This window comes from Halichoerus grypus, chromosome 5, assembly GCF_964656455.1.
Source record: "Halichoerus grypus chromosome 5, mHalGry1.hap1.1, whole genome shotgun sequence".
NCBI classification, from domain to species: domain Eukaryota; kingdom Metazoa; phylum Chordata; class Mammalia; order Carnivora; family Phocidae; genus Halichoerus; species Halichoerus grypus.
Window position 1 is genome coordinate 72,203,372 of NC_135716.1, and position 72,089 is coordinate 72,275,460.

Here is a 72,089-nt window from a genome sequence, read left to right on the forward strand (position 1 = left end):
TTCCACAGCCTTGAGCCACTAGCAACACTGTGCAACCTGCTAGAGCTAATGGTACGGCCTTTATGAAGGAAAAATAAAAAGGAGTGGGTTCCAGTCTCATAGCACCCACCCGACTTTCATGACCTTTCACCTTTCAACCCCCACCTTTCTTCATTTATCCTTTTTTTTAAAAGATTTATTTATTTATTTTAGAGAGAGAGAGAGAGAGAGCATGTGAGTGGGAGTGGGGGGGAGGGGCAGAGGGACAGAAAGAATCCCAAGCAGACTCCTCACTGAGGACAGAGCCCCACGTAGGGTTGGATCGCATGACCCTGAAATCATGACATGAGCAGAAATCAAGAGTCAGAGGCTTAACCAACTGAGCCACCCAGGCGCCCCTCTTCATTTATCTTTTGAGGATGGTTGGTTGGTTTGTTTTTGGCAGGATTAAGTTTTAGGAAAAAGGAAAGGCTTTTCCACAAATTTATTTTTGAGAGGAAAGATGCCATGGGGAGTGAAATCTTGGAACTGCTGGACAGAGAACTTGCTAGTACATCATTGAAAGCAACTCTTGTCCTACTGGCACTGAAATGATAAGCTGCATAAATCTCAGCACACTGGATGGGCTCACCTGCTCAGCAGGTGAAAATCTGACCAGGGCTTCTCTCCCAGGTCCAGTTCACCAGTTCACCAGAAATCTTGGCTGCACATCAACAGCAATAAACACAGCAAGTGAAAGCATCTGGGGTCAGCTGGACTTCTCTGCCAGCTTTCACAGTTGGATGGATGCAGGATTGAGATTTTTAGGATGAATACTGATGCCTTACTTTTTACTTAGCATAGGACCCCATTCATGCTTTGTGCAAAGTGATACGTGCTCACACACACACACACACACACACTAGCTTGACTGGAAAGGAATGTGGATCATACTAATAATCTTATCATCCAATGTAAACAGCTTCATGACAAAAGCAATTAAGCTTTCATGGTTATGTGGTCCTCAATGCTTGATTACTTAATGGACCCAAGCATTATACTCAATTCACAAAACACATGTTGATGAGCCCAGCAGAGTAGTTACCACCAAGAGATGGTATGTTCAGAATAGAGATGTCAGACGCTGCACAAATCACTTAGAGTGAAGTCTTCTCCCTTTACTGGTTTTAAAAAATAAAAGCTTAATAGAATCAATATTACCATACTGTCTCATTCATTGACTAGGGACCAAGGAAGAAAAAATTATGTCAGCCTTTGTTTTGCCTTAAGAGGCAGCAAACTAAGTGGTATTTTATGAACTTTCCATATGTAATCTGAATTTGGCATTACAGTGCTGTCCTGGCCAGCCTTTTTACTTCTCTGTACACTCTTCAGCCATTAAAAAAAGCAAACACAAAACCAAAAAACAAAAAACCACCCAAACTGCACCTGGTAGGTTAACATTACTTCTGGCCTACACAACCATCTTCATCCAGGTTCCTTCACGACCAAAGAATTGAGAAAGAACCATAATGGATGATCAAGTGGATCTCAAAAAAATTTTTTAATTACCCCCAAAAGCATAATTTCAGTGTGGGTGTGGTTTTTTTCCAGATACTCTAAAATATCCTGTAGAAGTTCCCTCTTGCTCTAGCCAATCTATGGAATACCAAGAATTGCCACACTTCACATTCAGATGCCTGAAAGCTGATGTCAAAATGGTTCCTACTAAGAAACCAACTCATACTGATAACTTCAAGAGTGGAGTATAACTGCCATCCTCACTTTCTATTGCTAAAAATGCCAGAACATCACTTCTTTCTCTCTTTTAATATATTTTATTTATTTATTTGAGAGAGCACGCATGCAAGCGGGGGGAGGAGCAGAGGGAGAGGGGCAAGCAGACTCCCTGCTGAGCGTGGAGACTGACGTGGGGCTCGATCTCAGGGCCCTGAGATCATGACCTGAGCCGAGATCAAGAGTCTGGCGCTTAACTGACGGAGCCACTCAGGTGCCCCCAGAACGTCACTTCTTAATAATAAACCATATTTGGCATCTGTGTGGTGCTTTATAAGTGCAAAGTCCTATACATGTTACTGCATTTGATTTGAAAATGACTTTAGGGGTTTTTTAAGGCACGTGTTAGTCCCCGTTGTCTGAGGATGAGCCTTCCAGAGACATACTCTGAGCCAAAGATGAACGTGTGAGTGATTTATTAAGGAGGGGCTCCCAGGAGCAACTGGTAATGGGCAATTAAGACAAGAGAGGGGAAGAAGCCAAGCAAGCATGTGGTTTTAGGGAAAGTCCCAGACTCAGCCTTATCCCATCGAGGAACTCTGGGTGTAAATGACACTTCACAGTCTGTACTGACCGAGTCAGAGACTTGTATTCTGACATCAGTTGAGTGTTAGCTGATGGTGCCCAGAGCACCTGCCTCCCTCCCATCTCCTGCAAAGGGCTGTAGGTCCTAGGTTAGCAGGAAAAACACACGGAAGCCGGGAGTGGCAACAATGGTCAAAGAGGCCCAGGGGACCTGGGAGAAGCACTGTGAGAGTCTCCTCCAGCCTTTAACAGTGGGGGGACTGAAACTCCCCAGGCACTCCTTGCTTGCTGGCAATTTGAAGCTGCGGCTCTGTCCTGCCTCCCTTGTGGTCCCCTTGGTCAGCTCCTCTTCACACACTCTCAGCACAAAACTTATGTTCCCTTGAAAGCGTTTTCCAGCACCATCCCACACAGAAGTTCTCCTTATCTTCTTTTCCTCCTTGTTGTACACCAGTAGTATGGCCCTTATTACACATTATCTTGAGTATGATCTCTTTTGGTCAGTGTTTATTAAACTCTGAGTCCATGAAGGGTAAGCCTGGCAACTTCCCCATCTCTGTAACCTCAGTACCATTCACAGAGCCTGGCTTATAAAAGTTCCCCAATGCACATTTGATGAGTAGACTTAGCAAATGAACTTAACCGACATGAAATGCAGTGATTTCTCCATAGCAGGCAAGCGAAAAAAACTTCTGCCATTTTTTTTTATGTGATGAAACTCTCCTTTTTTCATATTTTCCCCATATCACTTTTTTTATTGTAGTAAGATCACTTAATGTGAGACCTAGCCTCTTAATAAATTTTAGCTGTCCAATTACAATACTGTTCACTTTAGGCACGGTAGTATACAGCAGATTTCCAGAACTTAATCATCTTGCATACCTGCGTACCTGAAAATTTATACCTGTTGAATAACAATCCCCCTCTCCCCACAGCCCCTAGCATCCACTATTCCACTCTCTTCTTCTATGTGTTTGAATATTTTATTTACCTCATATAAGGGGTATCATGGAGTATTTGTCCTTCTGCAACTGACTTATGTCACTTAGCATAGTTTCCCCAAATTTCATCTAGGCTGTTGCATACAGCAGGATTTCATTCTTGTTTTTCAGGCTGAACAGTATTCTACTGTGTGTATCTGCCTCGTTTTCTTTATCCATTGGTGGACATTTAGGTTGTTTCTACTTCTTGGCTATTGGGTACAATGCCACTATGAACACTGGGTGTGTGATTATCTCTTCAAGATCCTGATTTCAATTCTTTTGGATAAATACCCAGAAATGGGATTGCTGGATCATATGGTATGTGCATTTTTAATGTTTTGAGGCTCTCCATGCTGGCTACAGTAGTAGCCTCACCAATTTACATTCTGACCAACACAGTGTACAGGGCTTACATTTTCTCCACATTCCCACCAACACTTGTTACCTTTTGATTTTTTGATAATGCCCACTGAACAGGTGTAGTCATTTGTTTCTTTGGAGAAATGTCTGTTTAAATGTTTATTTCTTTGTCCTTTTCTTAATTGAGTTACTTTTTTTTTTTTCACTATTGGGTTGAAAGACTTCCTTATATATTTTGAATATTAACCTTTTATTATATATCTAGTTGACAAATATTTGCTCCCGTTCTGTACATTTCCTTTTCATTTTGGTAATTGTTTTCTTTGCTGTGCAGAAGCTTTTTAGTTTGATGTAGTCTCTTTTGTTTATTTTTGCTTTTGTTCCCTGTACTTTTGATATCATGCCAATAAATGATTGCCACTAACTACCATGTGTAACTTGAACCAAGTCTCTTATTTTCCCTTAGTCAAGTATAATGAATAATGAGGTTAGCAACATATAGCTAACAGCATTGGGCTGAAGAATAAATGACATACTGTACATAAGTAAGGTAGACAGTAAGCATTTGAAAAGGGACATGCTTTTCTCCCTTTTTTCCTAACAGAATCAGCCATAAGTCATCTTGCCATAAGTCTCAGACCTTGTCCACTCTTCTAAGAATAGTAGAATATCCCCATGGAAAAGTACTTCATATCTACTTGAACATAAAATATAATTCATCTACTCATTTCTCTCCTTTCTGTCAGAAAACCAGTTGTCATTTATTGAGAAAAGTAGAAAGCATTTAGGTCAGATGCACAGGTAATATAGCAAAAATGAAATCATGGTTATGACTTGGGGAGGGAAAGAAGAGCTATAAGACAGGGAGAAAGCTATATACTTGAGTGCTTGGATGTAGTATGGCCCAATAAATATGGCTCAAATGATGCCCCTGAGTCATCAAAAAGAATATCAAATTATAACCTGTACACAATATTTAACAAAGGCAAAGAACTGTGTGGGAAATTTTTTTTAATGTATCAATATGTTTTTTGGGGAATTTTTATTATTTAAAGTCAACATCAATTAAATTAAACATCAATTAATCTGGAGATTCACCTATGTGAATTAAGGCATCTCTCAATATGGATAAATCAAAGCAGCATTTTATACCCTATTTATCTATCATTAAAACCAAAAAGAGCCAACTGTATCAGGGGACTTGTGAGCCACTTCTCTGCTCAATAGTTCTCCATGATACATCTATAGAGTGAAGCCTAATAACATTGAATAACAAAAGTCAAAAAAGCATTACAGTTTTAAATCCAATTAAACCAAATACAAGATTAAAAAAAGATGACTGTTAATCCTGAGGATAAAGAAATTACTAATGTGAATGAAAGAATCTGAACCATGACCATCTCCCTCTCTTTCTCACAAAAGTGAAGATGACGTACAAAACAAAACCAACAAGATTTTGAGTTGGTAGTTCAAAAGAACTGGCTGACCTTCAAAGTTTAACCCAGAAGAGTATGCAGGACTATTTTTTCCAGATATCAAGACTACTTGAGGAGTATCTCCAAACAATTTTCCAGGATAAAAGAAAGAAATTATCCTAACAAATTAAAGTCCAGGCCAGATGGCCTCACTGGTGAATTCCACCAAACATTTAAAGAAGAATTAATGCCAATCCTCCTCAAACTCTTCCAAAAACTAAAAGAAGAAGGGATAAACCATAACTCATTCTATGAAGCCAGTATTACTCTGAACTAAAGCCAGACAGAGAAAGACAAATACCGTATGATTTCATTTATATCTGGAATCTGAAAACCAAAACAACTGAACAAACAAAAGTCATAGAACCAGACAATAGATTGGTGGTTATCAAACGGGAAAAAGGTTGGGGCAGGTGAAAAGAGTGAAGGGGTTCAATTTTCTGGTGATGGATGATAACTAGACCTTCTGGTGTATACAAACATCAAATTATTATATTGTACACTTGAAACTAATAAAATATATTATATGTCAATTTACCTCTATAAAAAAAGAAAAGAAAAGGATACTATAGGCCAATCTCCCTTATGAATATTGATGTTAAAACCTCAACAAGTTACTAGCAAACCAAATCCAATAGCCTATTAAAAGGATTATATGCCATGACCAAGTGGGAATGCAAAGAATATCAATCAATGCAACGCACCATGCTAAGAGAATAAAACACACAAACCATATGGTCTTATCAATTGACACAGAAGAAGCATTTGACAAAATCTAACATCCTTTTGTGATGAAAACACTCAGAAAACTGAGAATCGAAGGGAAATTTCCCAACATGATAAAAGGCATTAATGAAAAATCTATGGCTAACATCATGTTCAGTGGTGAGAGTTCTTGAAGTTCATCCGTATTGAAACATAAATCAGTAACTCATTCCTTTCTATGGCTGAATAGTTTTTGACTTTATGTGGAAGAATCCCAACACGGAAGATCACAGATGGCCTGACTCCATTCACAGGACATATCCAAAATTAGCAAATCCATAGAGACAGAAAGCAAGCTAGTGTTTTTTAAGGATTGGGGAGAAGGGGGACATGGGGAGTAACTGTCTAAAGGACATAGCGCTTCCTTCAGGGGTGATGAAAATGGTTTGGATCTAGATAGAAGTGGTGCTTGCACAACACTGTGAATATACTAAATACCACTAAATTGCCCACTTTTAAATGGCTAATTTTATGTTATGTCAAGTTCACCTCAATTAAAAAAACAAGGAAGAATTACGCTTCTATTTACTCATTGTGACAAAATAACATAAACTCATATGGATGAAGGAAACACAGAAGAAAAGTTTCTTTCTACTTCAGTCCTTTTAGATCAGGAATTCCAGGCCTAACATTGCAATTCTGGAAAGGACTTCAACATCTGTTCACCAGCCCGCCCACCCAGCACGACTGCGCTCTTCCCCTGGGGTCACTCAGCCTCTACTCTTAGATGCCAGCAGACCCCTGAGGCCGACCATTCTCTTCCTGAATAGTTCGATTAGAAAATTCCTTCAGTAATCAGCTGAACCAGGCCTCCCTGTGTGACACATAGAAGAAATAATGAATTTCATCTCACGATAGAAGTGGGGTCAACTTTGCAACCTCCTGAGCTGGCACTGATGATACATTTTACAAATAGATTAACTGTGCTATTCAAAAGCAAGTTCACATTCAAAAACAATCATTCTGATTTCCCTTTTTTGGTTGTTTTTTTTTTTTTTTCCAGAGTTCAAACAGATTGCAAACATTCAGGCCAACCCACTCAGTGATGCTTTACTTGATAATTAATTTCTTTTGAAGTTTAAATTCTCAACCATTGCTCAGAGGGTTCGGAGCTGGAAGCCCACTCCAGGCATCGCTTCTGATCAAAGACAAGACTGGGAAAATCGAGGAAGGAGCCCTCGGCAACAAACTGGGATGTGAGCTCTACAGTGGAGTGAGCCAGCATGCCAGAGAAAACAGTGATGATTAAATGAACGATAAAACCAGGGCTACAGCACACACATTCACACTCATGCAAACACACACACAAAGGCACTCTGTTTCATGCTCTACACATGCTATTGCATCAAATCCTCTCAGCAACTCCATGAGGTAAGTACTATAGGCCCCCCATTCAACATGTGGAAAAACTAAAGAGGAGATAGGTCTGGGAATTTACCAAAGGTCACACACCTAATTCAGTCGTGAACACTGATACAAGCTTAGAAGTGAGGATCTTGACTACTGTGATATCCTGCCTGGCAGTGGAAAGGACATGAATGAGGAGTCAAGGACCGACCTAAATTCTAGTCTAGGTGTTGCTATTCGCTCTCTGTTTGCTCTGGGCAAAATCACTTGATTTGTCTCTTTGTGCCTCTTCTACCTCTTCTCCCCTCTCCCTCCTCTTCAAGCTCTCCCCCTTTCCGCCCTCCCCCCTCTCCTCCTTCTCTCTCTTTTTCTCTAAAACAAGAAAATTGCACTGGCTTATACCTTTCGTCCAATGTCTCCCTTGCATGTTTAGTAAATCTCTGCTATGAATAGTCAAGCACAAGTAGTATGTATGGAGCAGGAGTCTGAGAATACTACGAGAAGTTTTCTTTTTCATGATGAAAATGATTTCTATAAACTGAACTCAAAATGGTTTGCTGTTTTCATAGGAAAAGGAATGCAAAACTGCAAGAATTTGTGCCATCTTTGACTTTCGCTGACTTGTGATTCAGTGATTTTCCAATATGAGACCGAAACCGATGAGTAAATTGACTGGAAACAATATGCTCATGTTATTTAAACGTTTTAAATTAACCTTAAATAAGTTCTGCTACTGATATTGTTGTTTTCAGTTCCCATTGCATAGTTCCTTCTTCCCAGTAGCTGTCACTGAATATTTTTGCCTTGTTTTTTTTGTTTTTTTGGAAATTCTGATTTCCCTTTTTTGGTTGTTTTGGAACAAATCGGAAACAATTGTCCATCATGCCAAATGAGCACCACCTGATTCGGAACTATTGAGAAGTGGTTGAGTTTTCCATTTCTCTTTCATATCTAATAACCACTATTATCATTTAATACCTATAGAGATGAGCCTTAAAATAAACATCCTTCCAGATTTCTCCATGAACGGCAATTATATTTCAAAATGAAAAAGTGATTTTTCATTTTGAAATATAATTGCCTTTGCTAAGATGTGAATGAATGATCAAAATACAGCTGTTTCTAAAAGCTCTTGAGTGTCTTTTTATACTTTTCTGTAGTGGCACTTTTTTCTCCATCTAACACAATTCTCAGAGATTTTAGTGTCCCAGATCATCTCTCATTGACACAGACATAAATTCATCTGATTTATTTACTAGTGGAAAAGACGAACCCCTTTCATAAAGTTTGCTTGCAACAAAATATTGCTGCTAACAGTGTATCAAAAAACTTCAAGCATTGCTAAATGCATAAAAATAAATTTCCAATCACCCTTAAAAGCAAAGGCACTAAAAAAATTATTTGTGTTGAGTGAGGATGGACAGTGGGGGTAGAATTGTGTGTATCTAGCAAATGCAGAGGATCAAAAGAGGTAATTCTGAACTCTTCAAATACCAATTTCACATTGTCATTGAAGCATTTCCAAACTATTTAATTATGTACAGTGCTGTGCCAAGGATCAAGCCAGGAATTACATACAGCTGCTAGAACATGATAGGTGTGCATAGCTGGGTAAAGGTCTGATCACGGAGGCACCAGGAAGACATTCTCGTGTCTTCAAGATAATAGTCTTCTAGAAACACTGAAGCAGCTATTGCTTCTGCAATACAATAAAAAAGTGATTTCAATATTTATGGAATGAATGATTGACAAAATGTCAAAAACTCAGTTTCCTCATTATCAAATGGAATAAAAATTTGAATCCTATAAGGCTGTTTTGAGATTCAAATGAGATCCTAGATGCTGTTAAAATATTTTGTAATTTATAACATGCCTCAGCAAATGTATGGTAAAGTAATTGTTAAAATACCAGATTACACAAAACCTGTAAAGTTCATGTTACATATGAAGTGACTGATCAGAACTTCAAGGTAGTATTTTTAATATGTACATTCAAAGTCAAGCTGGTGAACAAACTGAAGATCCATTTACAGCTCCCAACCCAAACGGAAAGTAATTATTCCTGACAAATGGGCTTTAAGTGACCTCCCTTCCTGTTATCTCCTATTCAGTCGTGATGCTGGAATTGGGAGCTGGCTATGTGATTCCACTTAGAAAACTCTGACTAGGGACGCCTGGGTGGCTCCGTTGGTTAAGTGTCCGCTTTCGGCTCAGGTCATGGCCCCAGAGTCCTAGGATTGAGTCCCGCATCGGGCTTCATGCTCAGTGAGGAGCCTGCTTCTCCCTCTGCCTGCCACTCCCCCTGCTTGTGCTCTCTCTCTCTCTCTCATTCTCTCTGATAAATAAAATCTTTAAAAAAACAAAACAAACAAACAACAACAAAAACTCTGACTAAGGTTCTACCTCTTACACTTAGACCCTCTTTCTCACTGGCTGTTATATCAATATGGGAAGGAGATTATTGCCCACAATATAACATGAGTAAGCTGAGACTGAGAGCAGTTGGGAAACATGCCCAAGACCTCAACACAGTCCGTGAGAAGTAGGGAGAATCCAACTCTCCCTGTGAATCCTTTTTTCTCGTTCAGACATGCTTCAGCCTTCCTGGTCCTCTGGCATCTGAAAGTTCTGCCTTAGAACTGTATTCCCTTCATATGAATCATGGGCTCCTAGGTGGACCAATCGAAAGGGATATTATGAATGGTTATCAGTAGTTTCAACTTCATCTAAATGAATTTCAATAATTTTCTTGTGATCATTTTCAAAAGAAAAGAAAAAGACAAAACAAGAAAACTAATGAGATGTGGGACAGAAGACATTGGGGATTTGACCAAATTTAGTTGGTCAGACACTGGAGTGAGGTATTATAGACACAGCCAGTTCTGGCTCCAAAGACACCTGTATCTACATAGAAACACAGCAAGGTAGATACATATATTCTGGACACACAAATAAAAAACAAATTGGAACCAAGATATGAGAAACTGTATGAGCTGCACATCAGATATGTGTTGATATAAATGGAGCAGAGGGTGAAATTAATACATATACCCTTCAACAGAGCACAGGAAGGTCATGTCCACATTAAGCAGAGCAGATGGAGTTAGTAGATCTTTTGATTGGGGCAATCCTGGAGAGTTCCACACAATTTCAAAAGTCATTGAATGTTCAGAGATGGATCACTCTGATTTGGCAACTCTTCAGGGACTTAATGAATTTTGATGTCCAAATAAGATATTATAGACACAAAATAAATATCAATAAGGATATATATATATATATATATATATATATATATATATATATATATATATATCTCCATTTGGAAAACAGAGTTCTCCAAGAAATCTGAAATATCACTAATAATGCAGAGATTGACTTTGACCAGGGCAAGAGAAAGGGATGAAAAAGAAAATATTAAGTGTGCATCCACACAAGTCCGCAGAATTTACACTTAGTGCACCCCCTTCAGTTTTTCCTTCCCATCATTTACTTAAGTCCAAGTTATTCTTCACTTTCCTCTCTCTCCCTCTCATTTAATCGGCCATCACTCCTCCAACACTAGCTCCCAAACATGTCCCCTCCATCACTGTCCATTCTTGAACTTGGGCTGTTGTCATCTCACAAGGATGGATGACTTTTAAAGCCTCTCCCCTCCCTCCAGTCTGGCCCCTCTCCAACCCATAACAGACTCCTCTATTAAATGCGTATTTGACAATGTCGTTCCTAGCCTTAAACATCTCCAAGGACTTCCAAGGCATTTTAAATTCAAACCACTTAGTAAATTTTCAAACATAAAGAACTAAGAACTAAGAGGTATCAGTCTGAGAAACAATCCCGGTTGAGGTATGTTGCACAAATAAATTCATAAACATAAAAGTAAACATGGGCAATAAAATTAAGTACCTGTATCCAATTATAACTGGTATAGAAACTCATCAAAATCCATATTCTTCGCCTATCCATTAGCATGCAGCCAGGCAGTATTTTCCACCCTCCCTTGCAGTTAGCCAATGTGTAGCCATGTGATTGAATTCTAATCAGTGGGATATGAGCAGAAGTGATGTGCACTCTTTCTGAGCCTGCCTGTAAAAAGCTCCCATGTGGTCCCCTCAGGACTCTTTATGCCCCTCTAGCCATTGAAATGGAGAGGCACACAGTGAAACCTTGGAATTCTCTGAAGACATCTAATATTCAGTTTATATTCCAAGTTCCCTAATTGTTCCAAAGCAGCTCTTAGCAATTATTTTTTTAACATCAGAACCTAATCAAGGCTCACACCTTCCATTTGGTTATTCTCTTTCAATTTAAAACACCCCCTTTCTCTTTTCATAACAATAACACACTGAAAAGACCAAACTCTTTGTCTTACTGAATGTCCTTCATTCTGAATTTTTCTAAACATTTCCTTGTAGTATAGTTTAATTGTTCCTCTATCATTTTTATTTCCTGTAATCTGAAGTTAACCCAAAGGCTTATTTCAGCTTGGCAAACAATCTTGGTCAGAATACATCATAAATTAATGATGTTGGGTCCTCCATAATGAATCATTGTGAGATACGTAAATTCACGTAGACCCATTATTCTGAAAGCTAAATTGAATCACTGTATGGAAGTAGTGACCACCAGAGAGACCCACTGTAAAGGTATGTTTGTAATGATCAGATAATCTATGGTGTGACATGATGGACATTTTGCCAATATCCTATTCTTCAACAACCATCACTAATGGTCTTAACATCCTTTGTTGATCTTTGCCTGGATCCACCATTTTATTGGGGATTACAAAAGGGTGATTGTCCAGGTATTTCATTCTTTCTGAATAAAAAGTTGCTACATTTATTAACTCATATTCCTCCGTTAAGGAGAGCTTTTCTTCATCACCTAGGGATGAACTACTTCATATTATAGCTTTCCTAAAATTGGGATGCATGCATTTTTGTGAAAATGTCATGTTGATGATTTCTGGTAATAAACAAGTGTCAACACAAAAACATTTTAGAGTCTAAGAAATACAGCCATTCAATTGAGATCAACATACTTGACCAAATGTGGTGGAAGTGTATTGCTGTTATACTATATATGGAAAGAGAGATATATATAGGTATATATAGATATATAGAGATGTATATATTAGTTTTAGTGACACAAATTGAAGTCTATTGGATCTTAATAAACATAATAAATATAACAATAAAATCTATTAGAAAATATAAAACATCAGGGTTTGAGAACTTGGTCTCAGAGGTGAAGTATTATACTCCATTTCTCCTTAACAAATGTTTATTACTCTTGCTTGTATTAAATGTTTCTAAAGGCAAAATTCCTTCACACATTCTCACCCATCTTCCTACTCTTCCCCAACAACCTCACACCTCACATATGAATATACCTATGTCAGAAGTTTCTCTATAAAAAACAGTATAAACTGAAGAGTAATGTGTGTGGTTAGTCTACTCAAGCCCAAAGAGTGAAGCTCTTAACATTTTTGTATTAAAATATTAGTGCAGGGGCACCTGGGTGGCTCAGTCGTTAAACGTCTGCCTTCGGCTCAGGTCATGATCCCAGGGTCCTGGGATCGAGCCCCACCTCGGGCTCCCTGCTCAGTGGGGAGCCTGCTTCTCCCTCTCCCACTCCCCCTGCTTGTGTTCCCTGTCTTGCTGTGTCTCTCTCTGTCAAGTAAATAAATAAATCTTTTTTAAAAAGTTAAAAAAAATAAAATAAAATATTAGTACAATTTGTGAAGTGCCCCCAGGGACACTGTTTTTTCTGTGAACAGTGGGCAATTTTTCCCAGGCATGCCTGTGACGTGGACGGGGGCAGCAGGAGCAGGGGTGATGGAAATTTCATCACAGCGCATCTGGGCAGAGTCCCTGACTCTTTAATGCTTGTGTCCTGGATCTGTCTGAACCCTCCCAGGGACTGGGTGCTCACGGACTCACCAGGCAACTTACTCAGTTTGTGAAATGATCACAATGTAAGAACGTTATCTTTTATATTGAGTGCAAATTTATTTTTTGGTGGTTTTTGCTGATTCATCCAAGTCCACATTCTGAAGCAATGCAAGTTTAATACTTGTATAAGGCAACTATTCCCTTATTTTAAAAGGAACTCTTGCCCCTGCATTTTCTTGTGTTCCCAACCTTAAGCTGTGCATCTAAACTTCCTCCTACCATCATTATGGAGCATTATTTCAAGATCTGTCTGTAGCCCTGGGGGTCTCCTCAGATTGCACTCCAGTTGGCCATGGTCCTACCAACAGTGTGATACCAGAACCGTCCCCACATGTCAGGGTACAACGTGCAGACAGATGGCCTGTGAGACCTGTGCCCTGGCTGTGTCTTCTCTAGAGCGCACTGGGTCGTGACGTGTTTTGTCAGTGATGACGATAGAAATGACTGAGCACTGAGTAGGGACAGAACTCTGAGTCTTGCCAACATAGCCTTATTTAACTCATAAAACAATGTTAGGAAGTAGTGTATTCGTTTTCTATTGCTGCTGTAACAAATCGTCACAGAACCATGGGCTCACCTGGTGGCAGCTAATAAGATTACAAATATTACCCACAGAAAATGGGATTCCTCTGCTACCCCCTGGGGCAAAACACACAATGAGAACACTCTGTCTTTGCCTGAGCTGACACTGCTGTACCTGTTGGAACTTGCAGATGAGTAGTCACCTCCCTGACCAGAGAAAGTGTAGCCCAGCAACAACGAGACCTACTAGATCCCAGTACAAGATCCCATTTCCCTTCTCTTCCAAGAGCATGCCTGATCACAAAGGACACGTTTAGTATTATTCCACTTATAGAAGGTGTCTAAGGTAGTCTAACTCATAAAAACGGAAAGTAGAATGATGGTGGCCAGGAGCTAGGGGAAGGGGAAAAATGGGGAATTTTTGTCCGATGGGTAGAGAATTTCAGTTTTGCAAAACAAAAAAGTTCTGGAGATCGGTTGCACAACAGTGTGACTATAATTGACACTACTGAACTGTGCACTTAAAAATAGTTAAGATGGGCAAATTTTATGTTATATATTTTTGGCACAATAAAAAAATATGAAATGCTTGGTCTCTTAATTATGCAAATTTAGTTTGGCTCCTCAGCTTTCCCTGAAACTGCCTCAAAAGAATGACAGCTGGTGCATTCAGCAAATCTCGTATTTTCCATTATAAATACAAAGTTCTAGAATATAAACTCCTCATGAATATTTCCCTGAATACCATATGCATTACTGGGAATTACCAGGTGCCCCAGAAGAATCTGTTCAATAAAGGAGAGAAAAAGCAAACCAATAAATGACTGATTTAAGAAAAAAATAAAATCTACCTAAAGCAAGAAAAAGAAGGCATGTCTATAATGTACATGGACTGGGACAGATTTACATACGAGGAGTAAAAGATCACCCTGAGTTTTCAGGTCTGTATGGCTTTAAAACAGTGATATTCGTAGCAGCAATAGTGACAAGAACTAGTCTAGAAGCCAGAATACCCAGCAATTTTTGCCTCTTTCAAAGTTATATTATTGCCCTCAATTTAAGACTGAATATAGAAGATCTAATGTAATTTAGATGTTCTGTTAATAGTAACTACCTAAGTCTTAGTTGACCAATTACCTCTGCTTTTTTCTGAACATGACCTAATATTTGGGTAGAAGCTTGATAAAGCGCCAGAAACCAAGAACTTTAATGTCTCTTTTCTGGCTAAATCTTTTATAGTAATTTATGTCTTTTTTGTTTTCATTTGTTTCTGAAATAACCTCCTCATCTTTATTGTACTTTCCATGAGTATGAGGTTGGCATTACCCATTTGTCTCATTAAAAGCAGTAATGCATTCGGAGGACTGGTCTGTGCACTTGACCCAGAGCCACTTCCACAGACCTCGCACACGTGGCTGACTGAGTCTGCAGTTGCACGACGGCACAGCCACGGTGAGTGTGCCTCACCCAGTCCCCTGGGAGCAGTGGCTGTGTACAGTATTTAGCGAGGCTGGTGACAAGTTCACCTTGAGGAATAGCAGAATGGGAGCAATTCTACTTCTCACCTCAGGGGAAATAAAAACAGGTCCTTATCCCTTTAGAAAGAACTGAATTCTCTGTTTACCAGATTGCCTCCTGCTTTGTGTGTATATGTGTGTGTGAGATGGAGGGGAAGCGGAGTCCCACACTGCTGTTATCCAGAGGGTCCTCAAACTTTAAACCTGACTCATCGGATAACCCAAAGGCAAGTCCTTAGTCTTCATTTCAAAATGCCAGGCAAGTATCACTCTTTCTACCTCTTGCAGATTTCTAAACTGCTTGAGCTACTGGAGTCACGGAGGTGGCAAGATGTCAGCCTCATTCCTAATGAAGTTGTTACTGGAGAATGTGGCTTTGCTATGTGAGCAGAGTCAGCTTTCAAATACCACACCTCCGAACTAGGCTGAGTCCCCACCCAGGGAAGGTAGCCTTAGCACCCCTGGTGTGGGACCGAGCACACCCCTCCGCAGGAGGGCTGGGTGGAGGGAGAGAGGGGGAAGTAGGCGGGGCTAAGCCGCTAGCTGTCAGTCCCCACCCCACGCTGGGAAAGAATGAGGGGGAGGGCAGGAGGCGAGCAGGGGTTAGGAAAATCCTTCCTCCAGACACCAGAGGAGTGTGAAAAAATGGTTTCCCTCCAACGCTGTGCTTGCCAAATAAAAGGAATTTCCTGGGAAATGAATGATCCATTAACCAGGCCAAAGGAAATGTGGCAGGAGCCTTTAAATAAAAGAAAAAGAGGAGGAGGGGACAGAAAAGGAGAGGGAAGGATGGAGGAAGGAGAGAAAGAGAGAGGGAAGAAGGAAGGAGGGAGAGAGAGTTTTTAGGACTGATGTGCACACATATACATTCAGTTGTGGATACTGGATAAGCTCTATATATTATATTAAAAGTGACCAGGTTTTTCCCCAGTGGTGGAGTGGGTATTTGTCCAGAGTCAGCACAGATCTGAACAGGCACAGGTTTATTTGCCCACCTTTAGGTCAATAGGCAGAGAAACACCAGGTGTTTGAAATTGTGTTCTTTATGCCTGTAATTGTTTACTTGTTTGCTGAGTCCCCATCAACAGAGTAAAGCTTTGTGAGTGCAGGGACTCTGTCTTGCTCTCTGCTCAGTCACCCGTGCCTAGAACAGTGCCTGATAGGTAAAAGATGCTTGGCAAATATTTCTTGGAAAAAAAAAAATACTGGGGCGCCTGGGTGGCTCAGTCAGTTAAGCATCTGCCTTCAGCTCAGGTCATGATCCCGGGGTCCTGGGATTGAGCCCCACGTCGGGCTCCCTGCTGAGCCAGGAGTCTGCTTCTCCCTCTGCCCCTCCCCCTTCTTGTGCTCTCTCTCACTTGCCCTCGCTTGCTCTCTCTCAAATAAATAAATAAAATCTTTAAAAAAAATGAAAAAACAAATACTAAGGCAATAGTCACACATCAAGGCAGCTCCTAATTTAAAAACAAAACAAAAACTATGTCATCAATAAATATCTAAGACAACAGTGCTTATTTCCATCAGTCACTTAATTTTGTCAGTTTTATTATCCAAAGTTCACTGATATCACTCTTGAACTTTTATGTCATCTATCGCCCTGGAAATGTGAATCACAGACCTTTTCTTTCTTCCTGATTCTCTAACATTTCATGAGGAGACATGGGTTGCAGGGAACAATGTCATGAGTCTTCGCTGCTATATTGTACCCATCTCTCAAAGTCTACGTATGTTAGGATCACAATATCCTTTCTGAAACATTTTGCTAGCCTGCCCTTTGAAGCAGAACCCTGACAACTGAGTCATAGTTAGTGTCTAATGCAGTAGACATTCATTTCATTATGCACTAATAATGGAGACATTCAACACAGTGCCCAGTCCCCAATATTTAAATTTATCTGCTAGGACACCTTTAGAACTAAATATTTTGAGTATTTTTTCTTATAGTCCAATAAAGTATATAAGAATAAGGAAAGAAAATATAAAACCAAGAAAATTGCAAAAGCAAAAGCATAGTCAATCTTTTTAAAAATGCTGCAATGTCAAATAATTTTTACAAAGCAATGCTGACATTTAAAGAAATAGATAAAAATCCAAAAACTTATTTTGCTGTATTATCTCTAAGATTGCTTGAGTTATTCATATTTTAAATGTCAAACACATTAGGCAGATTCTTCCAAAGCAGGAACAAAATGCTCTTTTAACCTAGTGAGCACTGTGGTTACACATTCATTATAATTCTGAGCAAATATCAACATTGCTTATTATTCTTTCAGTTTAACTCAAATTTATGACCAAGTCAATAGTCTATTATACTCACAGCATCTTGGCACGTACAAAAATTATGCATACTCTGCAGACACAAATAAGCAGAGCAAGAATGACAAGTGCAGAAGGAGGGAAATAGCTTTTGTAGTCTTGTGTTAGGAAAAAGAACCCAGAAGTACTGTTTTTCTATATAAATAATTCTTAATGTTCATGACATGGCTAAAAACCTAGAAGAAAAATAGAAGACTGGAAATACTCCCCCACTTTAGCGTATTGCCCTTAACAGCCCCGCGCACACTAGGCCTTTAGGAACCCTGGTTGTGCTCTGTGTTTCTCATTAGCCTGCTGTTTCTACTCTGCAAGAACTGACCTAAGACCCTTGCCACTCTTTTCTGAGAAGATACTCCTGTCTACCCTAGCTCAACAGAGTCAGGAGATGAGCTTTTAAGGTCCTGAGTTCACAGAGCCATTTTTCATCATGGTCCTGCTGTCTTTTAATAACTTTATCCCATGTTGACTGCTCTTTCTTCCATCTCTTCCATGACATCTTTTGATCTCCAGAACATTCTGCTGACTTTTGTGCTGACTCCAGCACCGATCCATTTTCTTCCTTTCCGCCCCTTTCTTTGCCATCATTCTTGGAAATTCAACCTGGACCTAGATGATTCTTCTAACAAATTGACCCAAAAGTCACAGAACCTCCTCATTGCCCACTGTGTTCACTCCACTCTGACTGCCGTTTACCACTGAGGCATCTTTGACTTAGTACCATTTAAATGGTTGCAACCACACCTGTGAATCCCACCTCCACTCCTACTTCATGAACTTGATTTTGTATTTCTTGAAAGCTGTTGACCACCGCTCTCAATCAACCCATAAGCCATCTTCTGGCACCTCTGCCTCCCTTCTCAGCCTGGACTCCAAAGTTGCTTTCATTAGGGCCCTAGATAATCTATTTCCCTGTTCTACTAGGTGCATTTTGGCAGTCCCTATTCTACACAAACACCCTTTGCTTCTTGATTCTGCATCACTGAGGGTAGCTAAAGTAGAGTAGCTAAGTAGATAAAATGGCAAATGTGTATTGATGTGTGTGTATGAATTCATGTTCTCCAACTTCTGCTGTATGAACCATTCTCCCAAGCCCCTGAAACTCGGCCATAATTGACTTGTCACCCTTCTTTCTAGCTTTTTCCAAGTGCTCCTCCCTTTCAAATTGTTGACTGTAACTTGCATGCCCCTTAAATGCTCACTGCACCTGAGGGTTCGCCTCTGCTTTAGGGTCAGTTCCACAGGTCCAAGCCCCCACAACTCCTCACACTGGGCAGGCAACTATTGTCAAGCTACAAATACATTTTGGGGTAGGGGATTGGGTGAAATAACTGATGGGGATGAAGGAGCGCAATTGTCATGATGAACACCAGGTGATGTGTGGAAGTGTTGAATCACTATATTGTATACCTGAAACTAAGATAACACTATATGTTAACTAATTGAAATTAAAATAAAAAGTTAAATTTTTAAAAAATGTACTAATACCTTTCTCTTCCACTTTTGTCAGAGGAGACTATCATTCTTTGAAAGGAAGCCCCAGACCTCACCACCTCACTCCTTCGACGATTATAATAACATCTTAACTGTCTTCAGCCCCTCTGTTTCTCCATTCTCCAGTCTGTCCCACACATTGCCAAGAGGTTCACCTTCCTAAAGAACACTTTCAGCATGTCACTTCTTTGCTCAGAATATTTTTGTGTGTTCCTTATTTTCAAACAAGTCTTGCATCTAAGGCTTTTGTGGATTTATCTTTGTAAGTCCTACAACGTCCTACACGGTGACCTGCGGGACCTGGACCCTAATCAGAGGCTAATGCATTCCCTGGGTCAGTGAATTCCCATGCACTTCTATTATGTGGTTTGGTAGCTTATTAAATTAACTGGTAGCTTCTGTCTTATTTACTACATTTTCAGTGCAGATGACAAAACACTTACTGAAGATCACACCACTGAAGTTATTGTTAGGTGTAAATAACCACCATTGTTTAATCTCTACTATGTGCTGAATATTTTATTATATACTTTAAGTGCATTATCATTTAACCCCAAACTGTCCTGATAGATGGATGGCATTATTCCTATTTTAAAGATAAGGAAACTTTCAAGATGGCTAAGAAACTTGCACAAGGTAATATACATGTGTAGAGCTAGAGTTCACATTTCATAGATGTCTGGCACCAGACTTTTCTAAATACTATTTTTCAACAGAAAAATCTTGGGAACTTTCCTTTGTCTATAAGAAAAAATGTCACTGGGGCGCCTGGGTGGCTCCGTCAGTTAAGCGTCAGACTCTTCATTTAGGCTCAGGTCAAGATCTCAAGGTTTTGAGATAGAGCCCACATTGCATGGGCTCTGTGCTCAGAGGAGAGTCTACGTGAGATTCTTTCCCTCTGCCCCTCCCCCCACTGGTGTGTGTGCACCGCCACACAAGCGCTTTCTCTCAAATAAATCTTAAAAAAAAAAAGAAAGAAAAAATGTCACACACACGCGCGCGCACACACATGCACACATTTTGAAAAGTCCCTCATCTTAAAATTACTAGATTCTCGATTCTAGAAAGGACAATGTAATCAAGAGCAGAATGTGCCATTTTTAATGTTCTCCACTTGGCGTCCTCCTCAAGACAAAATGGTCTCTCCTGCCATTCATCTGCTCTCCTCCTAGAGAAGTGAGTTAAAGGAAAAGGGAAAGAAACACATGGTTTTAGTGGTCTTCTCTCAGTACTCTGCAGTGTGACAGCACAAGAAACCCCATGACAAGGGCGTGACAGTCACTGGCCATGCAGAAAGTGCCCTAACATCTACACACTTCTTTGCCATGTGCAACTTTGGATACATCCTGGATACGCTGACTGCAAGAGAGCTCATTCTCTTCTTCATTTGCTGTCAGTCTGCCAGGCCAAATGGTGCAGAGGCATTCCCCCACATCTTGTAGGATGCGTTGTCAACACTCCTTATCCTGGACAATACAAAGGCTAATAAGTACCGGATTGTTATTACAGAAATATGGAACTACTGGCTCATTTCCAGTTTATCTGCCTGAGCATTTCACTTTCAGAGAAGATAAAGGCCAAGTCAAGAAGTGGTGACTGATTCCAAAAGATAAATATTCCGTGGGGGAGAGCACCTGGATGAACATGAGGATGAGTTGGACAAACCTCTGCAAATGTTTTTCATTTCACCCCAAAATTCAAATTTCAAATTCGAATTAGATTGTAAAGAAATGTGGGTCTAGCCACTGACTCTTAAGGTACCACACAGAAATTTAGTACCCATAAATATACAGTTAAAGAGAATTTTCCTAAATTTTCTACAACTACCTCTACTTAGGTGGCCATGATTTAAGAATTAGAAATACTAACCAGAATTCTTATTGCTTACATCTTTACTCTTATATAATATTTTCTCTAAACATCATACATTGAGAAAGACTGCCCTCTAATTGGAAATGCATGGCTAACAATTCACAATCCTTAAGAAGGCAAATAGTAACAGAGTGTAAAATCTTTCTCCTTACAATAGTTGAGTTTGAGCTTCCTTAGATAAGTGTTGATTTTTTTAAACAATTGTAATACCAGAGAGATAATATTTGAAGTAAAAAAATGATTACCAGTGAAATTAACAGATTATTTAAGTGTACTTACAATCTGCTAAAGATTTTTGTTTTATTTTCTTCTAAGTATGTCTTATATCTTTCAAAAAAAATAAATTTGTAAGCAATATATGTGCCAAAGGATCTCATATTCCACCTCCTGCTATGTCATATGATAACAATTTGACTAATAGTATTAATAAGCAAAATCTGTTTCAATGCATATTATGCCTAAAGTAACTTTGTCATATTACACTGCATGTAATAAGAAGATCTCAGCATTCACCAGCTTTAAAGAGTGCTCTAATTTGATTAAACTTCAAAAAGCCATTTACATATGTTACTAAAGCAAGTAATATTGTACTTCATTACATTTTCAGTAATTTCCATTATCCATTTTTTAAAAAATACTAATTAGATAATTGGCTTTTAATTATGACATCTTAATTTAAATCAATTTTCAATCAATTAAATTTTACCACTAGAAATAAATGACTCATTTGCAGCAACTGCTTACAAATCATATTTTTCTCCTCATTCCAATGCTCATTCTCTACATTTTTTTAAATAAAAAGGTATCCACTCTTCTTTGAAACGGAAAAAAGATGATAAGGATCAAAGGGTTTGTGTGTATTAAAGAACACTGACTGACGTACATTTGTGCTCTCACCAGCTGGTTTGTATGCACATCAAGAGATGATGATGTTTGTTCCCAAATCTATTAATGCCAGTTATATTAGTTATAATAATTATGTAAATTAACAAACTATCACACATGAGGTACGAAGATGAAAAGAGAGTTGTTTCTAATGAAACTATATTGAATGCTTTGGAAAGATTAAATAAAGGCAAGATATTTAAAAAAATGTTTAGTTTGGTGGGGCAAGATCATTCTCAAAGTTTGGGAAAAAATCATTAAAAAAAAGCATTCTCTTCCTAATTCAGCTTGTTTTCAAAAATACATAAGTGATTATTAATCTTTTAAAAAATTGAAACTGGATATCATAGATTTCAATTGCATAATAAGGAACCCTAAGCCTCTATAAAAAAAAGACAGTGAGGAACTGAAATCCTTAGAGCCACACTTGATATAATGACCTTGCCCATACAATCAAAGATTATAAATAAATGTCCTTTTTATGTATAAAATCAAAATAAAATGTTTAAGATATGTGTGTGTTTATTTCTTTTAATTCTCTGCCTCAGTCTGACTTTTCTGTTAACTGATCAAGTATTCACCCTTATCACACATTTACTGTAGCATAAACATTGGAAAGCTTGTGTTTTCTCAGTGAAGGAAAGGCTAGCCCTGCCTCTGAAGAACAGTGGGAAGAAGTTGGAGCTTTGGAGAAGGTAAGAAGGAGTTGCATATTTAAATACCTTGGATTGGGGCTTCTGGGTGGCTCAGTCAGTTGAGAGCCTGACTCTTGGTTTCAGCTCAGGTCATGACCACAGGATCGTGAGATCGAGCCCAATGTCAGACTCCGTGCTCAGCGCAGAGTCTACTTGAGATTCTCTCTCTCCCTCTCCCTGCTCCTCCCACTTGTGTTCTCTCCCCCTCTGGAATAAATAAATAAATCTTTTTAAAAAATACATTCATGTATTGTAATACCAGCCTGCCTGGAGGGTTTTCTCCAGCAACCCTCCGCTGCTTGGATACAGGCAACGGGAATGTGGGTGTCCAAGTTCATTTAAGGTCAGAGTTTTACCAGGTGAGTAGGACAAAAGCAGAGGACAGGAACAGAGGTGACACTATTTGCAAGAGAGTGATCATAGTAACGAATCATAAAATACAGGCTCAGCAAGAGAGAAGAATAACAAGAGGAGGGCCAGTGAATAGAAAGTTGAGGCGTTTTAGCGGATTAGAATTTGCAATGAGGTTGAAAATCGTTGCAAGAGTCCTTAGGCATGGGAGCTGAAATGATAGGAAGCCGTGACTGGGAGATGTTAACCTGAGATTTCAGAGCTGGTACAGTTTATAGTGATGCTATAGTGCAAGCCATGACTTTGGGAATGTGTAGATGTAGTGGAGTTGTCACAAGGTCGTTGGAAATGACGTGGTCAAGGACCTGAGAAGCTAAAATGAACGAAGACACCTTCGTACATGGTGAAGTCATCGAAGATGATGGCAAAGGTTTGGGTGGGAAAAGAAGGCTGCCACCTAGGGACTGAAGTGTTCCATGGAATGGACAGGATTATGACTGTTAGAAAGCAGAAGCTTATTCAAGTGAATGACCATAAGCTTCAAAGAGGCTGCATTGTTTTTATTTTATTTTACTTTATTTTTTTTCCAAAGTAAAAAAAGACCTAATGGTCTGGAAATGACACTTTTTTGGGGGGGGGGAGCAAGGGCAACCTCTTAGGCAACTGGGATATGAGAAAAGAAAATCAGCCTTTTTTGAGAAGGCCTCAGGGGAATGTTTCCAGAAAAAGCCGGCTTGCAGGCAAAAAGTTATGACAAGGTTCCCAGAAGATGAAGAAGATGCTGAAGCTGTTATAGATGCAAGAACATTTACTGTTTGAAGAGTGAGAGCTAATTGTGCAAGACCAGAGCACTAGTAAGTGGCCCTGCCAGAATTCAAACCCAAGTGTGTCTCACCCCCAAGCTGGGCCACGCTGCTTATCGGAGAGGGAAAACTCACTCAAATTTGTGAACTGGGTGTTGGATGTGGACAAAAACATTTTCAAAACTTTTTCCTTCATCTCTTTAATTCTCGACAATTTCTAGGACATTCAGATTGTTTCACTGGCATATGTATGTAGCTGAAAACAGAAGAGGGAACAGTTATGCAGTCCCTGAAAATAGACTTTAGAAGCTTCCCTTAGCCTCAGAAACGAGATGTGAACATAACAGGTCAGGTGAGCCTTTGGAGCTGGCAGAGATACTAAATCAATTGAGACAACAGTCATCTTAGAGCTTATGAAGCACTTTTTATAAACTGCTATTGCACTGGATGCTTCCCACAAGAAACTATTCAGAATGAAAATGACAATGGGAAGATCAAATTCTCCTCAAAGCTGATTCTTCCAGCAGAAAGGAGTATGCAAAATATCTTGAAGGCATGTGCACTGTGCTTAATGTATATCATTTAGTATTCATTTTCTTAAATATTGCATATAATTGATAAAACATTTTCGGGGAATATTCTATCCTTAAACCCCTCTAAACAAAATGGTATCACTCAAGTTCTAATATTCTGACCGAATTCATGTCTTCACTGTGAGCAATTAGACAGTACAAGGTCAAAGGAAGTAAAACCAGGTGTTGTCTATATGTATTTAATCCTCTCTCTATATATATATCTGTATATATGTAATGAATTTTGCATCCAGTGTATCCCCATCAATTCCAGATTGTAACATGAAATTATTAGTTTTCCAGAGCAATGGGCCACTCCAGCTCTCCTTTTCCCCAGACTACTTAGAAAACAAACATAGTGACGATTCTTCTTTTTTTTTTCAAGATTTTATTTATTCATCTTGAGACACAGAGATACAGAGAGAGAGAGAGAGAGCATGAGCAGGGAGAGAGGCAGAGGGAGAGGAAGAAGCAGGCTCCCTGCTGAGCCAGGAGCCCGATGTGGGGCTCGATCCCAGGACCCTGGGGTCATGACCTGAGCCGAAGGCGGAAGCTTAACCATCTGAGCCACCCAGGCGCCCCGGTAGTCACGATTCTTTCTGCCAACAGATAGACAGCTTGTTTCCCTCTGATCCATAACCTGCTTTTTTCCAATGATCCTCGTGGTCTTTTCTTTCCAAAGGTGACATCAAAGAAAAGTATTTTTTTTCCCAGCTTTCTGGGTCCAGTGGCCACCTACTGTTTAATCAGGCCTTTTTCTTGAAACTCCACTACTCCCCCGTACCTAACCAGACAATGTGGGATGCAAAGAAAGCCACATGACAATGAGACCTTGGCCGCTCTTGATTGGTCTGGGGCTGGACACCTGACTCAAGTCGGACCAATTGGAGTCCTCCAAGCCTCTCAGAGCCACTTGGATACATAAAGCCCGGATGGTGTCAGTTTCAGTTTACGGCCTCGGCCTCGCGAGATCAAAGGAGTGAAGGAAGGTGATCTGCGGGACAAGAGAGGAGAAAAAGGCGTACGTGAGTGTGTTGTCAGCGGTGCTGCTGCTTGGAAAAGCAGAGATGAAGATGTAGAGTAAACCCTCATGTCTTCCTGTGCCCGTTGTTCACAGTGTCCGTCTACACTCATGTCCACGGTCCTGTGACACACCCCGGTATCCTTGTATCTTTATACAGTACTGCCTTCCCCATTTTGCTGAAGCTACTACACCTTGGAATTTCGCTCTCTGAACTAAAGAAAATGCAAGAAGCTGTTGCACTGTAAAATGTGCCTGCGAACATATACCTTTCGATGTGGAAAGCATTAGAAGAATGCCCCCATTTTTGGTATGAACAAGCATGTTGAAATTAGCTGCCTCAACCACAGCGCTTCGAGGAATAACAATAATGAGAATGGAAGTTTGTCGTGAGGTTAGAAAGTTCTAAGCACTGTGCTATGTGGGTTACAGTCATTACTGCCTTCAGTCTTCACAGAGTCCTTACAAGAAAAGTGAAGCTCAGAGAAGTCAAGTGAGACGGGTGGAGACTTCGCTCCCCAGGTCCGTCTTCAAGGAAGGACTTGTCCCAGCTGTTGGGAGTGCGGTCATCCCCTTCAGGACTAGCGTCAAACTATGGAGAGCAGCTGCCCCCAGATCACACCCCTCCCAGTATGCAGCCCGGATCCAATGGGTGGGAGATATCAAAGCCCAACATCAATCTGCAAGAACATCTTCGGTTTCTGAGTTCCCGGTAGGGTGGTGGAGGCTGTTGGATAGATCTCGAGGCTCGAATTCTCTTCTGCCCAAACCTGCTTCCTTCCCATCCTTTCCACACTGCCCTTTCCGGGGGTGTTCCCTAATAAACACCTGAACACTAACATCTGTGTCAGAGGCAGCTTTCTGGGAAACCCAAACTTTGACAATTGGATGGTCCAAGTTCTCCAGCCCGCAAGGGCAGAGCTAGGATTTATGTTAGTCTTCCTGAGCCCAGGCACGTGCCTTTCCCCTCTGTGCTAGCCACAGTACCTGTGAGTGCGAACAATGATTGAGAGGCCACTGTGTCATAACTAGTCAGTTCACAATGCTTGCTTTGTCCACAGAAATCCCGTCTTTTCTTCCTCTATCCCAGAGAGGGCCTCTTTGAAATTTATAAAAAATGAAACTCTTCCTACCCTACTAGAAATATGTAAGACCCAGCATTAGAAAGTGAAAGGCATATTCAGTAATAGTTCTCACTGACTGCAAAAAGAAATGAAGTTGTGCATTTTCATTATTGCTGCAAAATACATATGTGTGTCACGTGACACGTTTTAATCTCAATCCCCAATACAACTTATACCAATCATTTCTCTTAAATTATTGTCTTACTAATGCTGAAAGATTCTGACCCTAAAAGTGGTGGGGGAAAGGGGTGCCTGGTGGCTTAGTCAGTTAAGTGTCTGACTCTTGGTTTCGACTCAGGTCATGACCTCAGGGTCCTCAGATTGAGCCCCAAGTGGAGCTCCGCACTGTTCAGAATCTGCTTAAGATTCTATCCCTCTCCCTCTGCCCCTCCCCACCCCCCACATGCACAGGGACTCCCTCTCTCTCAAAAAAACAAAACAAAACAAAACTGGTGGCAGAGGGGCACCTAGGTGGCTCAGTGGGTTAAGCGGCTGCCTTCGGCTCAGGTCATAATCCCAGGGTCCTGGGATTGAGCCCCACATTGGGCTCCCTGCTCAGTGGGAGTCTTCTTCTCCCTCTCCCTCTGCTGCTCCCCCTGCTTGTGCTCGCTCTCTTTCTGTCAAATAAATAAAATCTTAAAAAAAAAAAAAAACTGGTGGGGGAAAATACAGAAAGGCAGATGAAAATGTCAGAATTTCCCACACATGATCTTGATTCTTCACCTATTGATGAGGAATTTGTATTCAGCTTTTTAGAGTAACTAAACTCACAAACCATCCATCCACCCCTTCTTCAATCCTTAGGGGTTATTTAGAAATGGTCTTTATGTAAAAAGATTACAGAAAGTCCTCACAAAAATATGATCCTGTTGGAGAAAAAAAAATAAAAGAAAAGAATTTCAAAGACTCTTCTGGGTTTTTTGCAACAAAGTGATGGACATTAAGAAGTTAATGGGTAGGCTGCCTTTAATGAATCCCATTTTTTATTCCCCACTAGACCTGGAGGGAATGGAGAGCTGGCAGAAGAACAAAGGTGAGCCAACACCACTGTGAGTAATGGAGCCCTCCCTCCACTGTGGGGGAAGCCAGCTGGGTGGACTTTATCCCAATTAGGAAAATGTTTTTCTTCCTTAACGTAGATTAGACCATACTGCTCTGAGAAGTACTGCTTGTCCTTAGATGTGTGTGTGTGTGTTGTTTGGATACTTAGCTCCTGGATGACGCTGACGGATGAAGAGGCACATCTTCTTCAAAGGACCCCGAGCTGCATGGCAAAAGCCTAACTGCTGTTTTGTACGGACTTGGACTTGTGTCGCTCGAGCCCCCTCTGAGGCATCATGCTGAGTGAGCACCCTCCCTGCTCACTGTCTGCACACCACTGACCCCTGGATGGTAGCTGGTCAGAATAACAGACATCAGGAAATCCACACTCAAGTCATTACCTCCCTTGGCTTGCTGAGGGATGGGAGGAAAAGGGAAGAGGGAGCCTATGGAAGAAAGGATAGGGTTTCCCTGAATGGGAGGTACCATGTTGAGTTCCTGACCAGGGGATTTAATGAAAACAGAACGGACGGGACAGCAAGGTCATTCCATGGCCTCTTTGACTTTCTTATTGTGTTTCTTCTTTGAATTATGAAGACATTGAGATAAATATATAGTTTATAAAAATAATAAAATCTTTCTAAAGCCTAAACTCTTTAGCTAGTCACCCCTCTCCAGCATAATTGGCTCTCATGGAGTCTTGGGTGGGGGGGGGTAATGATTTGGAAGGTAAAGGAAGCAAGAACAAAGACAGGGGCAGCCTCACATCCATCCAGGTTCTGCTGGCCCCGAGGACTTCTCAGTAGCTTCTCAAGGTGGCTAATAACCAGGAGCTCCAGGGGGTGGGTCCTGGTGGGTAGGAAAGAAGAGGGTGAGAAAGGAAGTAGCCAAGAAACATTTCCACAGAAGGTATGACACATTCTTTCTTTCCCAAATATATTAAAAACACGTGACCTTGATGCCAGGGTCCTGGGATCGAGCCCCGCATCGGGCTTCCTGCTCAGCGGGGAGCCTGTTTCTCCCTCTCCCACTCCCCCTGCTTGTGTTCCCTCTCTCGCTGTCTCTCTCTCTGTCAGATAAATAAATAAAATCTTTAAAAAAAAACAAAAACAAAAAAACCACATGACCTTCCAGAGTAGGGGAGTCTGCGGCTTCTTGCAGATCCTTCTTTGGAAGGACTGGCTGTCTGGGACCCCACCCAACAAATCAAATGTTGAACACCTGTTGGATTTTATTTAGTGGCTGGGCCAATGGGTCTTGTGTCCCATTCGTGTCTATAAAAATTTTAAATAGTTGCTGACATTCGAAAATTGGGAAGTTACAATGAAATTCAGATTTCTACTTTTTTAAATCTAGCAATACCAAGCCCATGTTCTAGAATAACAACACCCCTTCCAGGAGCGAGTAGCTGTTGCTGCGTTTAGAGGGGGAGCTCACGCTCCACAGATCCATGCTCCATGCTCCACTCAGTGGTCCTGCCCTTACTCACAGTGGGCCTGCACCCTCTGGTGTGCGTGCCCCCCAGATCCAGGAGAAGTGAAGCAAGGCTCACTGTGCAAACAGTTTCATTTTGTGTGGTGAGTTGAGGGAAAGAACTTTGCAAAATAACTAATGGAAATGGCATCTGGCTTACACAGATTTCAAACACTCTCAAAAAAAAAAAAACCAAAACCAAACAAACAAAAAAACATTTTCCACAACTTTGAGTTGCAAAATTGGAAAGAGCGGTGAGAAGTTGGGAAAGCAATTTTCTACACACTGAGGCAGTGTCAGACTCCAAGGACATTGAGGTGAATATCTTAGAGCATCACTGCTCAAGTCACAAATGTCCTGTCTATGAATACGGGTGGGGGGGGAGAAAGCCATGATTCTCAGGTATTTATTTTCCTACATATTGTTTTTCTGGTTGAGGCACAATATCAGCAAATTATCACACACAACCCAGAGCAGACCCTTTTCATGTTACCAGACATCTTTCTCAATACATTTGGACTGTATGTAGTAACAAATCGAGACAAAATTGTATTGCTCATGTCCCCACAAACTGCAGAATTTAAAATGCCCAAATCCACAGCTAATATATACATTTTGGTAATATGTCTATAGAAAGATTTTAGAAAATTATCTTCATAGAGTGTTTCCTGAGCAATTTTTTCAAATGGTTTCAAAAGGGCATCTATTCTGTCCACAGAAGAGATATCACATACTACTTGGTTAATAAATGCATTGCATTTTAGTTGTGTTGGTCTTTACAATGAAATTATTTAGAAGATTTTCCCAACTGTCTTCCCAGTTTGGGTCCTCCTAGGAGTCAGTAACACAGAAAGTATGTAGGTAGAGAATAACCTGCCCTAAATGAGTCATTCTGGTTTGTGGAATTCTGTACAATAAGAGTGAGCACTGATATGCTCATGTCACTTAGTTCCTAGCCTCTTCGGCACTTTCCTCTACGATTTCCCTCTCAGATCTACGAGTTTAGCAAACAAATTCACAAAGGGGAAGCTGGTGGAGGAGATGACTCCAAGGTCAGGGGTTAACCTCGCTCCATTTTCACTAACGATTGTCATGTGAATGCTGCTAGCCTAAGACATGATTAGAAACAAAGGGCAGTCAGGCTGACCTCAAAAAGAAGTAAGTTAGAGGCATGCTGAGTGGCCCCTGGGCAAAACTGCCCACCCACCATGTCATCCTTCTTCCTTCTCTCACCCCAGGCTGAGCATCCTGCCCTTTCTCCACTTTCTACTGTTCCAGAAGAAGAAATGGACATAGAGTCAGAACACTTTCTACTGTTCCAGAAGAAGAAATGGACATAGAGTCAGAACATCTGACAGGTTTTTTGTTGTTGTTTTTTTGGGGGGGTTGGGGTTTTTTTTCTACATTTTGGTGATCCCATTTATTGAAAGGGTTGGAAAAAAATTAAAATGCCCTTTAGCTTAAGAATTTTTGAGTTATCTGCAAATTGAGTCATTTCAAGAGTGGAAGAGTCCTTGGTCATTTCTTAATATCAAAATTTACACAGGTTTCTCTTTTGAATGTCTTATAACGAGGCAATCATACAAAGTCTCCTATATTCCATACATGATGAATTCTTTGATTCAGAAGCCAACTCCTAATGGAGGGCTCTCTGGACAAAGAGCGCTGGAATATCCTCTTCTGTTGACTTATATGTCTCTTTGTATGTTCCCTCATTAACTTCTATAGTAGTCCCAGTGTCTTCCACATCTCCCAATATCACATTTAAATGCTGGTCGTAAGCATGTTATCTGCCTCGAAGGTCTCTGTTGTTTCTCATTTTCACATAAATTTGCTCAATCAGGCTGAGCCTGATGAGATCCAGGGGACTCGTCCAGTGTTGGGTGTTTGTTGCTGGTCCACGTCGTCCACCATGTTTCAAACCTTGAGCCCTTTTAGAACATCTGTGTTTTAATCCACGTCTGCCACTTGTTTTATGACTGGCTAGTTTATATTCCTGATCTTTAGTTTTTCACTTTGTTTAATGAGGATAAAAATAATAGCCCTGCAGGATTGTTGTGAAAATTCATTCATTCATTCAAAAAGTATCTACTGAGCTCTTACTGAGCACCAGATACTGTTCTAGATGCTGGAAATACAGCATTTGGAGGTTGGGGGGGCAAAGTTTCTGTGCTTATGTCGCTAATATTCTAGGGAAAACACCACAAGTAATACAATACAATATAATATAATATAATATAATATAATATAATATAATATAATATAATATAATATAATATATAATACTAGATATAATATAAGGTAGAGATAATTAATATGAAGGGGAAAAAAAACAGAGGAAAAGGATAGAGAGTGCCAGGGGTCGGGGAATGGTGCTCTTCAGAGAAGGTGATCATAAGAGCTCTTAAGGAAAGAGATGACATTGTATCAGATCGGAATAGATCAGCAAATGAGTGAACCACAAAGAGGAACGGCAGATGAAAGTGGATTTACAGAGCAGCTACTATATTAGCTGATTAATGACAGAAGTTCAAGAAATAAATGTCATTGATTGCACCAGCAATTTTAAGGGAGCCTGAGGTTTGCCAGGTTGGGTGTCCTGCTCCAAGGCTTTGCTTTAGCTGGAACCCTTCCTTCCTTCCTTCCTTTATCTTTCCATGCAATAGGTATTTGTGCTGGGAATTGAAGAAGGCACTGGATGAATTGATAATCAATTGAAACTCAATGGAGTCCTGGAGAATTATCTAAAAGTAAGACCAGGAATCTCTGCCATGAAGGAAAGGCACTTATAGGAAGGAGCGAAGGCCAAAGAAAACATTAGGTCTTACCTTTCACCCTGAGATGGCCATGAAGGTTCTGGAAAACCTTTAAGACTTCCTGACATACCAGGGCACCTGGGTGGCTCAGTCAGTTAAGCATCTGCCTTCAGCTTGGTCATGATCCTGGGGTCCTGGGATCGAGCCCCGCATCAGGCTCCCTGCTGAGCAAGGAGACTGCTTCTCCCTCTCCTGCTGCTCCCCCTGCTTGTGCTCTCTCTCTCTCTGTCAAATAAATAAATAAATAAATAAATAAATAAATAAATAAAATCTTAAAAAAAACTTCCTGACATACCAATAATAATTCTATTGTTTTAGATATTTACAATATAAAATTAGTTGAACATTAAAAAGTTTATTACACACTGGTGTCTTGGTACTGGTAGAGTAGCTTATATAGACTACCTCTCCTTTCAATGACAATTTTAAACTCTGGAGAAAATATAAAACTATAACAGCTGTAAGATAGCAGAAGACAACCAAACCCAGGCGGAAGCTGGAGGATACACACACCTCTCCAGCTCCGCCCGCCCCACCCCCACGGGAAGCCAGTTCACATGGCACGCAAACACTCAAGCAGAAAGCAGCCCTCATAGTAGACTGAAGAATCTGGTCGGAATTCAAGGTTCTCAGAGCAGTGAGAAATCCAAGCAGGAAATCCCAGAGAAAAAGACTCAGCAGAGAGGATAGCCCTAACATCTGCACTTGACTTCCTCTCGAATTCTTTGCTGTCTTTGAACTTCATGTATGAGCAGAGAATTGGAGGAGCCCAACTGTGAGCAGCAACTGCCTGATGTTGCAGAGATGGAGTTGAGAGTTCAAGCCTCACCACGTTAGAAAGACTTAGTAACGACTTTTCACTGAAACTCCAAAAAGGCCACATGCTAGGAGGAAGGGCAGGTTTACTGATCTATAGCTACAGTTCAAATACATATTGGGAAACACTGGTGCTAATTCCAAGACTAAGGACCAAGTCCTTACAACTTAGGGCAAAACTGGAATAGATCCACCCTAACAAAGTGAAAAATGAGACTCCACATAGTCAAAGTGATAGGCTGGTAACTTTTTAAACTATTTTGAAATAAATTTAGACACATAGAAAAGTTGAAGATCTAGCACAGAGAGTTCCCATAGATACTTTCCACGTTTTGCTAGTGCTAGTATCTTGCATACTCATCGTACAATGATCAAAACCAGAAAATTAACATTGGTATTATGCTATTAGTAAACTTCAAACCAGACGTTATTCAAATTTCATCAATTTTTCCACTAATGTCCTTTTCAGTTCCAGGATCCAATCCAGGATCCCACAGTACTTTAAATTGTCTTTTTATCTCCTTGAATCCCCGGTCTTTCCTTGTCTTTTCTGACCTTGACACTTCTGACAAACATTGGTGTATCATTTTGGTCCTCAGTTTAGGTTTATCCGATGTATTCTCATGATTAGATTGAGATTATGCATTTTATGCAAAAATGGCACAGAAGTGATGTTGTGCCATAGTTATTGCGTCATATCAGGTGATATGTGATGTCAGTATGTCTTATTTTGGGAGTTCTTAACCTTGATCATTGGGTTAAGATGGAGTCTGCTGGATTTCTCCACTATAAAGTTACCATTTCTCTTTCTTTTTTCTTCTTTTATCTATTTATTTATTTGAGAGAGAGAGAGTGAGTGGGGGAAGGGGTAAAGGGAGAGCAAAAGAGATAATCTCAAGCAGACTCTCCGCTGAGCACGGAGCCCAATGTGGGGCTTGATCTCATGGCCCTGAGATCATGACCTGAGCTGAAATCAAGACTCAGATGCTTAGCCAACTGAGCCACCCAGGCACCCCGTACTATTTTTCTTTTTATAATTGATGAATATTTGTGAGAAATACATTAAGACTATGCATACTGCTTCTCCTAAAATGCAAAAATTTGTTTTGCTTTGTTTTTTGGGTTTTTTAAAAATTTATTTGGCAGAGAGAGAACGCACAAGCAGGGGGAGCAGCAGAGGCAGAGGGAGACACATGCTCCCCGTAGAGCCAGACATGGGGCTCAATCCCCCCGGGATCATGACCTGAGCCGAAGGAAGACGCTTAACCAACTGAGCCACCCAGGCGCCCCTAAAATGCTAATTTTCGTATCAATGGGTGGATTCTGCCTGCAGCAATTATCATTGTGGTATTTGCCCAAAGTTAATTTTATATTTCCTTCATCCCTTCTACGTATATTAATTAGAATTCTTCTGTAAGAAAGAACTTTCTCTTTTTTCCCATGCACCTATTTATTCAATTATTTGTTTATATCAGCATGGACTCATGGATGCCTGTTTTATTTTATGAGTTATAATTCAATATGATTATTACTTTCTTGTTCAAATTGTTTCAGTTTTGCCCACCGGAAACTCCTTCATATTGGCTCCTGGGCCTTCTGGCAAGCTTCCCCAACCCCCTTATTTTATTGAGCATATTTTTACTTTCACTACTGCAAGAAACCATGGTTTCTTTTACTGAATAATATATGCTAATAATTTAATTGTTGAGAGAGTGGCCCACCATCAAGAGAAAAAAAATAGTTAATAAAAATAGTCTGACAGACAACCCAAATATTGAAATTACTTGGTGAAGATTTTAAAAGTAATCAGGATACATGTGTAAGAGAATCTTTAGAAAAGGAGAATTATAAGGTAAAAAGATAAAAAAATTTCAGGAGAGATAGAGAAACAAAAAATTGGGGGAATCCTAGAACTGATATCTAAAATCTAAAATAGATGTGAACCATTGGCTTGATCATACATTAATATATTTTGACAAATCTTTTGCCATATTTCCTTAGATTTATTTATTTATTTTTATTTTTATTTTTTTTTTTAAAGATTTTATTTATTTATTTGACAGAGAGAGACACAGCGAGAGAGGGAACACAAGCAGAGGGAGTGGGAAAGGGAGAAGCAGACTTCCTGCCAAGCAGGGAGCCCGATGCGGGGCTCGATCCCAGGACCCTGGGATCATGACCTGAGCTGAAGGCAGACGCTTAACGACTGAGCCACCCAGGCGCCCCTCCTTAGATTTATTTAAAACTTTAATGATACATTTCAGTGCTCTTTTGTATTTTTCTCTGATGCCATTCCCTCCTTCCCCAATTATTCCTTAACATAATAATTGTACATTATTACATACATAAACAGTATGAAGTATTTTTACATTTTTTTGAGAAATGTGTTCTTCTAAAATGTGTTTTTTATTCAAAGTCATTTTTTAGATTTATCTATACTAATATTAATTCATTAACTCTGGTATATTATTTCATTTCTTGAATGCATTCACAATTAAATCATCGAATCTCTTTTGAAATACACAGATGGTTTCCAGTTATTGAGTATTCAAAATAGTCTTGTCATGAACATTTTTGTGGACATTTCCTTGAGCACATGTGAGAGATTTTTCCTATTATATATTTTTATGAGCTGAGTTTCTGGTCTTAGTGTTTGGGCATATTAACCTAATTCTCTATCGTCAAATTTTGCTCCAATGTGGTTGCACCTATTTACATGACCAAAAGCAGTGTGTGATTTAAGTGTTCATTGCTCCACATACTTGCCAAAACTTGGAATTATTAACCTTTTAAATAGTTGCCAATCTGGTGGGTGTAAATGTAACTGTACTTGACTTTTAATTTACACTTACTGTGTGGGTGGTGAGATTGTCACATATTTACAATATATTCAGGTTTCCCATCTGTCAATTACCTATTCATTGCCTTTGTCCATTTTCTATTGGGTGATTTGTCTGTGCATGATTGCCATGTAAAGTTCTATAATCTCTGCCAGCTATATGCCTTTTAAACATACCCTCCAAGTCTATAGTTTACTTCAAAGTTGTTTATGGTATATAATTTTTGAACAGAAGCTTTAATGTTAAGTAGTTTTTGTGTATGTGCCTTATGTAAGAAATTCTTTCCTTCTATGGTATGTTTCTTCTAGAATATTTTGGGCTTTAATACATCATAAATTTGTTTTTGTATCTGGAGTGTTAAAGGGATCTTTTTCCTATATGGATAAGCAATGATTCTAGAACTATTTATCAAATAAATATCTGCTCCTTTCCCCACTGATTCATAATGCTTCCTCTGTTTTCATATATAAATGAATCTGGGCTCTTGCTGTTCTGCATGTCTCTTTGTCTATCCCATATCATCCTGATTCCTATAGTTTTGCAATTTGTCTTATCTTATATGGGGAACTCTCTCAAGTTGTTCCTTAAAATACCTGAACTACTCTTGGCTCTTTACTCTTCCATGTGAATTTTAGGATCAACTTGTCAATTTCCACAAAAGAAATTCTACTGGGGTTCCTGGAATGAATTTGCATTGAATTTATAAAATTAATTTGGGGGAAGTGGCATCTTTGTGACATAGTCTTTTAACCATGAACATCTTATACTTCACTTTATTTATTCAGATCTCTCTTCACATCTTTCAAAAATGCTTTAAAGTTTTCTTCATGTAGTTTTACAGTCCTTTTATTGGATTTATCCCCAGATCCCATTTGTTTTTTTTGCTAATTGGGAATATAATTTGTTCTTATTACATTCCCTAATTAGTTATTACTGGTATAATGCTATTGCCTTTTATTGTGGCTGTGGAAATCTCTGAGTTATCGAGCTGGTTTTGACAGTGATAAGAAATATAATAAATGTGTGGGATGGTAAAGCATTATTCAGTCAGACTCAGACGCGGTGGCCACGTGATACAGACTCTTTTTTTTGAGATTATTTATTTATTTATTTATTTGACAGAGAGAGAGAGAGAGAGAAAAGCAGGGGGGAGCGGCAGGCAGAGGGAGAAGCAGGCTGCCTACTGAGCGGGGACCCTGATGTGGGGCTCGATCCCAGGACCCTGGGATCATGACCTGAGCCGAAGGCAGACGCTTAACGACTGAGCCACCCAGGCACCCCAATGATACAGACTCTTAAGCACTCCTTCTCCAAGCTTGGTTTGCCCACAGTTTGGAGATCTCGGGTTCACATCCTACTGTTTTAGAATGATGGAAATAAAAGCAGTGATTGTACCAGACTTAGGCTAGATCAGAGTGATCAGCTTGATTGCCCAGCCCCCTTTCTCTGAGGCTTATGTTTACTTTGACTATAATTCAGGATGCATGTATCATCTGGCCTTTGTTGTGGGTCACTCCTTGGCCTTTAGAGCATGGTGAATGCAAACTCAGCTATGCTGCTACCCCTCGTAGGTCTCAACTCAGTCTACGATGAGCTGGTAGCAGGATGGTTTCTATGAAGAGGCTTCATGGGGACCAATGAACCAGTCAGCTAGGAAATAAGCTTACTGATTCTTTCTTTTAGTTGGTATTTTTATGTGAAGGAAATGAAGAGGCACTTTACATACATTGAGTCACTTAATTTTCATAACATTTCGATGAGGTATCATAGCCCTATTTCACAGACCACATAGCAAAATTTAGGGAATAAACTGCCAAAAAAAAAAAAAAACAAAACCACAAAAAAAACCATGCTAGGACCTTTGCTCTATTTAATTCCAATATCTGTGCCTTTCTCACTACCCCATTCATTGAGGTATTTTTTTTACTTACTATTTTTTTAATTTATTTTTACCAGTATTATATTTGTTTGTACCAATATTGTCTTTCTTGTACACAAAAGTGCATTTTATTAATGAAGAGGCATTTGAGAGGCTCAGTTAATGAGTTCCTCAGTTGGTCAGTGACTAAGATGGGTGTGCAGAGCAGTGTGGGCAGTGAGCCTGATGCTCCTACTGAATGATGGTGGTGAGTGCGGGTCCGGCAGCCGAGCACCAGCCTTTACCACACACCTCTGTCCGTGCGGCAATCAGCACAGATGTCTAAAGGCTAATTAGGGAAACATAATGGAAAGAATCTTGGCTCCTAGAAATTATCTCCTTTTAAGTAAGGGATCTGGAAGAAAAATCACCACATCTAATCACTTAGATCAGAAAAATCAATGACGATTATGCAGAAAGCACTGGCAAATTGCTGAGAATCTTTTCTGAACAGAACAAAAGGAAACAGCTTATATGTCGGCATTGAAAAATATTGCAGAGAAGACATACGAAAATTATAAGTAAAGAGGGTATTTTTAAAGTTATATACAGTCAAATAACAACAGCTGCAACAACAGAGAATAGAGGTTATGACACCTACATGGGTTAATTAGATCACTTTTACCCCTCAACCCTTCTTTCCCCTCCAAAATCTGCTTTTTTACCTCCATTAACTGTAAAATATAGAAGACAAAAAGGTAATGCCCAATAAATTTGGAGAAACATTCCTTTGTGGGCCTAGCCAAAACATGTCTTGTTAAATTTGGAGACTCATAATATACAACAATGTTGAATTTCATTTCCCATTATTTAAAATATTGAATATATCTGTTGCAAGGCTTCTACAGTAAGAAAGGGAAAAAACTAGAAGCTTACCCCCGGACATCCCATTACACTGGCAGTTTGGCGTATCTCTAAAACCAAATAAAAGAAAACACGTACGAGAATAATATACTTTTACTTGTGCTCCAAATCCTCTTCAGTTTGTAGGAAGAGGCATGCTGTTTTCCCCAGCTCTTTGTGGGAAACCTGCAGACGGCTGTATATACAATTGAAGTCCTGGTATCCATTTATGCTTCCTCTCCAATCTGAGCAAAGAATTCAGAGACCAGCAATTCTACAGTAATTAGTTTAAAAAAAAAAAAAGGAAAAACACAAAAACCACAAACAACATCTTGACAGTAGAATTCACTTTTGCAACCCAAGAAGGAGCTGACCCCGCTATACGGGTGCTTCCTGGCCTTGTCGGTACAGCTCACATCCCCAAAAGACCTCGGTCACACATGGGAGTCACAAAAGGAACGGTCATGGCCTGCTGTGTTAAAATCTGGATCGATGGAAGGAAAAAAAAATCCAACCCCGAGTTTCGTTATGCTTGGTTTAAATAGTTGTACATACTCTGCATTCGGGGTACCAACAGTAACACAGCTCTATATAACTTTACCCCATCCTCAAGGGACAAGTAAGCCTCTGCTACATGGGAATGACAGAGCTCACATAAAACACAGGGAAAGGGATAACAATACAGTAAGATTGCCACCATCTTTGAGTGTTTTCTAGTTCCCAGTCACCGCTCTTAATTTAAAAATTCATTTATGTCACTTAATCTTTACAAAAACGTGGTAACACTGATGGCTGCCACTTCATAGAGTCACTTATGTGCCACGAGCAATTCCTTATTAGCCCATTTAATTGCCACAGAGCCCTCCACGGTGCCAATCTACGTATTTCCATTTTTTTTTCAGCTATCATATTTTTAATTCCAGAGTTATTTTTTTGTTTGCTGTTCCTCTTTTTCCATGCAGAACGTGCCCTCTTTAATACCCATCACCAGGCTGACCCATCCCCCCACCCCCCTCCCCTCTAGAACCCTTAGTTTGTTTCTCAGAGTCCATAGTCTCTCATGGTTCGTCTCTTCCTCCGATTTCTCCCCCTTCATTTTTCCCTTCCTACTATCTTCTTCTTTTTTTTTTGTTTTTAACATATAATGTATTATTTGTTTCAGAGGTACAGGTCTGTGATTCAACAGTCTTACACAATTCACAGCGCTCACCATAGCACTTACCCTCCCCAATGTCTATCACCCAGCCACCCCATCCCTCCCACCCCTATTTCCATTTTAGAGCCTAAGTTATTGCCCGCGGTGGAATGATCAGTAAATGGAGAGCCGGCTTTGATCACAGGTCGGTAGGGAGCCCACACCTTCCCTGCTTCAACATCCAGCTCAATAGGGCAGATGGACAAACCTCCACCTTACAGAGGAGAGGACAGAAGCCTAGAAGGAATGACCTACTCAAGATCCCACAGCGGTGGTGCGGCAGGTGGAGGCTGGTGTGCACAGAGCCAGAGCCTGGGCTCTCGGTGGCTATCAGGGAGACATCCAGCGGACACTCGCTGCTCTATCTGGAGGTGGCCCTGGAGGCCCAGCCAGAATCCACAGCTTGTCATGCAAATAGAAAGATCTGTTCTCTAAGAATGTGTGGCATATGGTTAAAGACCCGTGCAATCTGGCAGGATTAGAAGCCTGGTGCGGACGATATGACTGGCGTCTCTCCCCTCTGTTCAGAGCAGATGGAATGATGAAGGTGATGGTGGCTCAGAGGGGACGTTAGCATTCACATGATGGGAAGAGGGCATCATGGGGTCTGATGGGAGGGGGCGCTGGCTGATGGCTTTTCTTGTTTCCTCTATTTTAACTCAGTAGGTTCAAATGTGAGAGGCACATTGATTTGTTGGAGGATATTCAAATGCCATAACAAAATGGAGGAGAATATCATTGTGGGCATGTTATGCCAGGTTTTTGAAGCCAAAATCCAAGCTGTCTTAATGTATTGCCTTATTACAGTTCAAGTAATATAATTAAAGACTGTAGATGGCACATAGTTACTAATTATATAGTAACCGTCATGCTGCTTCTGGGTTTTAATATTTATTCATAATTTTCCTCACCAGATCAACTAACCATCTTGGGCAGTCGTAGGCTAATGTTTTTGTTATGTTTGTCCTATAAGTAGACCTATTACATTCCAGCTAGCCGACTGGTCTTTGAAGACAGAACTGACTCAGTCTTGCTAATTTTTACACTTAATTAAATATGAGACATCTGACTTTGGAGTAAATATTGAGTAGCTAGACCTAGCCAGGTTTTTAAAGCCTGCCCAGCATTTTATATTCAATAAACAATAGAAGGATTGATGAAGATTTACATATTCATGGTGTCCAAACCAGTGAATGAGTTAGGTGAAAATTTTTCTAAAACCAGTTGCATAAGATATTGACAAGATAGAGATGACAATTGTTTAGAGACTTATTTTAATGCCATTCTCCCTTCACAAGATGCTGAATTTCTGGAAAGCAAGGTTCTGCTTTACTTAATAATCTTCAAGCACCAAGTACAGTACCTAGGGCATAGTGAATGTTTCATAAATGTTTATTGAATGAATGAATGGATGGATGGATGAATGAAAGAGGTGAGCATGAGACATGAGTAGGAAATACAGGTCACTAGTTAGCTAGAAGGGTTATTTGTCACAGGAGACACACTCAGACAACAAAAAGACTTTTTGAGGTATATTCTGAAAAGTACAGAATAGAAAGTATATAAAGTTTACATCAACTTTTATATACATATATATGTATATATACATACACATATATACACAAATATTCATATATAATAATATATAACAAATCAAATAGTATTAAGTGAGGTTTCTGGGTCAACTTGCAGTGTTTCCTCATCAAAGAGATGGGGAGGACTTTTCACCAATAGTGGCTCTTGACTCTCTTCTGATTCTATCCAGACTGTCATCAGTCTGTTCTTGTTTAAAAGGTCATCTCCCTTCACAATATATACAAATACTGAGTCATTATGTTGTACATCTAAAACTAGTATGATGTTATATGTCAATTATATCTCAAAAAATAAAATAAAATAGGGGTGCCTGGGTGGCTCAGTCAGTTAAGCATCTGTCTTCAGCTCAGATCATGATCCTGGGGTCCTGGGATTGAGCCCAACATCAGGCTCCCTGCTCAGTTGGGGGTCCGCTTCTCCCTCTCCCTCTACCCCTGATCCTGCTGTCTCTCTCTCTTGATCTCTCTCAAATAAATAAAACTCCAATTTAAAAAAAGAAAAAATAAAATAAGAGGACACTTCCATTTAGGTATTTATATTAATTGCAGAGATATCTCAAGTTATGTTAAAAAACTGAGCCAGGTTTACCCCTGACTTCATTGACTTTATTTTTATAGTTCTGCTTAATTCAAGGCTTCATAGAGGTGTCACTACTCTTTCAAAGTATGTTCTGCAAAATTACTACCACGTGCTTTCTTTCTTTCGCTCACTCTGGATGACAACCTTCTCCGTTTTGATGGTGAGAAGGCATTAAACAGACTTCCTTGGATTTTAGCAGGAACAAAATCGCTCCCCAACAAAAATGTTTACTCCACTCCATAGAAGCATCGTGGTTATGAAACTTACTTTGATTTTATTCAAACTTCCCACCCAGTATAGCAGTCTATGTTTGTAGTGTTATCTTTTTCCCATTCCCTAAGGATGGATTACATATACGCCCAACCAGAACTCTATTGCTAAAATATTAATCATTTGTATAGCTCTTGGCCATTAAAATTATTTCTGGCTAATTGCCTATTATTTTTTATAAGGTCCAGCCTAGAAACCAAAGCCAGGGCTGTTTATGTGACCTGCCTTGGAATATATTATCGATAAGTAGCAGGGCTTATTGTAGCCTAAGTCAAGATTGCTTTTTATCATGCTAATGTCATTGCAAAATATTTTCAAAGATTTCCACCAGTTTAACACCAACAGCTACAAATGGCAGGAACTTCAAGTGATTTCAGCAAAAACAGGTCATCGGGACTGGGATTTCCCACTCCTTAGCCACAAATGGGATGATCTTCAGCAGCCAGCCTTATGGCAGTGGGAAGGGCTCAGGGACTGCGATCATGAGGAACTTTTGCTCCTTTTTCAGAATGGTGCAGAGAAGGGACAAAGCATCATCATTCCAGAAGCTGTAGGCAGAGTCATTCCTGTTGCCCTCCCCTGCACCCTTTCAATCTTTGAAAATGTCCTTTTGCAAGAGAGTGATCTGCATATCATCACACAGTTCCAAAATGATTCTGAAGACTGATGGTTTATTTGTGTATGCAGTCATTATTTGCTCATTTCCATTTCATTGCAGTCAGCTCTCTATTATCTCAGGACTGCTCACTGAGTTTGTGGCTTCTCCGGCTCATTTGACCTGCCCCTTTCCTCTTCTGTTACAAGGATCTTCCCATTTCGGCCCTGGGGGCTTTGTTTGCCAACAGGCCAGTGCAGAGAGCAAAGAAGTACAAAAAAAGAGCTCAGTTTCTACTTGTTCACAATCTTTGTGTAGATTTCCTTTGTTTCATTCCTTGTTTTTTCAGTTTAAATTTTGCAGGGTGAAGAAGGCAGGATGTGGAGGGTTTGAAAATATGGATTAAAATTGTTGTGCTAGGTTCTGATATTTTGACTTATTTATGTTCAGTGTAATTAGAGAGAAAGAAAAATCTAATCTCTTTGGGGGTAACTGAATCACTTTTCTGTTTTCTGTTTTAGGATACTGGTTCTTTTAAGGTAAATTAGAATATTGATCTTATTCACTGTCTAAAAATGATACAATTTTCTTTGTTGAAATTCATTAGTTGTTACTTGCTGAAAACATGCCATGAGGTAAACTGATTGCCCTTAGCTATTTCACAGTTTACTACAAAACTAAGAGTTAAAGCAAACTCAAGGACGACCTGGCCAGGCACACGGCTCCTTCAGAACTCTGGGCTCCTGGTCTGGTTCTCACCCTTACTGCTAACAGGGAATGGAGAGCTCTGAGCAATGGGGTGAAGTCACTTTGCTGTAAAGCCTGAAGCAGATGAAGACAGAAGGTGTTGGTGCCCGTCGTGTCCATCCTGGAAAACCAGTCATGGCTCACCTCTGCAGTTCTCAGTGAAGAGCAGCCCACTTTGAATAGTATACAGAGAAGCACGTTTTATGAATCTAACACATTAGAAAAGAAAAATCGGTTATAGTGTCTTAATGGTTTTACCCATTCTGGAATTATGAAGGAGAATTTTTACAAACTTGAAAAATTATATGCCTCATTGAATAAACATCCACAAACATAGTCTCCTAGCTCTATGTTTTAGAAGTTTGGTTTTGGGATGAGCGCCTGGGTGGCTCAGTTGGTTACGCGTCTGCCTTCGGCTCAGGTCATGATCCCAGGGTCCTGGGATCGAGCCCCACATTGGGCTTCTTGCTCAGTGGGGAGTCTGCTTCTCCTTCTCCTGCTCCCCCAGCTTGAGCTCTCTGTCTCTCTCTCTGTCAAATAAATACATAAAATCTTAAAAAAAAAAAAAAGTTTGGTTTTGGGGAGAAGGTGGGATGGTGAGGCTAGGAGAAATTATGTGCCTTTAATACACAGACAGTTCACACTGGGAGCTTTACATGAATAGCAGATTGTTGTAACAATCAGAAAAACTTCATTCAAGTTGATGTATTTATTTAATCAAGCCAACAACAAAAGTATATTTTTAAGTCAGATTTACAGTGTTGTCAGCATTACACCCCATAAGCCTTTATAATTTTATGGATGAGTTACCATTGCAACCCAGTTATGTGCTAGGTAAACTTAACTAAGCACATTAAAAAACATTATAAAGAATAAATTGGCTTCAGTAGGAAACATCTCCTTTGGTGTCACCGACCCATCTTATTTTTTTATTTAAAAAATAAAGTTGAACAAGCACTGTATGTATTTGGGTACTATAGAAACTGTGCTAGTAAGCAACGGCTTTTTATATTTTATTTTCCAAGCCAACTGTTATACAAGATCCCATATAATGGAATTGTTTCCAGCGGGATGGAAAAATAAAAAATATTTATAAAACAGTAGTATTAGCGGCGCTGTAAACAAAAATACATTTAATGTGAGAAGTATAAATTGGTAAACCTTTTTTGGCCCACCAAGCAGATGAAGAACCTTAAAAATGTTCCTGGCTTTTGATCCTATGTTCCACTTCTAGAAATATTTTAGCAAACCGAAGATGCATCAAAGGCCAAGATGACTCAGAGAGCACTACTTATAAAAGCAAAAAGCAATATTAAAATAATCTAGACATCAAAAAGAGAAAAGTCTGTTGTGATTGAAGGAATTATGGAATGGAATATTGAGCAATAATATTAATGTGATGTTTTTGAAGAGCTGCTGGTGATGTAGGAACCCATCCATAAGACAGAATTGAATGAATAAAGAAGGAAAAAATATGTGAAAAGTATGATTAAAATAATTTGTAATCTATATTAAATATATGCATATATGAAATAGCTAGAAAAGGTATTAAAAGAAAATACACCCACATACTGAAAAGTAGCTATGGATTATTTTTATTTTCTGTTTTGTACTGTTACTGAATTTTAAAAAATGATTAAACCTGAATGTCTTTGTGACAGTTAATGTTATGCATCAACTTAACTGGGCTAAGTGATGCCCAGAAAGCTACTAAAACATTATTTCTGGTTGTATCTGTGTGGGTGTTTCAGGACAAGACTAGCAATTGAATTAATAGACTGAGTAAAGAAGATCACCCTTACTAATGTGGGTGAACATCATGAACCAGGTGCTCCTGGTTCATGGGGCTTTGGACTTGGGCCAGGAGTTATATCAACCCACTGTCCCAACACACACACAACAATTCTCAGACCTTTAGATTAGGACTGAATTATACTGTCACCTTTCTTGGTCCTCTAGCTTGAAGATGGCAGATCATGGCCTCCATAATCATTTCCTATAATAAATCAATTCCTATAATAAGTCTCTAGATAGAGAAATTAAAAGATAGATATACAGAGACCATATATATATAGAGAGAGAGTGAGAGAGAGAGGTGGAGAGGGAGAGAGAGAGAGTCTATATATAGAGACTATATATATATAGTCTATATAATATATAATATTATACAATTTATATATAGTTTACATATATTTTTTTATTATGTTATGTTAATCACCATACATTACATCATTAGTTTTTGATGTAGTGTTCCATGATTCATTATTTGTGTATAATACCCAGGGCTCCAAGCATGTTCTGCATAGTTTATATATATTCTATCTATCTATCTATCTATCTATCTATCTATCTATCTATCTATCCTATTGGTTTTGTTTCTCTGGAGAACTCTGACCAATACAATATTATCTTTATAGTTAGACTCTATCATATATAAATAAAAATACATATTTTAGTCAGGGAACACTTCTTAACTCATCCTATGAGGCTATCATTACCAAAACCAAAGGCATCAGAAGAAAAATATAGACCAATAAGACCAATATCCTTTATGAATATAGATGTAAAAATTCTCAACAAAATACTAGCAGATGAAACCCAGCAGCATATAAAAAGATTGTACACTGTAACCAAGTAAAAATTATCCCAGAAAAGTAAGATTGATTCAACCTATGAGAATCAATCAATATAATATACCACATTAATAAAAGAAAAAAACTCACACAATCATTTTAACAGATGCAGAAAAAGCATTTGACAAAATCCAACACCTTTTCACAATAAAAACAATCAGAAAACTAGGAATAGAAGGGAATTTCCTCAACATGATAAAAAGCATTTATGAAAAACCCACAACTAACATATTTAATTGTGAAAGAAAGTTTCTTTCCTCCTAAAACCAGGAACAAGACAAGAATGTCCACTCTTGCCAATTCTATTCAACGTTGTGGTGGAGGTTCCAGACACAGTAATTGGGCAAGAAAAATAAATAAAAGACATCAAGATTGCAAATGAAGAAGTAAATTATCTCTATTTGTAGGTGACATGATATTCTATATGGAATATCCTTAAGAATCCACATAGAGACACACACACACACGTAAACACACAATTAGAGATATTAGTAAGGTCAGCAAGGTTGCAAAATATGTCAATATACAAAAATTAGTTGTATTATTGGACACTAGCAGTAGCCATCTGAAAATGAAATTAAGAAATTAAGAAAGCAATTTCATTTACAATAGCATCAAAAAGAATAAAATATGTAAGAAGAAATGTAACCAAAGAATTGCAAGACTTGTTCATTGAAAACTACAGAGCATTGATGAAAGAAATGAAAGACCTAATGAATGGAAAGACATCCCTGTTCATGGACTGGAAGACTGAATATTGTTAAGACTCCCAAAATTGAGCTAGAGATTCATTGCAATCTCTAAAAAAATTTCAATTGCCTTTTTTACAGAAATGGAAAAGCTGACCCTAATATTCATACGGAATTGCAAGAGACCCAGAATACCTAAAACAATCTTGAAAAAGAAAAAGGAAAATTGGAAGACTCAGATTTCAGATTTCCTAATTTCAAAACCAACTACAAAGCTACACCAGTCAATAAAGTATAATACTGGCATAAGGATAGACATGCTGATCAAGGGAATGGAATTAAGAGTCCAGAAATAAACCCATACATTTATATCAATTAATTTTCAACAAGGATGTCAAGACCATTCAATGGGAAAATAAATCTTTTCAGTAAATAGTACCAGGATGACTGGATATCCACATTCAAAGAAATGAATTTGGACCCTACTTCACACCATATAATGAAATTAAGTCAAAATACATCAAAGATCTAAATATTCTAAGTATTAGAGTTTAAACAATAAAAATCCTTAGAAAAAAACATAAAAGTAAATCTTTAGGACCTTCATGATTAAGCAACGATTTCTTAAATATGACACTCAAAGCATACTAAAAAAAATAGATTAATAAGACTTCATCAAAATTTAAAACTTTTGCATGTCAAAGGACACTATCAAGAAAGAAAAGGGACAACCCACAAAATTGGAGAAAATATTTACAATCATATAACTGATAAGGGTCTGGTATCAAGACTACACAAAGAATACATACAACTCAATGACAGAAAGACAAATAACCAAATTATAAATAAGCATTACAAATAAAATATACAAAAGATCAATAAGCACATGAAAAGATGCTCAACATCATTAGTCACTAGGGAAATGTAAATCAAAAGCACAATGAGATACCACTTCATATCCACTAGAATAGCAATAAAAAAAAAAAAGTCCAGAAACCAGAATATAACAATTATTGTGAAAATATGAAGATATTGGAACCCTCATACATGGCTGGTAGAAATGTAAAAATGGTGCAGAGCCTGTAAACACCTTGACAGTTCCTCAAATATTAATATATTAATATCAATATTTAGAGCTTTCATATTGTCCAGCAATTCTACTCTTGGTATATACCCTAGAGAATTAAAAACGTGTTCATTTAAAAAGCTTGTATATGAATGTTCATAGCAACAGTATCTATTATAGCCAAAAACAGAAGCAACCTAAACGTCCAACAACCGATGAATGGATAAATGTGGCATATTCATACAATGGAATATTATTCGGCCATAAAAAGAAATGGACCTAGTGACACATACTACAACATGGACGAACCTTAAAAACTTTGTGCTAAGAGAAAAAAGCCAGTCACAAAGACCACTTATGAGATAATTCCATGAAATGTTCAGAATAGGTAAATCCATAGAAACAGGAAGTAGATCATTGGTCCCCAGGGACTGCAATGAGAGGGGAGAGGGAAATGGTTGCTAATAGGTATAGGGTTACTTTTGAGGGTGATACAAATGTTCTGGGATTGGATAGTGGTGATGGTTGCACAAATTGGTGAAGAAGCAAAAGCCCACTAAATTTTACACATTAAAATGGTGAATTTTAGGGAGCCTGGGTGGCTCTGTCGATTGAACGTCCAAATCTTGATTTCAGTTCAGGTCATGATCTCAGGGTCATGAGATATAGCCCCGGGTAGGGCTCCATGGTGGGCAGGGAGTCTGCTTCAGACTCTCTATCTCCCTCTCCCTCTGTCCCCCCCTCACCCTCACACACTCTCTCTCTCTCTCTAAAAAACAAAAAGGTGAGTTTTATGATATGTGAACTATATCTCAATTTTTAAGAGTATTTTTTTAATATTTTATTTTTGTCAGAGAGAGAGAGCACAAGCAGGGAGAGTGGCAGGCAGAGGGAGAAGCAGGATTCCCGCTGAGCAAGGAGCCTGAGGCAGGACTCCATCCCAGGACCTTGGGATCATGACCTGGGCTGAAGGCAGGCACTTAACCAACTGAGCCACCCAGGCGTCCCCCCTTTTTTTTTTTTTAAGATTTTATTTATTTATTTGAGAGAGAGAGAAAACACACGAGCAAAGGGGGGAGGGGCAGAGGGAGAAGCAGATTCCCCACTGAGCAGGGAACCTGATGCAGGGCTTGATCCCAGGACCCTAGGATCATGACCTGAGCTGAAGGCAGACACTTAACCGATTGAGCCACCCAGGCAACCCTTTAAAAGCATTTTAAAAACAGTTCTCTCAAGTTCAGAGAATTCAGCTGCTAAATGGCAACAACATAACCATTCAAGCCCAACTCCTGTACATTGCTCTCGCCCCCTGGAGGGGCCAGAAATCATGGTAGACTAGATAAGAGAGCAGTGATAAGATCACAATATGGGGAATGAGAAAAGACTCTGATTGATCACCCCCTCTCTAAATGCAGGCTTCCAGATTGCAACAGAACCAAGCTGCAGAGAGGGAAAAGACTCCATTTGAAAACAAAATTAAAATTTGATTCCTCCATGGGCTGCACATTGGATTACCTAATTAAAACTGTCTTTCATGACTTGACATGGGATTTTTATTACCTAAAGGGTACAACAAAAGTTATGAGGTCTACTGGACTTCCCCTGTAGGGACAGAGAAAGAGCCACATGGAATATCTGCAAGTATGGCAGGAGGCGGAGCTAAAGCTATGTTCTAAGGTCGTTTGATTCCATGTATGAGTTACAACTGGATAATGGAAGGTGCTGGGGGTTGGGGGAGATACAGAACCCCCCATGTAAAGCTAGAGAGCAATATAATAGTATTTAATAAAACAAACTCACATACCTCATGATCCAGCAGCTTCACTTCTGGGAATGTCTCACAGGAACTTCTCCATGAGGACATGAGCACCACAACTAAAGATCCCCGAGAGGCTTCCAGCAATTCATTTCTACATTCCACAAGTAATGTGACGTGCTGTTTTTTACATATCACCATGTTAACTGCTAATGGGAAGTTGAGAACAGGATTGGACCGCAGACATTAAAACCTTTCTCCCTGGTGTGTCCATGAAGGTCATCGGTTATGAGCCTGGATTAAGATGCAGAATCCTTCTCAACACCCCACTCCTCCAGGCAGCCATTAACAAATGAACAGCTTTGTGGTGCAAGAGGACATTTTTTTTTTTTCAATTTCTGGCTTATAGTTTTGTTAAGAAGACAGAACATATGTATATTAAAATTATATGTACAGGGCGCCTGGGTGGCTCAGTTGGTTAAGCCACTGCCTTTGGCTCAGGTCATGATCCTGGAGTCCCGGGATCGAGTCCCGCATCGGGCTCCCTGCTCAGCAGGGAGTCTGCTTCTCCCTCTGACCCTCCCCCTTCTCATGCTCTCTCTATCTCATTCTCTCTCTCAAATAAATAAATAAAATCTTTTAAAAAAGTTATATGTACAATCTGGTAATGCAGAGTAGCATTGCTTCTGGGAAGAAGGGCAAGTTTAGCCAAGGCCATAGCAGGAGAGGAAATTGTGTAGGAAAGGATATCTTGGCTTTTGGTGGGTTTGGAGACAAAGGCATAGAGAGCAGAAGAGTTTAGAGCATAGGGACGCCTGGGTGGCTCAGTTGGTTAAGCATCTGCCTTCAGCTCAGGTCATGATCCCAGGGTCCTGGGACTGAGTCCTGCCTCGGGCTCCTTGCTGAGCAGGGAGCCTGCTTCCTTCTCCCTCTACCTGCCCCTCCTCCTGCCTGTGTGTTCTCTCTCTCTCTGACAAATAAATAAAATCTTAAAAAAAAAAAAAGTTTAGAGCATAAATGAATGGAACTGCAATGAAGTTGCATCTGATCAGCAAGAAGATTGTCTATTAGAAGTGGGAATGAATTGAGGTTCTTTGTTCCCTCACCTTAGACAGTGACATGTGGTAAACATGATACCTGCTCCCTGATTCCCCTTTGAAGGAAGGATTTGCTGTAGATCCTGCACTGTTGACCTGAACTGGCTGTGCCTGGGGTTGAACCAGAGGGGCGCTAACAGTCCAGCCATTCAGCCCAACAGAGAGCACTGGCCGGCCACACTCTTCGAAGAGCTCCCCTCCCCGCTGGGCTAACTGAAGTTTTCTTGGTCCTGCATCTGCTGTTTGTCTTCTCCCTCTGCCCAACCCAGCTTCCTCTCTTTTCCTCCTAGAACATCTTGCGCCCCACATTCCATCTCAATGCCTTCATCTGGAGGACCTGACCTGCTGCAGTCGGTCAGTAAGTGCCACTGTCCCACGCGACCTTTCAGTGCCAGACGCCAAGCATACTACGAAAGCAATAAGGAAACCTCCTCTATTGTAATTTGAACCGTGAAGTAAATACTGTTTTCCTTTCATTTTAATAACTGCTCTATGTTCTAATAATGTAAAGGGAGTATTATATACCACCTCTTTGAGGGTTTTTTTTAAAGATTTTTATTTACTTGAGAGAGAGATAGAGGCAGAGATAGCGAGAGGAAACACAGGCAGGGGGAGTGGGAGAGGGAGAAGCAGACTCCCCGCTGAGCAAGGAGCCCGATGCGTGGCTCGATCCCAGGACTCTGGGATCATGACCTGAGCTGAGGGCAGACGCTTAACCGACTGAGCCGCCCAGGCGCCCCATGTTATGAGGTATTTTCATACATTTTTAGGTCAAATGCTTGGACTGCTTTTAACTTAGAAAAAATTAAATTACTAAGCAGGCATACTGCATTTTCATAGGGCTATCTTAACTACAATAATATGGCATTCAAGTTCATCTATCAAATCATTTTCCTTAAAGCTTCGGAAAGAAAAGGTGGGAGAGAGCTAACCTTGAAATCTCACTGCGTAGCTGCACTGTTCTTACATTATTCATAGACTCTGTTTAAAATACAGGTGGGCTGAGGCCGCTGCTACTGAGGAACGCCAGTGACTCTCTGGAATCAAATGTTCGAATGCAGTCAACATACAGATTGTATCCTGTGCACAGCTTCTGTCACCACTCCCTGGCTGTCAGAAGATTGCCTTGGTCTGCAGCGGACGTTTACCGCGGGAGTCCCAGGAAAAGGTTCCAGCCTGTAGTCATCACTCTCAGCCACAAGGGGTCAGCATTCACATCTACTGTAAGAAAGATTCCAAGAAAAAAAAAAACCTTCCACTTCATGTTGAACATAATGAGCTAGCTTACTGCAATATATTTGCCAAATAAAAATGCACGGAACTCAATATAAAATACGTAGTTCCCACATTCCCTACAAATTGTTTTACATGTATTGAAAAATCATGGATTCTGAGAATATGAGAACTACAGGCAGCGTAGAGGTAAGAAGAACCCCAGCTATCTTTGATTGCCCACATACTCTGTGCTGAGCGCAATACTAACCGAATCTCGTAGGGTATCAGTGACCCTCCCCACAACCACCTGAGCCAGGAGTGCCCCTCCCCCCACCCCACCCCGAACCCCACAACATTTCAGACCAGGTAATTGAGATGAAGTAACTCCTTCAACACATGTTTTTTTTTTTTTTTTTTTAAAGATTTTATTTATTTATTTGAGAGAGAGAGAATGAGAGACAGAGAGCATGAGAGGGAGGAGGGTCAGAGGGAGAAGCAGACTCCCTGCTGAGCAGGGAGCCCGATGCGGGACTCGATCCCAGGACTCCAGGATCATGACCTGAGCCGAAGGCAGTCGCTTAACCAACTGAGCCACCCAGGCGCCCATCAACACATGTTTATTAAGCACAAAAGACCTGTCGGCAAGGCAGGGATGAACCAGGCTTTATACTTAGGTCTGTCTGATGCCAAAGCTTGCATAATACCTTCAATTTCTTCTTTTACAGGTGAGGAAACAGTATCTATGAAGCTAAACAGATTATTCAAGGGAACAGAGCTCTTTGTTTAGTAGGTTTCTTTACTCCCCCGGCTGACACCAGGTAGAGGTGACAATTACCTTTAGTGACAGCTATGCAGAGTTGACTGTAAAAAAAGAATCAGCTGGTGAAAAAGAGAGAGAGGGAGAGAAATTCAGGTATCATGAAATGTCTAATTTTCATGAAGTCAGTAAGAAAGTCAAAGTTCCCTAATAAACTATTTTAGTTTAAGTTCATTAGTCTAACTGCAATTTTCTCTCAGAAATGTAATGTATTATTCCATCATCTTCTCACTTTTATTACTTCTTCATTCTATTCTATTCTCTAACATTTCTGATGTATATGATTTTCTCATTCTATATTCTGTGTCTTGACATCTTGTAATTTTTATGTCACCCCTTTTTTGAATGCTGTACAATTTCTTCATATCTGTCTTTAAGGTTGTTAATTATTAAATCTGTTTCTAATTTTCTATTTAATGGATCTATTTGTTTTTTAATTTTAAAGATTATATTTTTAATTTCTGTAAATTCATTTGTCATTTCTATTCATTTTTCAAAGTGAAAAACCTTTGATCTTTTCTTAAGATGACAATTCCTTCATTTACAACTTTGACCATTTTAAATATATTTATATTATGCTCTTCAGATTGCCATCATAAGTTTTTAACTTCTTGACATTCTAATAATGTTTCGTTTGTGGTAGGTTGTTGCCTCATTTGTTATGGATTGTATAAACTGAGATATGAAAATTAGTAAGACTATGTTTTTTCTGTGAGAATCTACTGTGGTTGTGCAATCACCCCCTGTATTAATTTACTAGGGTTGACAGAACAAAGTATGATAAATTGGGGGGCTTAAACAACAGGAATTTGTTTTCTCACAGTTCTGGAGGCTAGAAGTCCAAGATCAAGGTGAATGCAGGGTTGGTTTCTTCTGAGGCCTCTCCTTGGCTAGAAGATGGCTGCTTTCTCCCTATGTCTTCATATGGTTTTCCCTCTGTGCATGTTCACTCTTATTATAAAGACACCAGTCATATTGGGTTAAGGCTTACCCTAATGACCTCATTTTACCTTAAGACCTTTTAAAGACCTTATCTTCAAATGCAGTCACATTCCAAAGTACTGGAAGTTAGGATTCAGCATATGGAACCCACAACCCCAAAAGTAGTTTTACTTACAAGTCTGGGCATGTCACCAGCCCAGGACAAGTGTTTAGGTTAATTTATTGGCTTGAGTGTTCCTGGATCAATCTTTTAAAGAAGAGGGTCTCCATCTCTACCCCCTCTGATCACACATCTCCAGCCAAGGAAAGAGCATAATACACTGTTTCCACCTCTCTGTGTCATGGATGGATATTTCTTACTTCACTTGAAGGTGCATCTATCAGGGATCCCTTACTTCTTATGAATAATTTTCACTCAAATCCTACCATCTTTTACAGTCAATTATTTCTTTACTAAGTTTCATATTACATTTCATATCTTAATTCCAAAACAACTTTTTGGGGATCATTATACTATTTGGGAGTTTAGATACCTAAAACTGGAAAAAAACCTCAGCTAAGCCATTTTCCACTGAAGAATACTGTGGAAGCAAAGCAGGACTTGAGGACATACAAAAGAGCCAGTTTTAATCAAATGGGAAAGAATGGTCCTGTGGAAGTCCCAATTATAGGAGTAACTATGGCAAACTCTAGTTAGAAGTTTAAAAAGACCAAAGAAGTATTTAGTCAATGACACCTGCAGCTAATTCAGATCTTTTATAAATCTTAATTCTGAATTTGGCCATCTAATCTCATCCTTTATAACCAAATCTTTTTCCTAATTTTTTTAAAAGATTTTATTTATTGGGATGCCTGGGTGGCTCAGTTGGTTAAGTATCTGCCTTTGGCTCAGGTCATGATCCCAGGGTCCTGGGATCAAGTCCCAAATTGGGCTCCTTGCTCAGTGGGGAGTCTGCTTCCCCCTCTGCCTGCCACTCCCCCTGCTTGGGCGCACCCTCTCTCTGTCAAATAAATAAATAAATAAATCTTTAAATAAATCTTTAAAGATTTTATTTATTTATTTGATAGAGAGAGAAAGAGTGAACATGAGCTGGGGGGGCAGAAGGAGAGGGAGAAGCAGACTCCCCACTGAGCAGGGAGCCCCACTCAGGGCTCCATCCCAGGGCACTGAGGTCATGACCTGAGACAAATACAGATGCTTAACTGATTGAGCCACCCAAGTGTCCTTTCCTAATTATTTTTAATAATAATAATAAAAAAATTAGTCCTGTGTCCTTTCAAGATACTGAGGTTCAGCCTGACTCTTTTACGTACCTAACATACTTCCAGGAATAATAAATAGCCATATACTACAAGGCATGCATGAAAAAAATGTTTCTATTTATGACTGATCCACTTTTAACAAGAAAAGTAGAAAGCTATATTAGAAAAACCTGGGCCAAGGAAGGTAGACACATATTCAGCCCCAGCTCTCACATAGACTAACTCTATGGCCTTGGGTGAGTCATTTATTCTCTCTGAGATGCAATTTCTTCATCTCACATAAAACCAAAGTCTCAGAACTATTAACAAGCTTAAAATGGAATCATTCATAGCAAGTACTTACGAGTATACCTGGCATACAGATTTTTCCACCTTTAGCTCAGCTCCTTAAACTTTGCTCCAAGTGAGTATCTTGCTCTTTTTTTTTAATTTTTTTTATTGTTATGTTAATCCCCATACATTACATCATTAGTTTTAGATATAATGTTCCATGATTCATCGTTTGTGCATAACACCCAGTGCTCCATGCATATCAAATTGGTCAGCCTAGTGTTCTAGCATCGATAGCCACCAATCAACTACTACTTAGAATGCCACTGCCTTTCTAGACTGAATATAGCTTCTCAGCAATAAGCATGGATCTGGTCTGAAAATCAAGGCCAGGTATTGGTTTGAAGTTTGCCTTCTTCTGAAGATGTTACACTGCCTTGGGGCCACATGACTATAGTAGGCAGAATGCCTAGATGTGTACTCCTTTTTGTACATGTCCTTTAGAATCTCCTTCCCTTGAGTGCGGGCAGAACCTGTGACAATCGAGGAACATCAGCATCATGATTTAGTTACTAACCGTTTGAGAGAGTTCCTCAAGAGTGGTACCATCCTGGGTGCACCTGACATAATCTGTGGAACCTCTAAAAGAAGGTGAAATGTCAGGGAGATGGTCTCCTGCTGGCCTCAGGGGAAGAGGCAAACAGCCATGCTGTGAACTCCTGTGGGACAGGGCTGCCTCTATGCTGGGCATCAATGGTACAACCCCAAGGAATTCTGCCAACACCTGGATGACCCAACAAGAGCACTGGGAGTTCCAGATACGAACTGCCGTGCGGCCAATACCTTGACTGCAGCCTGGGGAGACAGAGGACCCAGTCAAGCAGGGCCTGGATTCCTGACCCAAAGAAACTAGGAGATAATAAATTGGTGTTATAAGCCACTAATTTATGGAAATTTATTATTCACAGTGGAAAAGTACTATAGTGCTTTATCTGTGGGAGTCAACTCTCTGCCCTCAATTATAACAAAGGCTCACAACATCTGCTCTGTATTGGCTTCTTCTTTTTTTTTTTTTTTTTTAGGATTTTTATTTATTTATTTGTCAGAGAGAGAGAGCGAGAACAAGCAGGGGAAGCGGCAGGCAGAGGGAGAAGCAGATTCCCCGCTGAGCAGGGAACCTGATGCGGGACTCCATCCCAAGACCCTGGGATCATGACCTGAGCTGAAGGCAGACGCTTAACCGACTGAGCCAGCCAGGTATCCCTCTGTACTGGTTTCTAACATCTGTTTACATGGTAGCACCACAGAACCCCTGGGCTGCCCAGGAATGAGACAGCATAATCTCTTTAATCTCTTTAATATTGTCAAAATTACTATTTGGGTACAGCAAATGTTGATTTGATGCTATGGTTAAATATACATAGTCTTTTTTTTCTTAAAGATTTTATGTATTTATTTGACAGAGAGAGACACAGCAAGAGAGGGAACACAAGCAGGGGGAGTGGGAGAGGGACAAGCAGGCCCCCAGCCAAGCAGGAAGCCCGATGCGGGGCTCGATCCAGGACCCTGGGACCACAACCCGAGCCGAAGGCAGACGCTTAACAACTGAGCCACCCAGGCGCCCCTACATAGACAGTCTTATATAGAAAAGGAGACTAGTATTTTATAAACAGACATAAGTCCTTTATGTATGCAAATTATTTGATCCCCACAAAGCCTCTAAGATAGTTTTTACTGTTCCCATTGCTCAGATGAGGTCATTAAAGCTCCGAAAGTCTAAATGACTTAGCCAATCATACAACTAGTAGGCAATAAGACCAGTATTCAGTTATCAGAATGTCTCAGATAGAATATTTTATGTTATTTTGTTTATTTTATTCGTGGTATGCTACAAAAATGTAGCTGCCAAATGAACGTCCTTAGAAGATTCTCAGTTTGAGTTGAAAGAACTTCTCAGGGTTCTAGAAGGGGCATTGTATAATGAGTTAGAGGAGCATTAAAGCTCACTGCCTTCCTCGGAATTTCCTGGCTAATGCATGGACCATATTACATTAGGACATGACAGGATAATGTGTCAGCTTAGAGATATTTTTTGTTGGCTTATTAATTATGAACATCTTTCTTTCTTGGCAGGCTTTCCAGGAGCCAGAACAGGTGGATTGTTTTTCAAGAGAACATTGAAAGCATGTAATGACATGTTGATTCCTATGGTGCATTTTGTTTGCCTTTTTATTCCCCCAAATGTCACCTAAAAATATGGATTTCACACAGGAACACTTTCAGTGCAATACAACAGTACAAATCCAATCTTAAAACTGCCTTTGAGCATCACGCAATAACATTACACTAACGAGCAGCCTCTGGCCTTATGCAATGGGCAGTGTGCATAGGACTATATTAAACTCATCAATCAAAGGACAACAAAGAAAGATATACTTTAAGGAATGTGCTCATGCCCAACATTACTGACACACTTGCTCCCTCCTCATTTAGTTGATCCTGGATACTTGTAAGAAGCATAAGACACGTCCCATTGTTAACTTCAGGATTTCAAGAAGCAGGGTATCATTAAAATAATTTCAATGATAAGCTAGTAGATCGATGAGATAAGAGTATATTTTTAAATGTAGTATCATATTGTAATTGTGAAATTTGTTCATAATTATTTTCAAAACTGTGAACATCATCCATTCTCTCTTATGCATTTCTCACAGCCCAATGTCATGTCTGTTTACCTTACTCAAAGAGAAATCACAAGAAGTTTTGGTTAAAAGAAATTAAAGTCAGAGTAATTTTGTGCCGTGTGGTTTCTTTTAGTTATGTTATGGTTTTTTTGTATCTATTTTTCCCTGAAATAAAATTTAATTGAAAAATTTGACTTCGACTTTGTCTTTTTAATCCTTTAGTTCTAGAAATAACACTGAATCATCCAGTTTTCTGGAGTCTTGTTCTTGTTCCACTTCCTCATCCAAATCTCCAGTACCCGGAACAGTACTTGACCCCCATCAGAGTAGAACACAGATGGTCTAATGATAGAGATGTGGAAAATCTTAGTTTCTCAACTCTGGACATAATTATCGTGTGCCGAACAATTTTTTATTTTGTTTAGATATTTGTTCTCAGTAAAAGAAAAAGAAATCCTTAGTGAGAAAAAACACCTTTTGCTACTGATGTAGGCTTTTCTGAAGTAGTGTTGTTGGGGCCTGGAGCCTATAGCCAAGAAGGAATTCTTCAGAGGGCTTCAGTGCAAAAAGGTAGTTTTATTAAAGCAGGGGGACAGGACCCATGGGCAGGAAGAGCTGCTGCCCAAGGATTGTGAGGAGCAACTTGATTGCATACTTTGGGGTTGGAGGAAGTAAATGTAAAGGAAGTTCCGAGAGGATTGTCATATGCTAAAGAAGAGTCACAGGATGGGGGGCGGGGCTTGCTAATGTCAAACTAAGGTTGTTTTTCCCTCTAGCAAGACATTAAGATAGTTGGGAGCTTCCTGGAGGAATGTTATCTTCTGTGTATCCCAACTGCAAGTTATAACGTTCTTTTGCCTTTGTTTGCCACAGCACTATGATCTGGAGCAAATCTGAATGTGAATGAGTTTCCCAGTGTTTCTTGAGAACAGATCTTCATGAACAGGAGAGGTAAAAACACTGGAAACCCGGGTGGGGAAAAGAAGAAAGGAAAAGGGTGAAATATAACACAAAGACCTGGATTTGCAAGGAAGTGTGCTTGTGTTGGAATTGGAAAGAAGGGTGCCATGAAGAAGATCAAAGTACTGTGATGGGGAGTGGGAAAAAATTTATGACTAACAGATAAGGGCAAGGGCTCACACCAGGTCAAGATGATGCGAGAAACAAAGGCAGAAGAAAAATTATTAAATTTCCTTACTGCCTACAGGCCACTGACAAGTCCTTGAAACAGGAAGAGTGACCTTCCTCTAGGGACTCAACTGCCTCGATGTTAATACTTTACGAAGGGAAAAAGGCAATCCTAGCCTGACCTCTCCCGATCCCCCCCTGCCCCCCAGGATCCTGTAAGTCTACTTTAACATATAAAAATTCCTTTGGAAACTTCTTTTATCTTTAAACCACCCAAGATACGTGTTGGCAATCATCCCCCAAGCATATGGCCCACCGATACACATCTGAAGTTTCTCATGACTAAGGTTTTATTAGATGGTAATAAATGACCTTTTCCCAACAATAGCTAGCCCCCTCAAGATCCTGGAAATCTTGCTTCCAAAATTCCTTAGAGACTTATGCTATCCCTAAGCCCCTCCCAACTTGAAAGTATATAGTCAGCCACTCCTAATGACCCCGGTGCAGCTCTTTTTGCCCACAAGTCCTGTCCCAGTGCTTTAATAAAATCACCTTTTTGCGCCAAAGATGTCTCAAGAGTTCTTTCTTGGCCGTAGGCTTCAAACCCTAACATTCTTTCCTACTTCAAAGAGGCTTGCATTTTATCTAGTGAGTAATAATAATATGCAAAATAAAGTGTATGGATAGGCAAGAGTCATTTGGAGAGGTTCCTACCATGGCCTGGATGGTACAGAAGAGGAAGAGTTAGGACACTGTTCTGCAGACTCTATATTGAAAACTGTCTTTCTTACTTTTCTTTATTATCTCAGCACAGGCCCTAGACTAAAATGGAAATAGAATTTGTTGGGTGTGAGGATGGAAATGAAGAGAGAGGGACTTGAATGTTGGCAACTGAAAGGAACAACTCCATAAGGGGATTCCCTGTCCCATGCAGCCCTTTAGGGCCATGGATGGACAGAGGACCTGCTGCCTTCAACGTGTGACTACCAAGATCACAAGCAGCCTCCATCCAGCAGAGGAAGGAAGATCAAGAATAGCAGGCCATGTAGGAAATCTTGCAGGATAGGCTTGCATCACCTCTTCATTCCATTATCTTATGATATTTAATCATACATCACACTTAAAACCTGAAAAGGATGCTGGGAACTGTAGTCTAGCCATGTAGTCTAGTTGGGTAGCCTGGATGAAAAGGAAATGGTTTGGTGAACAGTTCTTCCCTCTCCGTCACAGTAGCTAAGGAAGCCACTATATTTTCCCTAGGAGAAATGCTTAAAGGGAGTTCTTCAGGCTGAAATGAAAAGACACTTGCAGGAACTCAAAGACATAAAAAAAAAAAAAAAAAGAAGAAGAAGAAGAAGAAGAACACTGATAAGAGAAACTACATTGATAAATATAAAAGCCAGTATTATTGTACTTTTGGTTTGTAACTACTCTTATATCTATACGATTAAAGGTAAAACATAATTGCATAAAACAGTAATTATATATCTGTCAGTAAGCATACAATATACAAAGATGTATTATGTGACAATAACAATTCAAAAGGGGAGAGAAGGAGATATATAGGAGCAGTTTGTATACAATTGAAACTAAGTTGATTATACATTGATACATTGATTTGTATACTACTGAAACTAAGTTGTATGTTTAAGATGTTAATTGCAATCCCCAAGATAGTCCCTGAGAATTTAAAAATAAACAGAAAAGAAGAAAAGAATGACATTTGTATACTATAAAAAAATTAAATACAAAATGGGTAGTAGTGGAGGACTTGAGGAACCACAACAAAAACATTTAGGGCACACAGGAAACAAATAACTAAATAATAGAAGTAAATCCTTCCTTGCCAGTAATTGATTTCAATGTAACTGGATTAAACTGTCCCATTGAAAAGACAGAGATGGCAGATGGATAAAAACAGCAAAAACAATATGACTCATCTCTATGCTGTCCACAAGACTGTCACTTTGTTAGGATACAAAGACACAAAGAGATTGAAAATAAAGGATAGAGAAAGATATTCCATGTAGATAGTTACTATAAGAGATCTGGAGTGGATATATTATTATTAGACAAAATAGACCTCACATCTAAAAGTTTACTAGTGGGGTGTCTGGGTGGTTCAGTCAGTTAAGTGTCTGACTCTTGATCTCAGCTCAGATCTTAATCTCAGTGTCATGAGTTTGAGCCCTGCCTTGAGCTCCATGCTCGGTGTAGAGCCTATTAAAAAAAAAAAGAAGAAGAAGAAGGTTGCTAGAGTCAAAGACATAGCATATCAATAAAAGATGCAATACATTAAAAAGATAGAGACATATGTAGAAACATATGTACTTGACAGAGCTTCAAGGTATATGAAGCAAAAATCAACAGATTTGAAGGGAGAAATAGTTTTATAATACTACTTGGAGACTTCAATACCATTTTCAATAATATATAGAACCACCAGACAGAAGATCAAGAAGGAAACAGAATTTGAACACCACTATAGACCAATTGGACCTAACAGATGCATACGGAACATCCCACCCAACAATAGTAGAATATACATTTTTCTCAAGTGTACATGGAACATTCTCCAGGATAAATCATATGTTAGGTTGCAAAACAAGTCTTAATAAGTGTAAAAAATTAAAATCATACGAAGTTTCCTTTCTGATGGTGATGGAATGAAAGTAGATCAATAACAGAAGGAAAACTGAAAAACTCACAAATATGGGGAAATTACAAGACATACTCTTAAATAACATTAGGTCAAAGATGAAATAACAAGGAAAATTAGAAAATATTGTACCTTGAGATGAATGAAAACAAGACCACAAACTACCAAACTTACTCAAGAAGAAATAGAAAATCTGAGTAGACCTAAAATGAGTAAAGAGATTTAATCAGTGAAGAAAAACCTCCTAACAAAGAAAAGTTCAGGACTAGATGACTCCACTGGTGAATTCTACCAAGTACTTAAAGAATTAACGCCAATCCTTTTGAAGTTATTTCAAAAACAGAAGTAGAAGCACATTCCAATTCATTCTATGAGGCCAGTACTAGCCTGATACTGATGCCAGACAAAGATACTACAAGAAAAGTGTAGACTCTTATCCCTTATTATGCAAAAGTCCCCAACATAACACCAAAAAACTGGAAGTTCTAACTAGAGTAATTATGGAAGAAAGAGAAATAAAAAAATATCCAAATTGGAAAAGAAATCCACCTTATATGTATAAAACTCTAAAGAGGGGCGCCTGGGTGGCTCAGTTGGTTAAGCAACTGCCTTCGGCTCAGGTCATGATCCTGGAGTCCCGGGATGGGGTCCCGCATCAGGCTCCCTGCTCAGTGGGGAGTCTGCTTCTCCCTCTGACCCTCCCCTCCTCATGCTCTCTCTCTCTCATTCTCTCTCTCTCTCTCAAATAAATAAATAAAATCTTAAAAAAAAAAAAAAACTCTAAAGAATCCATACCAAAAAAACCTGTTAAAACTAATAATGAATCCATCAAAGCTGCAGAATATTAAGTCAACACTCAACTGATTTAGTTGTATTTCTATGCACAACAACTCGAAAAGAAATTAAGAAAATGTTTGCATGTACAACAGCATGAAAACAAATAAAATACTTAGAATTAAATTCAACAAAGGAAGCATACAATTTGTACATTGAAAACTACAAATCATTGCTGAAAGAATTAAAGAAGACCTAAATAAATGGAAAGACATCCCATGTTCATGGAATGGAAGGATTAATATTGTTAAAATGAGAATATTACTTAAATAATCTACAAATTCAATGCAAACCCTATCAAAATCCCAACAGAGATTTTTGCAGATATGGAGAAACCCATCAAATTCACATGGAATTTCAAGAGACCCTGAAAAGCCAAAGCAGTAATGTAGAGGAAGAACATAGTTGGAGGACACACACTTCCTGATTTCAAAACTTACTACAATGCCACATTAATCAAACCAGTGAGGTAATGAAATAAGGATAGACCTATAGACCAACAGAATAGAGTTGAGAACCCAGAAATAAATCTTTACGTTTATGGTCAATTGATTTTTGACAACAATGCCAAAATCTTAAGAAGCATAATCTTCAAGAAATGGTGCTTAGAGAGTGGATTTCCACATGCTAAAGAGTAAAGTTGACTGGGGCACCTGGGTAGCTCAGTCAGTTAAGCGTCCAACTCTTGATTTCCACTCAGGTCATGATCTCAGGGTTGTGAGATCTAGCCCCTCTCTCCCCCTCTCCCTTTGCCCCACCCCCTTACTTTACACCATATACAAAAATTAAATCAATATGGATCAAGAACCTAGATTTAAGAGCAAAAAACTACAAAACTCTTAGAAGAAAACAGGGGCAAATATTCATGAGCTTGGATTTGCCACTAATTCCTTAAATATGACATGAAAAGCACAAGCAATAACAACAAAGGTAAATTGGATTTCATTAAAATTTAAAATGTTGTCCATCAAAGGACATCATCAAGAGAATGAAAAAACAACTCATAGAATGGAAGGAATGTTTGCAAATTTCCTATCTGATAAGAGGTTAATATCCAGAATATATTAAAAAAAAAAACCCTACAACTCAACAAAAAAAGGACAAACAACCCAATTTTTTTAATGAGGAAAAAACTCGAATCAGCATATCTCCAAATACAAATGGCCAATAAACATGTTAAAAGATATCAAAATAATGATTTTAGAGAAATGCAAAGCAACACCACAGTAGATATTACCTCACACTTACTAGGATGGCTATAATCCAAAAAAACGGAAAATCATGTTGGTGAAGTTGTGGAAAAAATGTAACTCTTGCTTCTGTGGAAAACAGTTTGGTAGTTTCTAAAACAATTAAACATAGAGTTACTATATGACTCAGCTATGTACTCTTAGATACATAACCAAAAGAACTGCAAACAGGGACCCATACTTATATGCCAATGTACACAGCAGCATTATTCACAATAGAAAAAAGATTGAAATAACACAGGTAGCCATCAATAAATAGATGTATAAACAAAATGTGGTATATATATATATATATATATATATATATATATATATATATAAAATAAAATATTCAGCCATAAGAAAGAATGAAGTTCTAATACATGTGTCAACATGGATGAACCTTGAAAACATTATGCTAATTGAAATAAGCCAGACAGAAAAGGACAAATATTGTATGATTCCCCTTATATGAAATATTTAGAATAGGAAAATTCATGAAAAAGAAAGTAGATCAGAGGTTACCAGGATCTAGAGGAAGAAAAGAATGAGGAATTAATGAGTACAAAATTTGGGGGGGTGGGGCAGATGATGAAAGTATTCTGTAAATAGATTGCGGTGATAGTTACAATACATTGTAAATGTACTTAATGTCACTCATTTGTACACTTGAAAATTTTTTAAATGGTAAAATCTATGTGTATTCTGCTATAATTAAAAAAATAAAGATACACAAAACTCGAATCTGTATTTTTCTATTACTCATTTCAACAGTCATAAAATAACTGGGTAAAATTGTAGTTTCCAACACTTACTCACTATGGATACTGATCAACCATTCTCAGACCAGCACCATTTTGTGGACCACTTTAAGGAGCACCGATCTGGAGCGAGACATTTCATTTAAATAAGCCTCAATTTCCTCATAGATAAACAGGGAATAATTGCATCACTTACCTTCTCTGGCTTTGTGTGAATGGAATTACATAATGTATAGAAATTACTCAGCACAGCCCTGGCACAATTATCTTTGGCTCCTACTTGTTCATCCTTACATACCGCATTCTACATTTTAAATTGTTGATATGTATGTTTTATTAATTCTTTAAAAAAAATTTAAGCTCAAAACTGATTTATCCATTCTTTATTGATATTTGACTATACTCTGCATTCTATTTCTGGTTAGTATATACTAACTGCATGGAATTTATTTTTTATGTATTTGATATTTGTGCAGACTATCTATTCAAGAGCAGGGATTGTGCTTTCTCATGGCAAAATCGTTAGTGCTCAACAAAATTTCTGCCGTGCAATAACTCAGTAACATTTATTGAACAGTTTCTGACCCCACCTCCCCAGCTGCACCCTACAGTGCTGAAGACAATCTTGTAATGAAGAGGTACAAAATAAGCTTGTATGATCTAACTGTAACCTCGATTTGGGTTGGTCGTTACGTTCCTACAACATTTTGGTATTATTTAAATTGTGGCCTTAAAGAGAAGTCATTTATAGTGTGAGTCATCCATGAAAAATTCCTGGAGGATACGAAATTCAAGTGCCCTTTGTTCCCATTACTAAATAGCAGAGAACATTAAACCACCTACATTCAACTTCCCACCACAGTAACCAAGCAAGTCACAGTCTTCAACATGACTCCTGAAGAATCCCACAGACCACAGCAAAGCCAAACAAGGGACCAGCCCTATGTGATTTGCAAATTTTCTATTCATGGAGTTTGAAACATAAGACTGAATTCTATATAAAGAAAAAAACCCCAAAAACTAAACCAAAAAAAAAAAACAAACCCAAACAAACATGACAACAACCCCTCTTTTGATTTCATCTGCCCCCACAGACATTCCAAACTTGTGCCTCCCCCCCAAAAAAAATAAATAAAATAAATATAACAACAATAATAACTCATTCACGGACCCTGGAAAAGTCTGTTTCAGGGAATATAGACGATGTATACATGGACTATAGACTATATATAAATTATACACTGAATGATTCATGAAATTGATTACAGAACTTACTTCAGTTAATTAAAACCTAAACTAGCTGTTCTTAAAAACAAATCAACAAAACCTCTTCCATTAGTCCTCAGGTGAAGAGAGATGAGGTAAAGTGCCACCTTTTAAAATTTTAAACACTTGGGAATCAGAGAGAGCACACACATTTCTTCTTTGACGGTTATAGGTGCTACTTAAATATAAATGGGAAAATGATTCAGTGGGTTTCCAATACTATCTTCATTAGGGTAAAGCTATAGAAGGAAAGTTTTAGCCCGAAGTGATAATTTCCAAAAATGGAACAGAAGCATCTATGTGTTCTGCACAGATGTGCCATACAAACACAGGACTCAGTGGCTGGTAGGCGGATGGTGTTAACTGTCTGCCTTAAATGTTAAATCTTGATTTATCTACACCACCTTCTACTTGGGGACTTCTCAGTCATTCACCAGTAATCTTATTTCAGGCTGAGTATACCAGTGGCTAAAGAAGAAATATCTGAGTCCCATAAATAAAACAACACAAAAGAATTGCATTATTGCACTCTTCTCTTTACCTTATATTAAAGTATACTCACCTGAGTGCAAATCTCATTTGCCAAGGAGCCCTTATTTTGTGCCAATAATATGTTGACTCAAGGTAATGTTATAGCAGCTTTATTAGGTTGATCCCTAAAACAGACATAAAAACAAGAGAACTACACTCTTTCCTTTTCTCACTTTTTTCCCCAGTTCCCACAAATTTTAGTATTTGATTATCACTGACTTTCCTTACATGTTTTATTTTCCTAGGTATATTTAATTGAAATAATTAAATATAAAATGAAAATCTACTATAAAATATCCAATGACAATATTGCCTCAAAATTCTGACTACAAATATTCTGGGCAAAGCTGGACGTAGAATCTGGAAAAAAAACCAACATATTTCTAATTTAAAAGATCAGGTAGGTCAACTAAATATATTACAGCTACATATAATGTATAAAACTTTCAAGATTTCAGCTGTTTTAGGCTTTCCTTTTCGGCTTTAGGAAGAGGGAGAAAAGTGCTTTTCTAATCTTTGTTGTTCGTTAATTTCAGACCAAAAATGTAATGAAGTTTTAGAAATATATGGGAGAAACTGCATAAACAAGACTGACAAATAAAAACCACCCTCCCTCTTTCCAGGACATATAACAATCCGATTTTGAGACTTTATCATCATTTTGTCTTCTTACTCACCTGAAGAGTGAGAGAGAACTGACCCTGCTCTATTCCTGCTCTATTTCTACTCACCAAGGGCCAAGCATGGACCCTTGTCACTGACAAGCTGCACCGAGAGGCTGAATGAGACATTATTCCCAACACGGCCAGCTGATGCCCCAGTGTCTTCCAGCTCATGCAACTTCTTGGTCCAGATGGAAGTATTGTATTATTCATTTGAATATGAATAATATATATTTTTTTAAATTTCTGTATCTTGTGATGTTTTGACATCTTAAAATTTTGCTACTGGGAGGAGACTGCCCTCCCAGGGCTAGCCAATTCCTAAAGATAGCAAAGGGCTAGGTCAACAGCTCACCTCTCACATGCAAACTAACAAAGCTGAGTCCATTGGCCCAACTTCTTCCTTTACACCAAACCAGTATATCTCCTGTCCTAGATCATCCCAGGGCCTGTTACCAAGCAACTAGAGACCACCCCTACAGCCCAAAGCCTACCAGAATTATTCAAACAAGCCAGTCCTAAACTGTTCACTCTGCCCTGCTTTTCCTGCAGAAACTCCAAAAAAAGGCTCTGGCCTAGGATTTCCCCTCCCTCCTCCTTCTAGTCCTGACCAAAGCCCGTGCTTCTCCTGTGGCCCTGTGTGATGTGGCATGCCCCCTCCTCTCAGGAAATGTAAGTAATAAATTCTTCTTTCAATGGCATTGACCTCTCTATATCTTAACTCAGTCACTTCTATAAATTAAAATCCCATGGGCACAAATGAGACAAGTATCATAAGTGATACATATGCAAACACTATTCTCCTGGGCTCTCTTACTTTAGCATTTTGCTGGGAGACAAGCCACCTATTAAAATTAATTAGAAAAGGACAAATATATACACAGATTTGTTTAAAAAAAAAATGAGTCTGTTAGCTTTGCTTTGATTTTGGCCTTCAAAAAGCACTTAATTAGCCATCAGTTTTATTTCCCTAAAACTTGTCTGAATTGCCAGATAAGATGGTTTTCAAAGTGAAAATGTACAGCTTCCCAGTAAAATTATTGCAATAGCCAGCTGTTTGATATGCTGTGTTGGGCGGCTTCTGCATGCTTTCTGATTAGAATGACGTATAGACCTTGATGACCCAAGTATAGACCTTGATGACCCATGATGTCAGAACAAGGGCATAGGGGCGCCTGGGTGGCTCAGTCGGTAAAGTGTCTGCCTTCGGCTCAGGTCATGATCCCAGGGTCCTGGGGTCAAGTCCTGAGTCGGGCTCCCTGCTCAGCAGGAAGCCTGCTTCTCCCTCTCCTGCTCCCCCTGCTTGTGTTCGCTCTCTCGCTGTGTCTCTCTCTGTCAAACAAATAAATAAAATCTTAAAAAAAAAAAAAAAGAACAAGGGTATAATGGAGAGTTGAGGTTTAAATCACTCACATTCTTTAAGCTTTTGTGTAAGACATAGCAGGCCCTCTGCTGGTGGTAACAATTGATTGTACTGTGGTATAGAACACATCCTTTACCAAACACAGACACTGTCTACGGTGGTAGTTCTTAACCTTCACTGCACAACAGAATCTTCTACGGAGGCTTCTAGAAATACTGATGTCCATATTCCTCTGCAAGATGTTTGGTTTTGGTACTGAGAGTTCAAACATTGATTTACTTTAAAATTCCCTTGGATGATTTTAATGCTCAACCAGAGTTGAGAATACTCATTTGTATGGTATCCTCCTTTAGTCTCGAGCCCCTGCGTGAACATTATAAAATCTGAAACTCTAGCCCCATTAGGTAGATGGATTTCACAAGCACAGTACATCTAATAGCAGAAACTCTTATAAAAGAGAAAAAAAAATCCCAAGAAAAACTGGGGTGGTTTAATGACCAGAGCATTGGAGTAGCATTAAGAAAGTTGGCCCACAGTTACCATCTACTTGCTAAGAGATTCTGGATATGTCACTGAAATCATCCATCTGCCTAAGATTCACTTGTTAGGGTCTATTTTGTGGAGTTTCCAACTGATCACGCTTCAAAGTAAATGAAAATGAGAATTAAAAAAAAGGTGTAGATGGGATTATATCCATTAAGGGAGAGTAAATTTTAGTTACCAGCCAAGTAAAGTTTAGTGTTCTGTTAAAATAGTGTGTTTAGAGAATTAGAGAAAACACCCTGGATGAATCCATTTGTGTTTATGGAAAAAGGAAACAGGCTCATGATGCATAATTGCATCCTCCTTCACTTACAATTCTTCAAATCTTTTTACAGGATCCTTGATCCCACATACGGCAGTCAGTGAAGTTGTTTTGAGTGAACCACTGTGTGATAATAACAAAGAGAAATGTCCTCCACATTCTATCTTTTGTTTTAAATAAAAAATATTTGAACTGCTTAGGAATTCTTTTTTCATTTTTCTTGGCAAGAAAGAGGATGACTTAATAGATGGTAAATGTGTTTTTTCTTTGTATTTCTAGACAGATTATTTGACTTCTCTAATCCAGTAGTATCACTTCATTACCCTTCCTTTTGTTTGTTGGTTGGTTGGTTTGTTGCTGGAATAGCTCCTAGTTGAATAGCGTCTGGAAATTTGACAAACTGATTATCTCTCTTTAGATGATTAATAAAGCTGCAAACTAAAATCTAGCAATGAAATTGTGGAGTCCCGATGTTCATTATGTTTCTTGCAAGCCTTTGAGTAGATATCCTATCACTCTTCATATACTCAAAAGGCATTTAATATTACTGATATCAAACTCCTGCATTATCTCAGGGGAATGAGGCTACCAACCTAGGTGAAGAGACAGAGTCTTCACCATCAATGTACTTGCCATGTGGATTATCTCTGTATCTCTCCTTTTCATTAACAAAATAATCAGGAACGACTATAAATACATGGGGTGGGGATGGTCTCCAGGGGATCTTTCTTTGAGTCAATTCATGACCCTTTCTTATAATTTTCATCTAAGTTCAGAAATATAGACGAGCTGACATCTCAGATCTGTGCTCTATGAGTTGATGTTATCTCTTCTACATATCTGTATATTCCATTCTGAAGCTGTTTGCTCCAGGAGAAATCACTCAAACTACTATCGCCCAAGACATTTTAATCACATGCATTACATGCCAGCTGTGGCGCAAAGTTTTTGGTGACAACTCCAAGAGCTTAGTTCTTGCTCTTCTTATATTTAGCTCTTATTACCAGGCTATCAGGTGATTAATGGGATCTTTTCTTTTTTTTAAAAAAAACCCACGATAAATTTGTGTATAGAAATCTAAGAATCATGGGAATTATATGGTCTGATTCCATCAATGCCTCTTCAATATTAATAATTTTAAGATTAATTTCTAAATAAAAATATATCTTAAAACATCTAAGTATGGAAAAATACAGAAGAAAACCATTTAGCTGGTTATAAAAAATAGCTAATATTTATTGAGCACTTACTTTATACCTATACCTGAGTTATTATTTCATTTAATGAAAGCTACAAAGAATGATTTTTATTTATTTATTTATTTTAAAGATTTTATTTATTTGTCAGAGAGAGAGAGAGAGAGCGAGTACAGGCAGGGGGAGAGGAGGAGGGAGAAGCAGGCTCCCTACCGAGCAGAGAGCCCGACGTGGGACTCGATCCCAGGACCCCAGGATCATGACCTGAGCCGAAGGCAGCCGTTTAACCGACTGAGCCACCTAGGCGTCCCAAAGAATGATTTTTAATATCTCTACTGGAATATTTAATCTTGCTTTTTTCTGCATTGACCTGTTATATACAGCAACTTAATTGGGTTGGAAAATCAAAGTTTTCTTTTTAAAGTCTTAATTATCTATGAGTTATTATAAACTAGAGTCACTATGTCATCAATTCTCTTGCATTAACCTGCATTAATCTTGTATCAGTCTCAACTCTTCCCTAGGTGAGACATATCCTGTCCAATTCCTTCATTTTTATTTGCTGGAGCAACTTTTTATCTTCATCACATATCCCCTTTCTTGATCCTCCTTTGCCTTTTATTCCTATGTATGTTATCACTGTATCATATATATGCTATATACTATATATATGCATATAGCACATATATATTCGTTGCAGTGATACAGAATAGTTGACTTAGAGAAACAGAGACAGAAAGAAAATTACAACTCTTTTGTGGAAGACATATTCATCCTGTGGGAAATTGGTACTCTTCAATTTGATTACTTAGCTTACTTTTTTTTTAAGATTTATTTATTTGAGAGAGAGAGAGCAGGCGCACATGAGCATGGGTGGGGGAGGGGCAGAGGGAGAGGGAGAGAAGCAGACTCCCTGCTGAGCACAGAGACTGACCTAGGGCTTAATCTCATGACCCTGAGATCATGACCTGAGCCAAAATCAGGAGTCGGGCACTTAACCCACTGAGCCACGCGGGTGCCCCTTAGCTTACTTTTGAAAGCATCTTTATAACCTTTAATCTTCCGTAGTATGGAAGTATTGAGTAGTAACAACTCAAACAAGAATTAGGGAGACTACATTTCCTTCCCAGAAAGTTCTAGAGAGAGATGGGAAAAAGTCTAGAACAGGCTGCTGAGAAAAGACAGAACAACGGAAAAAAATCTAATTTTTGCACAACAGTCTTTTTTCTTTCCAGGGTTTTGGCACATGCCTGGCATTCTTCTGGTTTCCTCCTACCATTGAAATGGCACTTGTGCTTGCATGGACCTGCATTATAATTAGGAAAACGCAAGGTACTCTGAAGCAAAAACTATCATTTCCTCTGTGTTAGCCAACAGTATGATTTACAGAAAATGCCAACTTAGTTAAGTGACATGGATTGCGTTAATTCAACTGGATAGAGTAAGGTTGACAGGCATAATTTTATAAAACAAACAGAGCAGAACTGTCAATTTGTCAAATATAACATTCATAACTAGGTTCCTAAAGTAAAGCACTTTGTAATGCTTGAATCAGAATACCACAATAGCAAAGAAATACATGGTGGCTTGAAAAAAAGACCTTTTCATTCAAAGTATGGGCCAAAGACCAACAGCAACAGCTCAGTGTCCCCTGAAAGCTTATTAGAAATGCAGACCTAACATTTGCATTTTAACAGATGCCCAGGTGTTTCTTCTGTGTGTTAGAGGGAGAGGATTTAGAATTCTTTGTCTACTTTGGGGAATGAAAAGCATGAGGGGGAAAAAGAATGCCTTTCTAACACCTTTTGTTTGTTTATTTGTTTGTTTGTTTAAGATTTTATTTATTTGACACAGAGAGAGAAAGAGCACAAGCAGGGGGAGTGGCAGGCAGAGGGAGAGGGAGAAGCAGGCTCCCTGCTGAGCAAGGATCCCGATGTGGGACTCGATCCCAGGACCCCGGGATCATGACCTGAGCCACAGGCAGATGCTTAACAGATTGAGCCATCCAGGCGCCCCTTCAACACCTTTTAAATTGGTGATCTCCAAAAACTGGAGCCTGTGTTATTTATCTTTGTACCACTTACACCTAGTAGTAGCTGGTCTACAATGGCAGTAAAATGTTTGCCAAATGAATAAACTGGTTAATGATCCTCTTTTAAAC